Source organism: Micrasema longulum, unplaced genomic scaffold (genome assembly GCF_059751315.1).
Source record: "Micrasema longulum isolate JH-2025_06_02 unplaced genomic scaffold, ASM5975131v1 h1tg000393l, whole genome shotgun sequence".
In the NCBI taxonomy this organism is placed as follows: domain Eukaryota; kingdom Metazoa; phylum Arthropoda; class Insecta; order Trichoptera; family Brachycentridae; genus Micrasema; species Micrasema longulum.
The window spans coordinates 25,552-97,640 of record NW_028277594.1 but is presented as its reverse complement, the minus strand read 5'-3'; the positions used below and the strand labels follow the sequence as shown (position 1 = coordinate 97,640).

The window sequence follows — 72,089 nt, the reverse complement described above, 5'->3', positions numbered from 1 at the left end:
TTGAATACAGTGCAAAATAAATAAACCATCACGCCACATCACTCTGTCTTTGGACACAGAGCTCGCTTCCTCCGCATTCATCATATTCTCATGCACGCGTGCCGATTATTACTACTTTTGACATGTCCATCCTCAAATATTTCTTGGGTTTGGTCATGCCACGTCGTTCTCGGTATTTTTCGATTTTTTGCATCCATCAACATTCGCATAGATCTTTTTAGCCGTTATTTCGCTTTGCATTCGCTCAACACGTCAATCCATCGCAGAACTCCATTCTTGATTTGGTCGATAATGCTTATCTCATCCTTACACAATGTACGGATCCCGACCTTTGTGCATACATAGTACAAAGCTTTACCACACATTCAGCCTACATTATACCTGGTTTTTCCAATTCCATACGCTCCCAGGCATAAGGTTCGGCATCAGGATTTCACCGCGAACTGCTAATATTGCCTCCTGCGACGAACCTGCGAGATACCAAATATTTTTTGCATCGATTGCACAAATCGTAAACGCCGCTTATTCAATTGATAAGATCATGTACTACGTGCCGAATGCGTATGTACTTGACATTGGAATGACCGCAGTCCAGATGATACCGAAAATTCTTCCAAGAGAATGCGGAATGAGTATTTTGTATTCTTGGCTAGCACGGGACGCAGTGGAAATTCACATAAAGACTTGTGGAACGGATATGTAATGAAAATCCTAAATTAAACTATTATTCAAGTGTCAGATATTAGAAACATCACTACTAATAATATCAACAGAAGCGGTATTACTGAAGATTGACCTGTTAATTCTATACATACAGTTTGGAAAAAAATCCTAAATTAAACTATTCTTCAAGTGTCAGATATAAACATCACTACTAATAATATCAACAGAAACAGTATTACTGATGATTGACCTGTTAATTCTATACATACAGTTTGGTAAAAATTCAACGAGAAACTTCGGCCCTACGGGACATTCGATGCAAAAATGCTTTCTTGAGCGCGCGGTAAAAAATAATGTAGTAAATTATACGGCAAAGTTTTTTTGAAAATGTACGAAAAAAAGATTTTAAAATATTTTAATAAAAACGAACTACTTTGAACGACGTCGCGAGTTTATATGAATCAACCAATGATAGGAGATTTGTGGAAGATTTCCGGTTTTCTTATCGTTAACGGACCAATCGGCAGAACTAACCGTGAAGAACTTGAGAAATCACACGCGAATTAATTTCAGAAATACAAAACTTTAAAAAAATCTTAGCGCTGATAATACGATAAACAATTTTTTTTTATTTATTTTGGCCCAGTTATTTAATAGTCTATTAACAAATAAAAAAAATCACTGACTCGTTGAAAATTTAAAAATCCTACGAGTAATAAATGCAAGAACTTCACGAGAATGTCTTTTCTGTCATGCTCCGTGCGCCTGTTACAGTCATTTTATTTAAAAAATCTTTTCATAATCTCGTGTAAGTGAAATAATACTTTAGATGAATTAAAACCACTAAGTAAGAACATAAAATACATAGCGGCGGACCGATAGTTTGTGTCTTGTGCACGCATGAAGCACACCTCAAACTATTTTAATAAAACACTACAACATAGTAAAAAAGGTGCTATAAAAACAAGGCACACTAAAGTTGTAGAAAAAACTTACAAGCTTCAACCAGGAAAAAGTTTACTTGACTGTAGATCATTATTAGTTGATTGATTGAGAAAGAAATCAAACGCGATTTACGATTTTCCACATCAAACAGTTCGCCATTTTTATGACAGGTTATCCAAATATTTTAATTTCAAAACCATTTTCACCGGTAACAGATTCTGGTAAAGTGGAGATCGAACATCGTTTTTTAAAACATCATAAAATACACGTGACAGAAGTTCACATTATCACAGAATCATAAATTGTGTTTAATATTAAATTTGAAGGGTACACGGTCTCAACAAGCTAATTGGATTTTTAGATTTTCGAGATATTGACGGTTTTTTCTCCTGAATGAGTTTAATGGAACTGAATAGGTGTTCGAAACTAACAAAATGTAATTCCGTGTCTGAAAAATTGCAGGGGTAAATATTTATTTATTTATTTTACACTTCATATACACAAATGTTTTATATTGTTTTATATGTTTTTTTAAAAAAAATAATTAAATAGGACTAGTAGCAGATCAGAAAGTGTACTGTCGGTTCCAGGATGCAGAACTAAGTTCGCACAGAGACACTCTTTCCATGTTGGTCCAAGATCTTTTAATCTCCTACCCAAGGAAATACAAAATATAGAATCCCTTCCAAAGTTTAAAGCGGCTTTGAGGACTTGGATCAGCATGGAAAATACAGATATACACCTATTGTGAAAGAGTCGTACAACAGCATATTCTAAACCTTGATGTCTTAATTACATTGTTTATGTCATTTTCCTGTTATTTCTGTATGATTTTTTAATGGCATTGTCATATTTGTGTTTGTATACCAAAAAATTCACCAAAAACAATAAAAAAGGAATGGCCCACGCTCAGACGTTTAAGTCTTTGTGGGCATTTTTTCCAAATTTAAGGCTATGTTTATTTTTAGAATATGTATTTTTTCTCTTTTTCTCTTCTAATGTTTAATAAATATAATGTATAAAATATGTAATTTAATACATGCATAATATGTAACAGCATGGAAAAATAAACAAAAAAAAAATAAAAATATATATACATATAAGGGCGGGCATAAAATAAATCACATTAGTTATTAAAAATTTCCCTAAGGCAATTTCTACCTAGCTAACAAACCATTCACTTTGAGAAAATAAGTTTATATGGACTTATACTAGATACAAAGTTGTCGCCGAGCCTAAAACGGCTTCCATATGTGGAGAGACTGGAAACTCTCGGTCTCACAACGCTGCGGGAACGGCGAGAAAAGGGTGACCCGAAAGAGACATACAAGATACTCAACAGTCACTCATGATAAAGGTTTCAGCTCTTTTACTTCACAAAAGTCAACAGATGTGAATGTTACACAGTTACATGTGAATGTTACACAGCAGCGTTGGGAGGATCATTGCCGCGCTTCTTCTGCAGGTAAAATCACTAAAATGTTTTTCCCAACGCTGGCTGATGCAGCAAACTTCCGTCATCATCACCAAAGTACTTTCGAAACGACCCAAATTTTTACCGGACACGGAGCTATGAGAAGTTAACTATATAGGTTTAAATTAAGGAATGATGACTATTGTCCATGCGATGATATTTCTTCACAGAGTATAGAACATCTGTTATTTCAGTGCCCATTTTTCAGTTTGCAACACCATAATCTTGAAGCAGAATGCAGGAAAGATGGAATATCCTTAACAGATATCCACACTGTAGTTAAAAGTAGTTATCACGCGCCATTGTTCTTGAACTTTGCAACAATGGTGATTGGACTCATAAAGGTAATAAACCAAAATCAGTGATCGAACATCCCATTTCCAAGACAAACAAAAACTTTTTTTTTTTCCGAGTACCTTAGCCTTGTACATGACACGTAAGAGTACTAAATACAGGGGTTCAAATATATTAAAAATAAAAAAAAGAATGTTACACAGTGTGTAAAGTGGACATTAAAACCGGTCAATGACAGGTCATCAGCCCTAGATCTAGAATTGTATATTCCCTTTTCAAAAATGTGTTCCCTCTCTGTTGGCTACAAATTTAGAACTATGGTGAAGGTTTATAGTCGGTTTCGCATGTTAGTTTGATTAGTGTCCTGACAAAGAGTCGGGTACATCACGAAACCGGTAGACACAGAAAAGTCGGTTAGTGGTTATGTACAAATACTTAATAACGTTAAATATTTTTCATAAATGAAATATGAACCGATTGTCCCAAAAACAGAGTTAATTTTTTTTGCTCTCCTTTTAAATTCATTATTGTACAGTTCATATGTTATTTACTTTTTAAAATATTTGTTCTTGTACCCTTCATATTATGTCATTTACTTAATTGATACGTAATCTAGTATGCCACTTATTTGTTTATTTATTTATTAAGTAAAAAGAACAGTTGTTATATAAGAATACAAAATATAAAAAATAGTACATACATCCAGTTAAAGTTTTTCACAAATATAATGAGAGAACATGTTACACGGTAAAGAGAAAAATAATATATAATATAAGACATGAGAAAAAAAAGAGCTCGTAAGAAGGTTAAGGGATGAGAAAATAGAGTGGAAGAGTGGAGGAAAGGGATTTTCATAATATAGTTGACCAATTCAAAGTTTTGATATTATAATAAAATAAACATAATGAAAAGAACATAAACTTATTACACACTGACAAATGTTTCATTTTACAGTGTTTCAAAAACTTTTTTTGAAATCACAAAATTTTGTATTGAAAATATCTAAATGGGGACAAAGTAAATTAAATTTGGAGCAGCTACGATAAATAAACGAGTTTTGAACATAATTTTTTTTGGGCAATGAATTCTAAAAAAAATGAACTTTGTTGTGTTGACTTTACGCAAACTATTTTATTGATAACATAGCTACTTGAGGAATTAGAACAATTTACTTGCCTCTAGCTTTATCTTTTAAAAAACATTGGGTCTTAATTATAAATTTGGTATAAAGTTACGCTAAGGCACAGGTGGTAGAATAAGGATGGAAATATATAGTTTTTATTTTTTTTATTATATAAATAAAACACGAGTGATACTTTAATCCACAAATTTGGAATATCCAGTGACCGGTTTCATCGCTTTCGCGACATCTTCGAGACTGGTATCTTTATTAAAAAGTTAAATGTATTTATACAGAACAGAGGTAAGGATACATAATTCAAAGTTATATGTAAGTAAATTAAATAAAGTTATTTTAATCTTAAGGATCATTATCAACAAATTTTCTATGGGTTAACTAATGAATTGATATAATGCTATTTTAATGAGTTTAAGTATTTTATTTTATGTTTGGTTTAAAATACTTAAACAAAAAAAAAACTTAAATTTGTGGATTAAAGTATCACTCGTGTTTTATTTATATAATAAATTACAATGAACTTCCATCAAGAATTTTCACTTACAAACTTAAATGTTTTGGAAATATATACTTTATACTAAGTTTATGAGCAAGGTCCATAGCTTTGTAATGGTGTGAGTATTGCATTTACATATGTATGCATATGAAACATAATCATTATCCACATTCAAACGATAAGGAAAATACATTTTATTCGTTAATCAATTATTATTTCAAATATTTTCGATCAAAATGGAGTGATTTATAACGACTGCACACTAAGGTTGGTTGGATTGATAAATAATACTAATATTAATTAAAGATAACATTCAATAACGTCGACAATGCTGCATCAATCGACTCGTGATGTTTAGAAATAATTGTTTATAACGGTTCTGAGAATTGCATAATAATAAATTAATGCATAATTTATAGTTATTCAGGCGCCTGTGGCTCGGGGAACATAATACAAACATGGACTTCGGCCTATATACAATATGTTTATGAACATAATGTATATAGGAAGTTTACCTTTTTTAAAATATCTGTTAATAGACAATCAAACTAAGCAAAATTTATCGGACTATCGGCGCAATAATTTTTTAGAGTTAGGTAATTTTGAAATTGCTCCGCGTGGGACGTCGCAAGTTGTCTACGGTGAGTTCTGGTGATTGGTGAATTGGCTTCCCGTAAACCGGAAATCTATCGCGACGCTATCGTTGGTTGATTCGGAAGAACCGGCGACGTCGTTCAAAGTAATTCGCTTTTGTTAAAATCTATTTTTTCATACATTTTTAAGAAACTTCGCCGTACAATTTAATGCTCCAATTTTTACAGCGCTTACATGGTTTATATCCATTTCCCGTAACACTGAACTTCCTCATTTATTTACACAAATTATTTGAGTAAAATGGAAATTTAATTCTCATATTATTTTCATGGAAATAATGATTTTATTTTATCGCCTATAAATAAAAGGCAACAACCCTTTGCCGGTCATTACCGTGTTGTTCTTTTAGGGGCATATGCGTCGTAGAGCGATTCTTTTGATCTACCATAAAAAGTTTTTTTTTTTAGCAAGTTATACAGCTCTAAGAAAGTATTTATTTATATATTAACGGACATTGTCCATTTATACAATTTACAAGGTTTTAATATTACAATAAAAAGAATGGTTAAAAACATTTTTTTTAAATAAAAGAAGCATTGACAAACACAAGGGACATCGAGTCAGGATTTGGACTATTTATTTAGTGCTCGTTTAAACCGTTGTAAACTTAAACCAAAAAAGTCCAGATCTTGTCTTGAGTTGAACCAAATGTATCGCAATAAATTGCCTCAACTTTTTCAGGACTTAACTTTCTTGTAAAAATCAATAATCGGACCTTGCGCTCACTTCAGGAACTAGATGCAAGATAATGAATATTCTATCCGAGTAGTATTTACAAAAGGCGAAGTGATAAAACCACCGACATTGAATGAGACAATGTGTAAACAATAAGTCGGATATAATCCGGCATTACCGGCGTCGCGCGTCGCTGTGGTGTGTTGTGTGTATATGCGAGTACGGTGTACCGTCGCGCGTTGGATGTTGGACGAGTACCAAAATACACTGCTGGCTACTGGCGCCATATTTGCGCCCCGTCCACACTCCACATGGCGCAAGATGTAAACAAACAAGATGGTATGGTCGCCCGCTTTTGGCGGATATGTCAAAACGCGTGAAGCGCATATATGCTTTGTTGTAGCGATGGTAGTGATTGATTTAATGAATTGATTTTACGAAAATAATAAGCCAAACCTACAATGTGAATGCATTGTGAGATATTTTTCTACACAACAGTATATCCCAGAAAACATCCTACTGTGTTAATTATTACAAGAATTTCCAAAAAAACAAACCAGCCGCGTGATATCCGATGGAAAGCCTATTTCACAAACATCATCCTTATCTAAACGGTACGGTAAAATTGTAGTGGATTGACATTTATTAGATTCGCTTGTACCTATTTAGTTGCGCGAGTGGTTGATGGGATTGAGTGGTTTGTGGCTGGATAGACCGCCAGTCCACCTATCCTACCCATCCTGTGATCTCCCAACTTTCAATGTTTGTTATTCTCCTCGTCTCTATGGCCATGGGTAGCTACGGTTGCTATGGGGACAATTTTACATATGCATAGCAACCAACATCAACAATTACACATTTTTTTTCTTCTTGATAATTTCTGCCAACTACCGCATGTTCATAATTTTATCTGCCCGCATTTGCTCGTCCTATAATCATCTGCCCGCATCTGAACATCTTTACATCATCTGACCGCCGCTCCGCCACATTCATCTTTATATTTTGCAAATAACTATAGTGAGAGTTCCGTGTTCACCAAAAAGGGAAAAAACTATCCAGAAGCCAGGACTTGGAGATATCATCCGGATTTCTGTCCCTGATTCCCTTTCCTGTCTTCCTAAAGGTAGGATTTTTGTCTGCTAAAGTTTGTTTGGCCGCATACTGTTCTATTCCGCATCTGCCATCATCGCGCGAACGCATCTTTTATTTCCCCGCAAAAATTAACACTGATCATTGATTCAGTCAAAAAAATACTCACGCAAAATTATAATCGCCACCCCAATTTGATAATATATTTTTTTTTTATATAAAACTTTTGAATAAATGATTTTAATAAAAATATCAATGGAAACGCCTAGGTCAATAAATTATTTTCAAAAAGTAAAAAAATTTAGCGTTCTTATTATTTACCCAAATATTTCAATTTTGGTGACCATTTTCAACGAGTTATAAATAACTCACAATTAGAAAATGGAAATCAAGTTGGGGTAGAGTGGGGATCGAATCTCGGACCCCTGATTCGCGAGTTTTTATAAAGCAATTATGTAGTTTTACCAAATGCTATTTATTGTAAATTCACCATAAATCACGACGCTAAAGCTAATATTCCGTCACTACTTCGTCGGGCTTCCTCGTCACCTTTTTTGGTGAGTATTTACTCTAAGGTTGGTGACTGGTGACTAGTGACTGATCACAAATTTGGCAGTGGTTAGAGAGTCCGGCAGAGTTAGACAGAGACAGACTCCGGCAGTCAGCTGATCAGGTCAGACGTGTCTGGGTGTATTTGCGTCTCCCGTTTCCCGCGTTCCAGAGGTGGTGGTCCTTGAAGTGATGGGTGGACTAGTCATCCGTCTGTTTTGAACGTAGATAAACCGAACAAAGAAAACACAGAAATAGACATTGAGAGATTAAAAAAAAACGGAAATCAATCAGATTAAGGTTACTGTCTTACAGTCATTTACGAAATTTTTATTCGGTAGGGTTTTAAAAGGAACATTGTAGTACTGTAAAAACGGAATTCAAACAGAAACAAACCATCACGCCACTTCCCCGTAAGGGTAGGCAGAGAGGATAGAACGCCATATCACTTTGGCGGCCTCCATGGTGTAGTGGTCAAGACGCTTGACTCACACACGGAAGGTTCCGGGTTCGATTCCCGGTGAGAACAAAAAAATTAAAAAATGTGATTTTTCTCAAGCCTGGGTGTTCTGTGATGTAATTCACCACTGTAATTGGGCCTCCTGGCCTGTTGTGGTTCAAAAAATAAATTAAAAAAAAAAAAAAATATATGCATACAGATCTCGTTTCCACTACATTCCCAAATCTTCTCATGCAAGCGCGCCGATTATTCCGACTTGGCATGCCCATCTTCAAATATTTGTTGGATTTGAAACAAGCCATGTATCTCTCGGTCTTTCTCTATTTCTGCATCCCTCAACATTCGCATCGTAAATCCTTTTAGCCGTTCTTTCGCTGTCCGTTCGCTCTAAACGTCTAAACTAACGCAGAGCTCCTTTCTTGATTTTGTCGATAATGCCTATCTACTGAGCCTTACGTAATGTCGGATCTCGACATTTGTGCATCTATCGTACATAGTTTTACCACATTTTCGCCTGAGATATGGCATTTTCACAGCATTCAGCCTGAAAATACGAAATTCAATTTATTGAATTCGGAGTTTTTTTAAAACTTGTTTTAGTTTACTCAGATAAAAAATATAAGTATACCTACAATATTACTACTAAACACAATTTTTATAAAAATTTAATACACATTTACATTAATGTTTCTCATTACATAAAGAAAAGAAATATCAAAATAATTATAGATAATAAAGTTGGGATTTAATGAACGTAGGAATGCCGCAATCAATTTCACCGTGATGCTGTAATCTTCCTGAAGCAAAGAGCGGTATATTATACAATAATTGAATTCAATAATTTAAATATCTAGTTATACGTTACAGGCAACGAACGCGGAGAATTCCGTAATCGGTACCGTGCAAATACCACCGAGCCATGAATATTCATAATGTTTGGGGGTTTTGGCAAGCTCATTGGAAACCGGGCGCCAACTCCACAAATATTGCCAGAAGATACCCAACAATGCAGTTGTAAATAGTAAATATACTGTTTCAAGTGTAAGATAATGTGACACAAACGTATCACCGTCGCCATGATAGGGAAGTTCAGAGCTACAGGAAATTGGATGGACAAAAAGTTTTCTTACTCGCGGATAAAAATGAGCGTTTAATTGTACGGCGAAATTTCTCTAAAATGGTTTTAATATAAATTAGCTACTTTAAATGACATCACAAGTTCTTCCAAATCAACCGATGACAAGAGTGTTGTGATGGATCCCGGTTCCGAGAAGCTGACCCACCGATCAGGATAACTCACCAAAGAAGAGAACTGGCGACGTCACGCGCGGAATAATAAAAAAAATGCGAAACATTTTTTGGCTTAGTTTGATAGTCTACTAAAAAATAATAAAAAATCCACTGAACTTCGAAATTTTTGCCGCTCAAATGCTTGTATTTTTCGGATCCTGGGTACGTATTCTGATGGGAAGTTAAAATTTATCTTCAATTTTATCTACAAAGTAAAATTAAGTTTTCTGTATGAAAAATAGAATATGTTTACAATATTTTTTTCTAAACATGCTCAATTACCAGTTGCCGACGAAGATACTTTGAATTTTCATACAAATAGACACACTTTCATTCATAAATATCGACATTCGTTTATACCGTCTCAGTATATACCGATGAAGATAGCCGTTCATAATCGCGGCCATGGATCGCAAGGATCAGATATAAGGTTTAAAAAAACGCTTTCATATAATATTTTAGATAATCATTCCCTTACCGCACCGAATGGTGCATACATCACTGCATTAATACACTAATCGCAGCGTATCTTGATCGTTTTTGTTACATGAAAGGAAGATGATCAGTCTTAGGCTTCAGGTGCCAGTCCAGGGACTATGAAATATTCTAGTGTAAAAACACCCCATAAAAACGAAAATTTCATATCAACCATGTCGGGAATCGCACCCGAGATTTTCAAAATCAATGTGGATATTGTGGAGAAATGTTTTCATACAAAACTCAATAAAAAAGAAATTATAAAAAATATGCCACTAAAAAAACGCAACATGTTTGGCATTGATAATTGTGACGTCGAGGTTCATGACGATGTTCCATAAAAATTTCAACGTTTTGGAACAAAGTAAAAAATGAACATGAATCGTGACGTTTTAGGGGCGTGGCCAATGCTATGACCGTTTTTGCGGAAATTCAAAATAACGAATTAATAATTTTTTTTTTTACTAGACAGTATTTCAAAGGCCCTTATTACTCTAAAAACGTGAAATAAATTTTAAAAATGTGATATTTCCCAATTGACTAAATTTCAAGCAAGAGCTCCAGACACGTCGTTACTTGGCGATCTTACTTATCATTCTAAAGAGTTAAGAAGAAGAAGAAGAGAACATTTACTGCGTCAATGGTTCTTTGAAGTCTTCGAATACACCAAAACGACGCATAGGTGTGTAAAAATCGTATGTATAATTTAATATCATTTTTTTTTTCAAATATACACTAACAAATCCCAAATATACGCGTCCGGTTTCTATGAAATTATTTAGTGTAAATTATACATCAACGGCAAATATTATTATTAGAACTTTATCTACAATTCCTCGTATTAAACAAACAAATCATCGAGTTTAGTAATGAATGGACCACGGACAAAGATATTTCCATTCAACAGACGTTACAACTGGCCTATCACGTGACAGAAGAGGCCCACAAAATATTTTCAGCTTAAATTTTAACTAGTGTTGGGGCCAAAACTAAATTGAGCAATATTTCGTTTATTAAATAATTCTTTACAGAACGCATTTAAATTACTAACTTCGTTCCGAAGATTTGGCGGGTTAAAATAATACTTTGCAAAGAACGCTTTATTGATTAATTTTGTATACCGACTAGCAATTTCAGATGTTATTGTTCGGCTTTGCAACATGTTCATTTATTTCAAAAGTGTCGTATATCGTGAATTATTGTTTTATGCCCTTTTAAATGTCGTCTACTGAAGTTGAGATATTTATTTTTCTGTGTATACTTTGTACCCTTTTTTTTTAATATAATATTTCAAAGAACCGGACATTTGTCCTGTGTTAAGATCCTAATTTAGTTTATTGTTTCTTGTCCTAGAATGTCACATATAATTTAATTTATTGAGGAAGAGAAATCTCGTAATTGTTTGAAAAGGTCTTAGATATATTTTGTTTGGCACTAAAATATCAGTATTTTTTGTAGAATGTAATCGAAATAGGTTTCGGAAAGCTTGTGAGAGAGAAACAAGCTTTAGTCTTCATCTTGAAGTCTGCAAGTGCGCTTGTAGAGTTGCTGACGGAAAGTCAGACCGTAGCAGGCGAGGAGTGTACGCATCCTCGAGTGTTACGTGTATTAGGTAAATGTGGTAACCTACGTAATCATTTAAAGGAACTGCAGTTATCTTTTAGGATAGTTGCAATAATTATTATTTCTGTGACATTCAATAGTGAGCCTCTAGAGACAATGACGGAAGGTCCTAAGTGACAGGCGAGGCTTGTACGCATCCTCGAGTGTTACGAGTTGCGAGTGTGAGGGTGTGATTGCCCTGTGGTTTTATTTGAGCTGATTTGTGTATTTATTGACTATGTGCTCGCTCAACTTTTTCAGACTATTTTCAATTTAGATTTATGTGACATTGCGGAATTAGATAACAAATAGTATTTTGAAGAAACTGTGTGTCTTTTTCCTCGTTCGCATGTCACCCGAGATTGGCGAGACCGTCGAAGCGAGAACCCTGCACCAGCTGGCGTGAACAACTAGCAAGAATCTTTATTAACATTACATTAGAATGAATGCATATTAAAGTTAAGTAATTAAGTGGCGTATTAATCAAAATCGGGGTAACGATTCGTGACCGATTAATTAAAATAATTGCACAGGTATAACGAGATAAATTAAAATTGCTAAGATTATCGTGTATTGCGGAATACAGATTCTGGGTACAGCGGAGCGGAGTAAAATCGGCGGCAATGAATTCTAATTTGTTGTATGGTTTACAAGCTTCTCGTGGAAATTTCGCGGACTCCTATTCAGAGGGCCAAAGATCGCTCTCGCTCTAAAGCCATAATATTGATGTGAATCGGAACCTTTATTTTGTAAAGCCAAAATATCAAATGTAAGTATGACGAGTGTCCATGAAAACACTTTTGGTAGACATACATAAAAACAAAAAATATCACCTATAATAAAAGCACCAGATCTAAAACTGAAGGCAAAATAAACATTCAACAGGTGAAAACTTATTTTGCCCAAAGGCATTTAATTTTTATAGGCCCTTGTGTATACAATATGCTCCCACAAAAATATTATGTTTAGCTGGAAAAATTCGTACAAGAGTCGCCTTTGAATAGGAAGGAGCCAGTTGAAGCAGCAATGAGGAACTTCAGCCCTACGGGAAATTGGATACAAAAAATCTTGTCTTGCGCACGGTAAAAAATTGAGCATTAAATTGTACCGCAAAGTTTCTTAAAAATGTACGAAACAAAATATAAAAAGTATCTCAATAAAAACGAACTACATACTTTGAACGACGTAACTACTTCGTATGAATCAACCAATGATAAGAGAGCTGTGAAAGATATTCGGTTGACTTACCGTAAACGGACCACTTGGAATTAGTCATTAATTTTTAAATTACTATTTATACTAAAAATATTACATTTGTTAAAACTTGACGATAGAAGAAAAATTAAAGACCTATTAAATTAATTCAAAATTGAAAATTCAATATGGGATTGCCCAGAATTGTTATCTCTTATCAACTTCAAGGTTCCTGGAGAATGACTAGACAGGTGCTACCGTTTTGAAGCAACAATTCACGGACAGTGTATACTTGTAATGCCGTATTGAACAGACTTCGTGAACTCTGCAATAGTTATTCCCACGTATCGGATTTATTTAGTGTAGGATATTTTTCCTATAGAAATAACCTTTGAAACTTTTCCAAAGATGGTGAATGGTAATTAAACCTTTTTTGAAACGACTAAAATTTTTATACATGTTTGGATAATTTATATAGCGCCATTTTCGTGAAAATCACCTCAAGGGCGCTGTACAATAAATAAATATCCCAGCACGTCTTGCAGCTACAGAGCGCATGGACGCTTGGGATTCTTGGTCCTCGTCTCCAATTATGATATATATAAGAGCTAGATAACAGCACGTCTTGCAGCTACAGAGCGCATAGAAATCCAGTCCCTATTTACATTTTTATAAATTTTATTTTATTTGAAAGTGAAGTATAGAGTTTAAGTGATATTTTAAAAAACGGTACTTTATGATTTTCTTGGTATATTTAAAATATTTTATTATTTATTTTGATTTTAAATTAGTTTTAAACGTCTGCTAAATGTATTATATCATTTTCGGGTTTCATTTTAGTTATTTAATCTTGGGCAAAAAGTAATGCACGTTTTTTCAAAAAATAATTCAACCAAATATGTTTATACTATAAGTTTTGTAAAAGGCAATTTAGCCGTATACGTTAGTAAAATGAACTTTCAAAATTAATCAATGAATATGCGATGACCATCTATCAGTTCTCTTCAACCTCTCAGAACCTCCAGACCTAAATATTATTATGACCTTTCACCGTGGGGTGTTTGGCCCATATGCGTTTTGTTCTGTGACCCGTACTCCCGGTGACGTCAGCGTCAGCGACTACGTCACCGTTTGTTCGAGTGACTCCGTGGCATTTAGGAACAGATGTTCCATTGATGTTCTTTTTTCAGATATCAGACTTCCGCCTCATTATCAAAAGTAAATATATTCACCAAATAGATTCTAGTGTACTTGAGAGTTGGTAGTATCACTCGTCGCAAACCGGAATCAGTATGTAAATAAAATATTGAATAATATTAAAAAGGGCCTTGAATGACCTATCAACATAAACATTGAAGGTTCTTTCCAAAATAGAATTACCTCTGCTCAAAACTCAAGCAGAGGATTAAAGAATTTCCTCATCGAAAATCTAAATTTTAAAGTGTAAAAAAATATTTAAATTTATTTCACCTTTTTTTTAAATTAGCGGTACTGTTTTTTTTATTTGAATTAGGAGAAACGCACTGATAAACTTTTATTTATTATTATTTTGGAGCGATGTAGACTATGTTAATTTTTGTTTATAAATTTGAATATTAAAAATAAAAACCTTAAAAAAAAGATTGATAATCATACGGAATGAGGAACTTCAGCCCTAAGAGAAATTGGATACAAAAAATGTTTTCTTGCGCGCGGGAAAAAATGGAATATTAAATTGTACGACAAAGTTTCATGAAAATGAACGAGAATAAAATTTTAATAAAAACGAGCTACTTTGAACGACGTCACTAGTTCATATGAATCAATTAATGCTAAGAGTTATGGAATACATCCGGTTTACTTACCGTAAACGGACCAATAGGTAGAACTGACTGATAATAAACGGGAGAGAACCTCTGACGTCACAAACGGAGTAATTTCAGAAATACAAAACATTAAAAAATCATAGTGCTGATAATATGATAAGTAAAAAAAAAAATTGCCTTCTTTAATAGTCTATTAACAAATTAATTACTGGCAAATAAAACAGGTCGCGTTATTGTAAAGATATATTTTTTAACAATTTTATTTTAAAAATTATGTATGAAAACATTTCTCCGCAATATCCGTATGTATTTTGACAAAACAACTATTTGTAATCGGTATTCCTAGTACGTTATACTTCCCTATTTTAATATTCGTCTCCTACTCTTTCACTAAATAGGCGCAGAGGTATAAATTATAATTTTTAATTCCTGTGAAAACGGTTCATTACAATGGCTACGTCCCTAATACGTCACGATTCGGTTAAATTTAAAACTTTCTTTGTGACTGTTTAAATTTAAATAGAACATCGTCACGAATTTTAACACCACAGCTGACATGGCCAAACACGTCGCGTTTTTGTAAATATATATTTTTTAATAATTTCATTTTAAAAATTATGTATGAAAACATTTCTCCACAATATTCATATTGATTTTGACAATACAATTCTTTTTAATCGGTATTCCTAGTACGTGATATTTCCCAGTTATAATATTCATCTCCAGAGGTATGCGCAATGGAATGGTTGTATTTTTTATTAAATTAAGGTTCAATAAATAATAAATTTCTTTTTTATTACAGTCATTTCGGGTAACATTGGACCACTTCAACAAGTTTTTCCGAATATTTTTTTTATTGGATTGAGCCAGCTGCAAATTTATGAATTATTTGGTGTTCTGAATGCTCCATATAACTAAATTTGACTAGAAAATTTATAAAATTACATGAAAACATAACTTTAATGGTGTTTTAATGGGTGGTCCAATGTTATATTGATATTTGGCTAACTTTGGACTTAAGTATTTTCGATGAACGAATTTCTTGATTTTTGACTAAAAAATCTCTCCGGGTAACATTGAACTATATTTTTTTTATATAAAATACTCTTTTGATCCAAAGTATAAACATGAATTTGTGTCCATTACCCCAAACATACTTACTCTTGGGCTCGAGCGGTGGTACCAAACAAATAAATAAAAATATTTTGACAAAGCTTTTTTTATTATTTTAGAAAGTAATCAGTCATATATAAGTCAGGTTTTTGTCCAATGTTATATTGAATTCCAATGTTACCCGGAATTTTATTTATTTAACTTTTTGTACATTTTGTTATTTTTACATTGGAGAGTTTATTGCCAAATGGCAATTTCTTCCAATCAACCAATAAAATAAAAGTTTTATTTTTATAATTCAAGTTACAGAACATATTCAATAGAAAAAAAAAATAAAAAGCTAAAGATATATAAAAATAGAAATAAACGTAATAAATTACCTTAAATCAAAACAATTACTCAACGGAAAAAAGGAAAAAAGAGGAAAGAGGAAAAGAGGAGAGATTAAGGTAGAGAAAGGAGATGTTTCTTCAGATGTGATTTAAACAGAGATAATGTAGTAACATCTTTGGTGGTGGATGGGAGATGATTTCACAGTCGAGCCGCATGGACACTATATAAGTTAGAGAAGAAAGAGGAATTGTGGATGGGTATTAAGAGAGTGCCTTGAGAATTAGAACAAAGAGGTAAACCATGAACTGATAAGCGTTGAAATTTTTCACGCAGGTATATAGAAGCGTTAGGACTATGAAGTACATTGAACAGAAGTGAGAAGGAGTGATAGTCTCTCCGCTGTCTAATTTTGAGCCATTTCAGTTGCCTACGATAATCAGAAATGTGGTCATATTTCCTAAGACAAAAAATGTACCTTATGCATGTATTCTGAAGTCGTTCAAGTTTATCTAGTAGCTCAAAGCTTAAATCAGTCATGGAAACATCAGCGTAATCTAGAATGGGTAGTAGTAATGCTTGTACAAGGGTGCATTTGGTATAAATGGGTAAGAATTTTTGCAACCTTCTAAGTGAGTGTAGACTGAAAAATATTTTGCGGCATAATTCATTAGTATGAGCTCGCCAGCAGAGATGACTGTTTTCTCGAAATGATTTTTATAGAATAAACCTATCCACCGTCGTTCGTCTTTTTTTCAAATTGTTTTTGAAAGCGTGGAACGTTCCCTGCATAAAAAGAGGTTCTGGAATATTCATACCGTAAAATTTAGAGAAAAAATGAATAAAATCAACTCAATCAATAATATGAAAACTATCATTACGATATAACCTTGCAGATAGGTTAGGTCGAGATACTCAGCTGTAAACAAATAGCATGTGACTGCTTATGCAACATATAATATGCATACCTACATTGATTCAACAGTACTCACTAACACTATCTCAGTTCTGTACAGAGCGAACTAATAAATGCACACGGACAAGGAAAATCACGTGGCCGATGCATCTACGAGTGTGTTAGTGTATTTTTCCTACACACGCAGATGCACATAATACACACACAATATACACATACTAACTGAATTACGAAGATAGTCATTCAGATGCGCATTGTATTGGTCTTAATGAATAGTACACATGTATACAAATTGGTTACAAATGGTTTACAAACAAAGCACCATCAAAATAATAAAATGAAGACGCATTGTAATCGAAAGATCTTGAAAATGGGATTCACAAAATATCGAAACACCAAAGAGGACGACAAATTACAACAGTTTAGGAATTTACAGGGCTTATGACCTGTTATTGGCTGATTTAAGTGGCCAGTGTTTGATCATCCGAATTTCTTCAATTCTTCCATTTGTTGATTTTAGTGAAGTTGAAGAGCTGAAATCTTTATTGTTGTGAAGAGATTCATCTGACTGAATTATTTCACATACTTGACTTAATATAAGATCATAAAATTACTAAGACTTTAATATTACCTTATTTAAGGTATTTTCGATCCCTGTTGTAATTTGTTAATCTTAATGACTCCCGAGGGGGTAAAATCCAGTCTTTTGTCTATAAACATTTGGACAAACTAAAATATTGTAACCACAGAGGTCATCTGTTATAATGTAGTAGAAAAAAGTTTATGTGTCCAGGCGGATGAAGAATACAGTTCTGTTTAGGACACATAAGCAGAATCATGGCCTTCATCTTCATTGTTGCATATGGAGACAGTGTGAAGTTAAATCAATCGTTCTGCTTGCTTATACTGATCATCGTGGTTTCGAATGTGACAGGGGTTAATGAACACCCTGTATATATCCGAGTATTTGTATCAACAATATTTTGAATTTGTCCAAATTTTTGTAGACAAGGACTGGATTCAAATTCCTGGGGAGCTGTTGTTAACATTAACATACTACAACAGAGATAAAGAACATTTTAGAGAAATTGTCAAAATATTGTTGATAAATCCACCTGATCCATTAAGAAATATATAAAATTTAAAAAATAAAAATTTCAGGCGTCGCCTAATATGTGGGTGAAATAATTCAATTATCACGCGAATCTCACCCGCATAAATAAAGGTTTAAGCTCTTTAACTTCACAAACATCAACAAATGAAAGAATTGAAGGAATAAAGATGTTCAGATATGGGCAGAATGGTGAATGTTACAGTGTGTAAAGTGGCCACTTAAACCATCCAATGACAGGTCATAAGCCCTGTAGATGCCTAGACTTCTATATTACCTTCTCTAAAATGTTCTTCATCTCTGTTGTAATATGTTAATATACATGGTGTTCATTAAACCCTGTCACATCCGAAACCACGATAATCAGTATGAGCAAGAAGACATATTGACACATTAAAATACATTTTTAGAACAAATATTAAAAAAAAAAAGTATAAAAGAAAACAAATGGTTGCTTACTTCTGCAGGGGAGCAATGAGGGGGGGAGGGGGGATTCTGATTCACAGCCAAACCGCGGCCGCGCCCCCCTCGCTTCTCCCCTACAGAAGTAAGCAACCATTTGTTTTTTTAAATATTTTTTTTTTTAATTTTCTTCGTTCCAAATTTTTTTTTAAATAAGCTAATATGTCTTCTTGCCCATACTGATCATCGTGGTTTCGGATGTGACAGGGTTTAAAGAACACCTGTATATGTATATTTTAATATGGCTGCCTTTCTGGTTCGTTGATGTCCGACAACGTGGGTTGGTTGAACAGAAAAGTAATTTAAGTAAGCGTGTAAAATATTTGAATAATTAGGTTATTTAATTACGTCGGCAAACAACGGTTAACAGAAAATTTAATGTGAGAATTTTCCTGTTGCCTTTTCTTCGGTCCCAGCGACGCGGGGTCAACAAGTCCGTTCGAAGTCCGGCCGGCGAAGACAATTTGTCCTCATCAGCAGGCTGCATCGGGCGATACGACAAGATTGTAGAAAATTCCCGTTTCCACGAAACTTTAGGCAAAGAATGGTAAGTACTTTATAGTAAAGTGGACGAAAATACTTGTGGGTGTTTGCCGCGGGGATTTGGAGACACTGCCTGGCACGAAATGCATTCTCGAATAGTCGAAAAAAGACAATTAAAAATGTGTTTGCATTCCGAGATTGGGCTCCGAAGAAAAATATATGCAAATACCAAGGTATTTTCGCGCGTCACAAGCACAATGGTTAATGTATCAAGTGTATAAATGAGTCATATAGAATCAAAAACAGCAATCTGATGATTTTACGCAAATCGAGTTATAGGTGGGGCAACATTGCCCTATTTAAATAGTTTTTGCTTATTTAGTAACATCCTATTCGAAACATAAATTTGCAACGGAAAATCAGATTTTAAAAACCTTATTATTAACATATTACAACAAAGGTAAAGAACATTTAAGAGAAGGTAATATAGAAGTCTAGGCATCTACAGGGCTTATGACCTGTCATTGGCTGGTTTAAGTGGCCACTTTACACACTGTGTAACATTCACCATTCTGCCCATATTTTAACATCTAAATTCCTTCAATTCTTTCATCTGTTGAAAAAAATCTGTAATGAGGAATAAGGCAAAGTTTCTTGAAAATGTACGAAAAAAATACTTAATAAAAACGAACTACTTAGAACGCCGTCACTGGTTCATATGAATCAACTAATGATAAGAGAGGCGATAACAGACAGTGAAACGAAAAGTTTTATATTTTAATACTGACGCTGTCTTGGATTTTCTTGCTACAATGGTAACCCGCGTAATCATTACTGAGGAACTTCAGCCCTACGGGAAATTGGATACAATAAATGTTTTCTCGCGCACGGTAGATCGGGTTGTGGTCCTGTGGCTAGTGTCTCGGACTCACGGACCAAAGGTCTGTGGTTCGAATCCCACTCAACCCCAACTCGATTCCCATTTTCTAGTAGTGAGTTAATTGCAACTCGTTGAAAATGGCCCTCAAAATTAAATATTTGGGTAAAACATAAGAACGCGAATATTTCTTTTCTTTAATAAAAAAAAAAAACATATTGGAGCATTAAATTGTACGGTCAAGTTTCCTGAAAAAAACAGTTTATTTTTAGAATGAACGATGTCACTAGTTCACATGAATTAACCAATGATAAGAATTATGGAAGATTTCCGGTTTGCTGTCGTCACCGCTGACTTATTTCAGAAACAAAAAACTTTAAAAAATCATAGCGCTGATAAAACGATATATAAAACAATATTTTGAATTTGTCCGAATTTTTGTAGACAAGGACTGGATTCAACTCCCTGGGAAGCTGTTTATATAAACATATTACAATAGAGATGAAGAACATTTAAGAGATGGTAATAGATGAAGATAGAAGTCAACAGGTGAAAGAATTGAAGGAATATAGATGTTCAAATATAGGCAGAATGGTGAATGTTACACAGTGTGTAAAGTGGCCACTTAAACCAGCCATTGACAGGTCATAAGCCCTGTAGATGCCCGGACTTCTATATTACCTTCTCTTAAATGTTCTTTATCTCTATTGTAATATGTCGATATATAAAAATTGAAAAAAAAATATTTGCCGTAGTTTAATAGTCTATTAACAAATACTTGTTTTTTTAAAAACCACTGAACTTCAGCATTCTCCTTTAAATCTTGTTTTTATTTCATTTAGATTCTTGGCTGTCCATATTTCATTTCATTTATTAGGTTTTTTTATTTTTATTTTGAATCTTGAAATAGGGCACACATAAACAAATTCTTGTGTGCTGTAATAAAAACAATGTACGTATATTTCATTTATTATTTATTTAACACATTTTTCTTAACCTTCTGTTTGAATTTTGATCATTTTTTCCCATATCATAATATTTTTTTACAGCATTGAATAATATAGAATTTTGTGATATTGCCTTTTTTCTAAATGGGAGTTTGATTTTTACCTTTTCTATTGTATTGTAATTATGTTCATGTTGGCTTTGATCAATTTTTTTTTCAAAATTCTGTCTTTTTTTTTTAAATCAATAATATTATACACAAACATAATCGTATTAAAAATTATTTTTGCTTATATGTTAGCACTTTTAATTCATTTAACATCAAATTGTGTATCGGTTTTTTTTTCAGAGTAATTCTTAAAGCTTTGTTTTGTAAATATGGTTAGTTTGTTTAAATTTTCTTGGTTTGATAAAAATAATATACTGCTACAGTAGTTTATCTGTAGTTCAATAATCGTGTTATAAATAATTTTGCATAAATCCTTATCAAAAAATAAAAACATTTACTATTTTCGATCTTAATTTTATAATATTTTATTTTAATAATTTTTATTATTATAATATGTTCTTATAATATACATATTGCTTTAGAACCGCTATTTTTGTACCTAGTGAAGCTGCTATAATTATTATTTTCTTGCAATTTTACATGTCATGTTGTTTTTATTGACTACCTAGATACTTCATACTATAACCACTTAATATTTGATTTTCTTTTTTGTATTTGAGGTAAATTATTTTTTTAAATTTATTTATATACAATTTTTAAAAACCCGTTAGGGTTACATTAGAAATTTAATTTTGTCTAGTCATTTTATGTCTCGTCTAGTCTAGTTAGTTCAGTCATCATGTGCTTTTTCAGATTGATTTTAAATTTGTCTCCAGTAAAAATTTTCAAGTAGTAAGGTAGGTCGTTGTAGTGTTTAAGTCCATTACGTAGTATTTTTGACTGTCCTGTGTTTGTATTTGCTTTTTCAATACTATACAATTATGTACTATTTATTTTTTACGACCGATTACGTATTTCAGCAATGAAACTGAAATTGAATTAATTTGAGCGTTAAAATTGACCTAATAACCCAATTCGACTACAAAAATTTGTTTCAATGAAAATAAAAACAAGATACATATTACAAAATTAGTTGTGAATAAATCAGAAAACATTAATTTGGTAAAGTCTACACCAATGTTAGTTTGGGTGATTTGCGAAGAGTTTAGTATGAAAAATGCGTGATCCTATATTATTTTTTAAAAATACAATATTAGTTTAAGAGTCCTTTTCACTAGGGAAACCAGTTCTAAGGAGGACTGTACGGTAGGGTGGGCCGATATTTTTTTTTCGAATTGCGAAATGAAAGGGGTCTAAAAAGTTGCCTTTCGACTTTCTCAGAATGCAAAAAAATTTATTTTTTTAATATTTGAAAGTACTTTTGGCCCTCAAACCAGAGCTTGGGGTTTTAGAAAAAGTACATTTTTTGCGCTAAACCGGCTGTCATTTCGTATTTAAGTAAGAAAATCAGTCCAATTAAGCTTTATAATGTGCATTAAACCTTATTGAATAAGCATCTAATGGCGTGAGTTGCATTTTGTTTTGTAATAAATGGGTAGCATTGTTTTAATGAGCCATTGTTTTCGTCAATATTAGCCAGGCGCTCAACAGAATCAGTTCCGCGGAGTGTAAACTTTTTGCATTTCGATAGTTATAAAACGTGTTCGAATTTGTAATGTGATTAAGCTATATCTTCACTGACAAAAATAATTTTATCTATATAGATAATTAACAAAAGAATTAACAAATAAACTTCAAACCATTAAGTACCAAAAATAGTATGCATTATATATTTTTTAAATAATTTTTACGTTAAATGTGATCCAAAATGCAACTTTTTAGACCCCTTTCACTTTGATTTCTAAAAAAAAAAACTTCATTCATCATCGGCCCACTCTTACTGTACAGTATTATCATTTTTATTTTTTTATATGTTTCACGAGTCATTCAAATATTTTTTTTGTTTCTTCTATCCTAATTTTATTCATCCAGATTTTAATTTCTCTTCTGAAATACTGTTTGTTTTTAATTTACTAAATATTGACTTAATTTCATGTTAAAGCATATAAAACATTTTGGCAGAAAAATAATCCTCGGACCTTCGTCCGAATGTTGTATTTAAGAGAAGAATATTTAAAATGATATTATTTCTTGCGCTTGACATTTATTTATTAATTAAATATACTGCCTAAGCCAGTTACAACAGTAACACGAAGAAACATAAATACAAGAAACTGAACATCAAACTATGTAGCAAAGACAAACAAGGGCAATAAAATAATGCTATACGATGTATTCATAAACACGATAAACATAAGCTAAACCACGCCAATCCATCTTCGTCCCGCACTGTTTTAGTGGCGAAGAGATCTACGAAAAGCCGGATGATCTATCCCAAAGAATTCCAAGTTGTGACGAATTGACTAATCTACACATTCTGGACATTGGGGCGTAAAAACAAAAGTTGTTCTTATAAGATATATTACATTATTCTTTTATTCATGTTCCTAAACAGGGGGATGGCGATAAATTTATACTTATATTTTTTGCTTACACACCCACACAAGTGCACACACACAAGTGCACACTCACACACACATTTACATATGCACACACTCACACATGAACACAAACGACGCACACACGATAATGTAAACCCTCTACTTCTATATTATAATTATGTAAAATTTATTAAAATACCAGTAGGCTCTGGTTTTGTTAATATATGGTATTTCTACTTATTATTGTGTGATAGTTGTAAAAATCCCTAATTAAATAAAATAATGCTTTTATAATATATGTATCTCACAATGAGCCATTAGTAACAATGCATGTAGCATTAATAAAAAAATATTTAAAAAATTAACATTACAATAAACTATTTTCAGGCAACAATTCCACTTAATGAGGAAATTCAGCATTTTTTTTATTTGTGAATAGACTATAAACTAAGCCAATTTTTTTTTCCAATTTTTATATATCGTATTATCAGCACTATGATTTACAAAAGTATTGTACTTCTGAAATAACTCCGCGTGTGACGTCAGAGGTCCTCTTCTGCTTATTCTCGATCAGTTCTGCCCATTGGTCCATTGACGCCAAGCAAACCGGAAATCTTCCATAACTCTCTTAGCACTGGCTGATTCATGTGAACTAGTGAAATTATTCGTTTTTACAAAAATATTATTTTAAATTATTAAAATACATTTTCAGGAAACTTTGCCAATTTTGCAATTTTTACCGCGCGAAATTGTATCCAATTTCCCGTAGGGCTGATGTTCCTCATTAATGATTAGGCGGGATACCATAACTTAGAGAAAGACGAAGAAAGAAAATGCAAGACAGCGTCAGTATTAAAATATTGTAATAAACAATGAGGAAGTTCAGTGGTTTATAAAATTTTATTATTTGTTAATAGACTATTAAACTAAGTCAATTTTTTTTCAATTTTTATAAATCGTATTATCAGCGCTACGATTTTTTAAAGTTTTGTTTTTCTGAAATAACTCCGCGTGTAACGTCAGAGGTTCATTTCCCCTTATTCTCATTCAGTTCTTCCCATTGGTCCAGAAGCGACAAGCCGACCGGAAATCTTCCATAGCTCTCAGATCATGGGTTAATTCACATGAGCCAGTGACGTCATTCAAAGTAGTGCGTTTATATCAAAATATTTTTTATCTTATTCTTATATATATCTTAGTCTTTCTAGATTTAAACATTCACTAAGATAGACCAGATCTTGTCTTAATAAATAAAAGGTAATAATTATAATTAAATTTTTTGTCCTAGCTTTAATTTTTCATATTTGTATTTTATTCGATTGTGCCGGTATGTACTCGTATTATAAATATTTGTGTTTGCCATTTTTTGAATGAACTAAGTCTGTTAGTAAATAAATAAATCAGTTCTGCCCATTGGCCCGGTCCATTCACGGAAAGCTAACCAGAAATCTTCCATAGATCTCAGATCAAAGGTTGATTCACATGAACCAGTGACGTCATTCAAAGTAGTGCGTTTTTATTAAAATATTTTTTATCATTTTTTCCGTACATTTCAAGAAACTTTGCCGTACAATTTAATGTTCTAATTTTTACTCCGCGCAAGAAAACATTTTTTGTATCTAATTTTCCGTAGGGCTGAAGTTCCTCATTAAACTTTTCGTTTCACTGGCTGGTATCGCCATGATTACAATGGAGAGGGTTTCTGATGGGAAAAATAAACGAATCAGCGATTAAAAGGTACGCACATTCGCAAGAGATTATCGTCTCTCATGGGAATTTTAATTTGAAGAATATACGCGTTTATGAATTTATCTGATACCAACGAAATTGCCAACATGCATTTGAAATTAAAACATAAATGGCACGTTTTTATTACGATCATAAAGCCAGGGTAACATCGCTATGTCGTGTTGTGGACCGGTGTGTTGGGAAGGTATCTGGCGCGTACCACTTATATGTGAAGGTATAAGAAGCAAATTTAGAAATCTCCACAAAAAACGGAAAACTAATAATAACGTAGTTCAAAACCGTCTCTAAATCTTGCAAAAACAGATTTCATTTATATTACTTGACACCGCAAACTTAGCATTCTCCACTGAGTTGGTGAATCATAATAAATTGAACGTTGTTATGCAGAAAGCAGCCAGTCCACTATTATGAAAAATGCAATATTAACGTTATCGGGTGCAGTAAGGTCAATTCAATTCAATTTATTTATTTATTTACATACATAAGGTTATTGTACATTTTTTGAGACAATAAGTCCCAACTCCATGGGACTAAAAGTCCCGTATATATATTTATATATTTGGATTATTTATATAGCGCCGTTTTTGTGAAAATCACCTCAAGGGCGCTGTACAATAAATAAATATCCCACCACGTCTTGCAGCTCCAGAGCGCATGGACGGTTGGGATTCTTGTTCCTCGTCTCCAATTATGATATTCAGGAGCTAGATTACAGCACGTCTTGCAGCTACAGAGCGCATAGACAATAAGAAATCTAGCCCCTATTTACATTTTTAATTTTTTTATTTGAAATTAAAGTTAAGAGATTTAGTAATATTTAAAAAATATATATCTAAAAAACAAATTTATAAAAATAGAAGTTAGATAACAACAAGTCTTGTAGCTACTGAGCGCATGGATGGTTGAAATTCTAGACCTCATTTACTAAATTTGTATATTTGGTAGTTAATAACATTTACCTATTGAAGCTAAATTACTAATCGCCTGGCAGCTACAAAGTGCCCACGTTAAGAAGGGACGAGCAATTATAAGACACAGACACATGAGTATATCACCACAAATATAGGATCAGAAACATAAAAAGTATTTTTTTTTAATGCATATACTGGGTGTTCATTAAACCCTGTCACATCCGAAACTACGATGATCAGTATCAGAAAGAAGACATATTGGCACATTAAAATATTTTTTTAGAATTAATAAAATTTAAAAAAATTGAATATTAAAAAAAAGCAAATGGTTGTTTACTTCTGCAGGGGAGTAACAAGGGGGAGTCTGATACTGCGCCGCGCTCCTCTCACTTCTCCCCTGCAGAAGTAAGCAACCATTTGTTTTTTTAAATATTTAATTTAAAAAAAAAATATTTGTTTAAATATTTTTTTTGAATATGCTAATATGGCTTCTTGCCCATACAGATCATCGTGGTTTTAGATGTGACAGGGTCTAAAGAACAACCTTTGGCCCGTGAGTCCACAATACTACCACGGGACCACAACCCGCAAAAAAAATAAAATATCTAAATAAAATAAAAAATACTAAAAAATATTTGTTTTTATGCTACGGATTGGGGTCAAACAAAAATGAACTAATGCCATGTGGCCGAATGCCGCGCCGCATCCAATCATAATGAGACATCTTGTTATTTTTCAAATGCGTGAAATCATCAGCAAAAACTACATTCGATTACATCTAAAAATACATTAATACAAGGTGGCGCCTGATTATTTATCAACTACACAATAAAACTGTTATCACACAAGGAGAACAAAATAATTGGAAATATTCTCCGTATACACGTGCGTTATCAGCAGTAGAATAATATATTCACGGCAAACAAAAACAAAAAAGAGTTATACAATAGTTATTTTAAAGAGATAAGTTCCCGGTATCTTGGGGGCAAAATAAGGTGTCAAGTGTTTGGATCTATCAGTTTCACAATATGTATTGTTTGCTCATATAATCAATGAAGAAGATAACGTTACGATTTTTCTCAGAACGGTCGCCTGACAGTTTAACTGAGTTATTATTATTACAGATAACTTATAGAGCGCCATTTTCGTAATATAATACTATCGATTAGGGAATGCAATCCCGGTATCGCGGGATCCCGAAATACCGGAAAATATTGTTTATTTACAGAATTTTCTTTAAGCGAGTGTAAAACACCATAATAATCCAATTATGCATCAATAAATACACATCATTATCGATTTCGATCGGCTTGGATTTCAGTAGTTGAGCTTGAAATTAAAAAAAAAAAAACATTTGTTACTAATACTCGTATGAATAACGTATTAGTATTTGAAACAGCACATGCGCACGCAGCTTGTTCATAAAGGGCCGTTTACATGTGGACAATGCAATCGATATGACAATATTGTCATGTCCCAGCTCCGTGAACAGCCTCGACCGCCCGGGACAGAACGCTGCGAAAATGAATACACGACGGCGTTTATTACGAGTGAATGCACGAAAAATATTATTAATTTTATACCAATACGTATTGGCATTGTTAAAGAACGAACTAAATAATAAAAAAGATCGTTTTCTGCCCCCATTTTCGTCATAATTTTTTTAGAGCGACACCTTGTCCACGCGCGATGGTAGAGGTAATCATTTTTCCGCGAATATAGTCCGCCCGTCTATCTCAAAGGCGATGTCTCGGGACAATGTTTTATCCTACAAATTTATTTTTTATTTAATTTTACAATACGCCCAAGGAGCATTTACAAAAATTATACAGGCAAGTACAAACATAGAAAATTATAAATTCAAAAATAAACAACACATATAAAAAAATATACATTTTGTATACATGTAGAAACAATAAAAAACGTTACTGCAATACAAAATAAAACTTTGCATAGTAAAAAAGAAAAAAAATATGGATATAAGAAAAATGATAGAATTAAAAAGCAAATTGTAAATTACTTGTAAAGAATTTAAACAAAATATATTTATTTATTGCTGTTTACGCGTGGACAGCGGTTGAGTCCTGAGATAAAACAATATTGTATTGTCTACGTGTAAATGGCCTTTAAATATGCGTAAAAATGTGGCGTGATAAAAAAATAAACGGTGGTTTATTTATTTATTAACAAGTAATCTTTTTCTCATGCTGGGTATAAATAGTTATACCGGGTAGGTATAGTAATTTCAAAGCATAAGCTCGGTATAAAGAAACATAATAAGGCACTTGGTGTATTAACAAACATACACAGCGTGTAAACCAATCAATATACAGCGGTACAGCAATCAATATACAATAATATAATCATTGCCTTCAGGTACAGACGGCATAACACCATTGACTAGATACTACACGCCATCGAAAAGAAACGCACCATCGACCAGTTTACCTATTTATATAACGTCCTTGACCATTTTTTACCAGTGATAAAAATAAAATACTCGGAATTTTACGCCTTGTAGTTTGTAAGACTAGCGACGCTATATTATAATTGTTGGTAAGAAGGTTTACACCGACCGTAAATATAATATGTTTTTCTTATAACGTATACTTTACTCGTCTTTCAGGGACGGATTTCACAAGAACATTCCTGTGGTAAACTATTTTAAAAATCCAAATATTTTTTTTACAAAAATTCTTGTTTTTATTTCTATTTTTATAATTTTAAAATGGAGTAAATCTTTAATTTCTGGGACGAGCATCCCTTCCACAAACCTCTACACCACCGCGCCTTTTCAAAAAACGAATCTGACCAACCAAGCGACATGCACAGGATGCGGACAAGGGATTTACATTGGCTACGTTTTCCACAGAGGGTCGAATACACACTCTGCTGACTTATGAATAAATCACTGCAAAAATCTGCTATATCTAAGGGAACTATGCATTCTAGATGAACTAGCTGACAGGCGTCTTGTGCTTAGATCAGCTACGTCTACGGCGAGAGGAAAAGTTATTATACCTCTACGCAAACAGCGCACTAAATTTAGTGAATAAGAATTTGCCGTCTGGCCCTGAAACACCGTCGAGGTAAATTTTAAAACCGAAAAAGCTGAAAGGCAAAGCCATCCATACTAATATAATAAATGCGAAAGTGTGTTTGTTTGTTTGTTTCAGTAGATAGCTGCCTCGGCCTCGTGGTGTAATAATTAATAGTCAGCGCGCTTGCCTGCCATGCAAGAGGTCTCGGGTTCGATTACCGACATGGTTGATATGAAATATATATATTACAAAGGGTGTTTTCACACTAGAATATTTCGTAGTCCCTGGACTGGTATCTGAAGCGTAAGACTGATCATCTTACCTTCATGTAACAAAAAAAAAACAAGATTCGCTGCGATTGGTGTACCACTGATATGCCATTTGCACCATTAGGTGCGGAAAGGGAATAATGATGAAGATAGCTGCAGGGCTGAGAAGTGAAATAAGCTACTTTTTATCCCGAAAAAATATATATCACTGCCTCGGGAAAATTCTTATTATAAAAATTAATTATTATTTCACTTCGCAACGGAGCAACGGACTTACGTGATTTACTTTGATTACTTTATTAATTTGATTACTTCCTCGGGAAAATTCTAAATGGAAAAATTAATCAATATAATATTACTTATTTATTTTATTCTTATTTATTTTATTTTTATTTATTTTATTTTACAATACGCCCAAGGGGCATTTACTCAAATTATACAGGTAAGTGCAAAAATAGTAAGTAATAATCAAAAAAATAAACAACACTTTTTTTGTATACATTTAGAAACAAACAAAAAAACAAGCTGCAATGCAAAATAAAAAGTGAAACTTTGCATAATAAAAAAGAAAAAAATATGAATATAAGAAAAATGTTAGAATTAAAAAGCAAATTGTAAATAATTTGTTAGGAATTTATTAAAACAAAAAACATATACAGGGTGTTCTTTAAATCCTGTCACATCCGAAACCACGATGATCAGTATGGGAAAGAAGACATATTAGCATATTTTTAAAAATATTTAGAACAAAGAAAAAAATATATATTTAAAAAACTAATGGTTGCTTACTTCTGCAGGGGAGAAGTGGGGGGAGCGCGGCGTAGTGTCAGACTTCTTCCTTCCCCCTCCTCGTTTTACCCCTGCAGAAGTAAGCAACCATTTGATTTTTTAAAATTTTATTCGTTCTAAAAAAATATTTTAAAGTGCCAATATGTCTTCTTGCTCATACTGATCATCGTGGTTTCAGATGTGACATGGTTTAAAGAACACCCTGTAAACAGAATAACGGTACTATTTCGCCATTGACTAACGAATCGTCGGTTTTTTTTGTTGCAAAGCTATAGTTGGAGGACCGGCAATCGATACAGGCTACGTTTTATCCTGAAATATAACGGGCAATTTTTATTGTTCAACGACAAAACAAATTAATTGACTAATTTCTTCCTAATACAACGCTAGCGAAGCCGCGGGTAAAAGCTAGTAATAATATACATATTTCAATGCCGTGCCGTTTAATTTAAATTGAAAAAATATTCCATTGTTTTATTCTATTTGTTTAGTTGCTAGCTGACAGTTGCCCCTCGAGCGCCGCGTGGCGTCAGTGCCGAGTGTTGACACTGAAGACTGAAACAAAAGCAAATAAAACAGTCTCCGGCGACCTCCCGACAGAACTCACCGACTCGGCGCGGCAGTGTTGGTGACAATCTGACAGCTGACAGCACACGGCGCAACACACACACAGCTGACAGCCGACACGTCGCGCGTCAAAGTCAGCTGATGGCCGGACGGGCGATGTTTTTGTGAAAATAACACGTGATCCCTGGACCTTTGAACGTGGCCTTCGTGGTGTGGTTGTTAAGACGCTTGACTAACGCACGGAAGGTTTGATTCCCGGTGAGGGCAAAAAAATAAATGTCTGGGAGTTCTGTGATGTTATTAACCACTGTAATTGGGCTACCCGTGGCTCAATAACAAATAACTGTCGACGTGCTTAAAAACATGCTAAGCCTTTGAGCGATCACAATGAACAATCAACCAATGATAAAAGAATTGTGGGAGATTTCCAGTGTCCTTACCGTCAATGGACCAATCGGCAGAACCAACCGGGGAAGAGAACTTGAGACGTCTTACGCGGATTAATTTCAGAGATACAAAACTTTAAAAAATCATAGCGCTGATAATACGATACATAAAAAACCCACTGAACTTCCTCATTGCAAATATTTTAAAGTCAGAGCGACTTCAACGAAAAAAAAGATTTAACATAGTTTTTTTTTTGCAATTTTTTTTTCAATAAAAACCTTTATTAGCATAAAAAACAAAACATGCAGTAAAAAAATGGAACGATTAAGGTCGAACTTGCCAAAAAAGAGTCTGGCTCTTGTGTTTGGCAAGTTTACAAAATATTATAAAAAAGAAACAAAAAAATTGCAAATCAAAATAATAAAATAAATAAAAAATTAAACAACAGTAAAATTTGATAAAACTTGATACTAATAGCAAGAAAAAAAAAACACAAAGATTTATAAATTGAAAATACACAAGCACATATTATACATACATATTTATTTTCAAAATACGGTTAATGTTAATTATGTCAGGAAGGTTTTCTTTAATTTATTCTTAAACTTTTCGTAATTTATCTCTTGACGTAGATTTTGTGGTAAATTATTGAAAAGCTTCCGTCCTATATAAGTATAATGATGTTTGGCCGTGGTAGTTTTATTTCTCTGTAGAGCGAGGCATCCTGTTCTTAACCTTCCCGTAATACGGTGCATTATGGATTATAAATAAAAAAAACAGTTTATGTGAAGCTTGTTGCAAATATTTACCTGTAAAATTATATTATGGCACGGTCATATAAATTGACTAATAACATTTTAATTGCGCTTTCGTACGCCATTTGAGTTTATTTTTAAAACTGAATTCGAATAAAATGATTATACTATAAGTGCACTCGGTATTCACAATATAATCGGTTTGTATTTTGATTGCCGTATTGCCACTAAGCTAGCAAGGTCGTCTTCAAATTCGCCAATGTCAAACGATAAACAATACTAATACACACATAAAAAACGACAGATAAGCGATAAGTATCTAATATTATTGTATATTTTCATATTCTTCGTTATCTCGCTATCGCAAATATCACAAGGAATGGCGGATCAGTCCTACGTTTCTCGAATTAAAGAAAAAAATGGCGGAGAAATGTTTAAATTACTTTCATTGTCCCTTTTTCCGCATCCAGCGGTGCAAAGGGCACTTCATTCGTAAATCAAATGAAGCAACATTCGATCATCTGTTACATTAATCAGTCTAACGCTTCAGCTGTCAGTCCAGAGCCCCGAAGTCAACACAGTTATCTTTGACTGTCTATAAATAAAAACCGATATTTGTGTAAGAAAATGAGTATATAACATAATAATCTTCGTCGGTAACCTAACACTGAACATGTTTACAAGAAAATATTGTATACATATTCTGCTTTTTATATAGAAAACTTAATTTTACTTTGTAGATAAAATTGAAGATAAATGTTAACTTCCCATTGTAATCGGGGCCCAGGGTCCGTAGTCTAATGGAAGTTAAAATTTATCTTCAATATTATTTACAAAGTAAAAATAAGTTTTCTGTATGAAAGATAGAAGATGGTTACATTTTTTTTTCTAAACATGTTCAATTATAGGTTACTCAAGAAGATACTATGACTTTTCATACAAATATATACATTTTGGTACATAAATATTGATTTTACTTTATACCTATTTATACTTTATAGCGGGTTGTGGTCCCGTGTTAGTATTGTGGACTCACGGGCCAAAGGTCCTAGGTTCGAATCCCACTCTACCACAACTCGATATCCATTTTTCCAGCACAAGTTATTTACGACTTTAAGGTAATGGTCCGAAAATTTAAATATTTGAGTAAATAATAAGATCTCAAGTATTTCTCTTTATTAAAAAAAAAAAAAAAACCTTCTTGATATTAACTGATGAAGATAGCGTTTGTAAATGCGGCCCGGGAGAAAATCAATATTGCAGTTCAAAAAAACTTTTGAAATGAACATTTCACGTCCACCCGCCGAAATCAAACCAAGAACCTCGAGAATGGTAGGCGAACGCGTCAACCACTAAACCCCGAGGCCGACTTATCTATACTAGATTTCCTTAATCAGGATGTTCAGTTTTTAATGAAAACCATCGCTGTCTCACGAAGCGATGCGATGCGAAGCGATCCAGCATCCATCAACGCAACCCTTCCGCAACTCAAACGTCTTTAGTTTTTTATGGTACAGAATTTCGTTATTAAATTGAATATTACAGAACATTAATTCGAGTAACTTAATAAACAAAACGAGGACAAGAAAAATGCAAAGTTGAATAAATAACATTCTTATCTAAGTCGCGTATTAACGTTGGAATTTGGCGAATTTGTAAAACAAATAACAGTACTGGTACTTTATTTGACATTGTGAGTTGTGACAGAAACACGCTTCGGTCACGAGAAAAATTTGAGTGATAAAGAATGGCAGGTGAAACGGCCTGGATCTTTTTAATGTAAATAGCTATAAATTTTATAAAAAATGAAATTTAAACGTTTACCCAAGGCCGGCGACTAAAAAACACAGAGATTCAAGCGAAGTTAATCAAGCGGTTTATTCATAAACAATTGATCAGATCTTTTAAAGAAGGCCCTTTTTTACTATCCTAGTTCCGTTAGTGCGATTTTTTCATTTTATGTTTTATCGTTTACACCAAAAGAGGATAATATACAAAGTTTATATTTGAAGCACTAACTTTGTGGTTATTCATTATAATAAAATAAATATAACAACTTTGTTTTTAACCGCTAATTTTTTATTATTATTATTTTTTCTCCACCGACCGGTTTTAAATCAAACAACGTTCTTCGTCAAGGTTTTCGTAACTAATGAATTGATTCCTTTTTTATTTTTATCATGTTCACTGAATACTACACGTGGACTTAATAAATCAAGTCGTTTTTTTTCCTTACACGGGTGGTAATTTGATATCAATATTTTCGAAGTTAGACAGGAGAGGACGAAAAGAAATATTATTTATTTGGTTATTAATTATTGTTTTATTATTATGAATCGTTTTTTTAATTTCTAAGATTTTTAAGTTGTCTAATTTTAATATTTTATTTTCAACATGAAGTACTTTTAATCCAGTGTCTTTATTGAAGTTATGATTATTTTTTACTTTAATTTTAGTCCTCTTCTGTCAAACTTCGAAAATATTGGTATCAAATTTCCACTTGTGTAAGAAAAAAAAACGACTTGATTTATTGGGTCCACGTGTAGTATTTAGTGAACATGATAAAAATAAAAAAGGAATCAATTCATCGGTTACGTAAACCTTGACGAAGAAGCTTGTTTGCTTTGAAACCGGTCGATGGAAAAAAATAATAGTAAACAATTAGTGGTTAAAAACAAAGTTGTTTTATTTATTTTATTAGGATAATATACAATCATACTCTTTCAACACTTTAGATATTCTTTGCAACTTGAGTAGCAAAATATTTTGTTGCGAACTTCATCAGCCTTTCTGATAATAGTTGTAGGTCGTTGGCTTATTTCCTTATCCGCACTAACTGCTAACGTGTCAGATAAACAGTCCAGGAACAATTAAATATTTCACAGAAATATTATGTCTTATTAAAATAAGGAAACTTTTAGGGTCCGTATAACAATGGAAAGTTAAAAGAGTTATCTTCAATTGGCTACAAAGAAAAATAGAACTTACTGTGCGAAAATGCTTATATTTGAATATAAAGCATCTTCGTCTGTAACCAATTGAAGATGTTTAAAAATATATTTTCTATGAATATTGAATTATTTTTACAAAAGCAAGAGGCAAAATTAGCAGTTCACAATGGAGCCCTGGTCCCGACCTCGATGTATGGGAGCGAAGTACGGACTTGGAAAAACAGGGATGAAATAGGCGAATGTGTGGTAAAACTGTGTACGATAGATGCACAAATGTTGAGATCCGTACGTTACGCAAGGCTGAGATAAGCATTATCGACAAAATCAAGAAAGGAGCTCTGCGTTGGTTTGGACATGTAGAGCGAATGGACAGCGCAAGAACGGCTAAAATATATTCGATGCGAATTTTGATGGATGTAGAAATAGAGGAAGACCGAGAAAGACGTGGCATGACCATATACAACAAATAATTAAAGATGGACATGTTAAAAGTCGGAATAATCGGCGCGCGCGCATGAGAAGATGTATGAATGTAGAGAAAGCGAGATCTGTATGCAAAGATAGTGTAATGTGGCGTTTCATCCTTTCTGCCTGGGTAGGGTTTACGGGGAAACAGCGTGATGGTTTGTTTGTTTGAAAATTCGATTATTCCGGTGTCCCGATTACAATAGGAAGATTAGAAAAACTGAGTTATCCTCAATGATGAACTTCAGACATACGAGAAATTGTATACAAAAAATGTTTTCTTACGCGCGGTACAAATTAGAGCGTTAAATAATACTACAATGTTTCTTGAAAATGTAGACACGAAAAAAATATTTTACGCTAGCTCATACGAATCAACCGATGAAAAAAGAGTTGTGGAAGATTTTCGGTTTACTTACCGTCAACGGGCCAATCGGCAGAACTGATTGCGACGAAGCGGAAGAGAACATGAGACGTCACAGGCGGATCAATTTCAGAAACAGAAAACTTAAAAAATCGTAGCGCAGAATTATTTCGCATTGACGAAACTTCAAAAAATTTTTGGCTTAGTTTAATAGTCTAAGTTTAAAAAAAACACAGAACTTCTTAATCGCCTCTCGAGCGAAATCAAACAATCTGTACGAAAATGTGTGAATTTTACAGTTTTTTTAAATTTTTAAATTTTTCAGTTTCATGTTTCAGACATATTATACTTCATTCATATAAATATACACTTTCTCGTACAGAAAATTATATTTTAATTTACAGACAATTAAAGATAACTCTGTTAACTTCCCATTGTAATACGGGCCCAGGTACAAAACACACATTTTTTTCAGACTATTGTGAAAAAAATATATAAACGGTACATAACATATGGGTACTCTAATAATAATTAAGAAGATTCGCATTTCCGTTATGCGCATGAAAATATCATGTGAAAAAAACACAGCCGAGTTATTGTGACAGTAATAATTAAACTAGTTATTAGATATGATATTTTCTCACAGGAAAACACTGGATACTAAATTAAATTAACTCTTTTGTGGCTGAGGTGTAACACGAGTGTAAGATATAAGACTACATATAATATCTCTTATTTATTTATTTTCTTTCTGTTGACGCCCATGGGGCTTTTACATTATAATGATTGTTTAAATGATTGTATTTTTAATAACCTTTAAATTGACATTTTCACACCAGATCTGGAAAGCAAAATTTGTTTAAATATGCTGGATTTAATACAAGCATGCGCAGAATGATTATGCTAATAAAAGTAATGCCAATACCACAATAAATATGTTTTATTATATTAGAAGGAAGGATGAAAGCCGAGTGAATGCGGTTGAAATGCGATCTCTTAGACGAATGTGTGGGAAATCAATGTATGACAGGGTTACGAATGATGAAATCAGGCGAGAGTGTAAATCTGAGTCAAGTATAATTGATCAGATTAAGAAAGGGTCTCTGAGATGGTTTGGTCACGTAGAACGAATGGACGACGAAAGAATGGTAAAACAAGTATATATATGGCGAAAATGAACGGCAACGTGAGACGAGGACGACCAAGGACGACGTGGCATGATCAGATAAACCAAAATCTTAAGTCTGGTCATGTCAAAAGCAGACAGAACCGAAGGGCGTGTATGACAAAATGTATAAATGTGGAAGAGGCTAGGATTGTATACCAGGATAGACGTGTGTGGCGGTCCATTCTCTCTGCCTACCCCTACGGGGAAATGGCGTGATGGTAGTAGTCGTAGTAGTAGTAATATAAAAAGAGCACGAGTATAGAACTCATAACAATGAAGACAGAGACGCTGCTTGGTGGCTTGTATTTGTGTGAAAGAGACAAAAACAAAATAAGAAATTCGTTCAATCAGTCGGTTATTGGTAGTGAGCGGGAGTGCACGCTAGTTAAATGACCGGCGTATGTATGGTTTTTAATTTATTTTGCTAGAACAGGCCCAAATTATAGTACAATTTTTATAAATTATGGAAAAGGAGTTATTTATCAGTATATCTCTATGTCTAAACTTAGGAGTTGTCGGCCTCCTGGTGTAATGATCAGCGCGTTTGCCTGACATGCAAGAGATCTCGGGTTCGGAATATAAGACAATAAATTTAAGTAAATTTAAAAAAACATCCTCAAAATTAATGGCACATTATAGTAAGAGCAGGAATATATAGATTTTATATACATATGCAACATAAGTAATAAAAATCAGTTTTAAAGTATAAAAACATAAATGCAGCAGAGAAAAAAGAAAGAAAAAATCGCCTTTTGATGTTTCTGTCTTATATTTTAAACTGAATTTGAGAGCATTTGTTTTATTTACACCACGAAAAGCCAAGAGGCCCTCTTAAGTAATTAAAAATAATGTACCTACTAGAGGCGGTTCCTTAGTATGTGCACAAGTGCAGTGCACTGCCAAGTAAAAGTGTGTGCAAATAAATTAGTAATTTTATTGATGGTAAAAATATGCTATTGGTAGGTACAAAGAAACAGGGATTTGTTGCAATATTATACTCGCAAACATCATAATATTCAAAACTAGCGCCAAAAGATCTAGCGAAATCGACTCTAGCGGATGATTTTATCATCTTGTCCACGCATGCGCAATCGTTTCAGTGCATATCCTATTCTGCACAATCCTTTGACCTGAATTTGTATAAAATATACCATAAATCTCCTAAAATCGTCATTTGAGCGAGACAGACAATGCTTCATACCGATGAATGAGGAACTTCAGCCCTACGGGAAATTGGATACAAACAATGTTTTCTTGCGCGGGGTAAAAATTAGAGCATTCAATTGTACGGCAAATTTTCTTGAAAATGTGCGGAAAAAATAATAAAAAATATTTTGATAAAAACGCACTACTTTGAATGACGTCACTGGTTCATGTGAGTCAACCTATGATCTGACAGCTATGGAAGATTTCCGGTTTGCTTATCGCTTCTGGACCAATGGGAAGAATTAATGAGAATAAGCGGAAATGAACCTCTGACGTTACACGTGGAGTTATTTTAGAAATACAAAACTTTAAAAAATCGTAGCGCTAATAATACGATATATAAAAATTGAAAAAAATATTTTTTGACTTAGTTTAATAGTCTATTAACAAATAAAAAAAAATATAAAAAAAACACTGAACTTCCTCATTGTGCGTTAGAGGGAGAAGATACTATACATATTTCGGGAATTGCCAACGCATGCGCAGATTTGAAGTTTGAAATTCGTTTGTAATATCACTTTGAACATGCGTAATGACATGATATTAGTACGAATTTAGTTACCTATGACGTGCGTATTATGTTGGCCGCATTTAGCGTTTCTAGTTCCGATGCGCGGGCTGTCAAACTATTGCTCGTTTATCACATCAGACTTATCATATTATTACAATATTATAAAACTTAATATACAAGTTGACAAAATGTAAAGAAATGCACTGACAATGTTTTCCGTCAGGAGCCGCCAGTGGTACCTACCTAATAATTTAAGAAGAAAAATTACAAAGGTATAATTGAAAGTGCTTACAATTTTATTCGGCATTCAGTATGCGAAGTCTTTTCCGACAAACGTTGTCACACTATTCAATATGTCCACTTCAAACGTGATGTATTTTGTTAGGCATAAAATAACTGTACGCAAGTGTGCGAAGCGGTTCCATGTAATCACGGCCGATTATTAGCAAACGACATTCTTTACATTCCCTGGCTGGCTAAGCACACCGCACACCGCACACCTTCACCGAGTAGATTTACAAATGGCAAATAAGCGTGATACCAAAACATTCATGTCACAGTTTGAAACTGTTATACATAATTAAATTAAACTAAATTAAAACTGTTTTAAAAATATTTGTTTTAAAAGCGCCACCCCATCCGATTATTCCGAACCGTCATATGGATTGGGCTAATGTAAAGTAAATTGATTTGAATTTTTCGATGGTTAAAATATTTTTCAATCTAATAAATACATTTATAAGTTTTCTCATTCTATTTACAAAAAATACAGTTTAATAAGACAGGCAGCAACATTCTGATAGTTTTGAATAGTATTCCATTTATTGAACTCATTCGAGCAGAGAAAAATGGCATTAATATCTTGAATTTAGCCGCGTGCAGTTATTTCAATTCAATTATTTTATTTTAAATATAAAATATACATTACAAAAATATATTCAATACGTACATATTATAAAAAAGAAAAAAAATACACGAAAGAGACTCATGTCAAAGTAGTAGAAGAATCCTGCTCCGGAAAACCCCTTCGGATACATGGAACAGATAAATATCCAGAGAGATGTTGTTCAGCATAGCGGTAGCCCTTCCAACAGGCATAACCATAGGCAGGTTGGTCCCGAATATAGGAATATGAAACAAACTATGCTGACGCTGTCTTAGGTAATTATCAGGAACATACAAACCAATGCTTATCATAATTTCAGAGTTATCGATCATACCGCGCAACAATCGATAAAAATGTGTAGTCAAATACACATTCCTTCTAGTCTCTAAACTGTTGTAGCCAAGCATACCCTGGAGAAACTCGGTCGGGTAGAGCCGAGGATAATACCCACACTCTCTCATGTAGAGATATCTCAGAAACTTCTTCCGGATTTTCTCTATAATAAGAGAGTACTTCAGTTCATGTGGCCCCCAAATCGTCGAGCCACTCCCGAGTCTACTTCGCACCGAGGAGTTGTAAAGAGTTCTCAGTCGCGGGTATTTTCGAAAACCCTGGCAGTACGCAGAACAAATCCTAACATCTTCAATGCATTACTCTACATTATGTATCTCTACGTGAAGGAATATGATCCCACTGCATTCCTCTTGGGCATGCTTGGGCATGCTTGGGACCAACAGTTTGCAACTTAGAAGGGATGGATTCCCACTGACCCATTTTTCCATTAATAAGAGGTTTTTTGGAGAACTCAGCCATTATAGAGAGTATCAAGTTTTATGTTCCTGATGGTTATCTCCGACAGCGTCAGCACATACTGTTTTATCTTCCGGCCAACCAACATGCCTCTCGTTATAGCCATTGAAAGAGCAGTCAGGAAGCTGAACATGATCACTTTGGAGATCGACATCTTTCACATCAGTGAAATTATGTAAATATTAATGTTGTCGAACCATTGCTTAAGGGTTCCTAGTTTGAAATTTTATTTTATTGACATAAACGGCAAATCTGCCTTTTACAAAATTTATAATAGTAACATATTTGGCTTGATTTTTTTTTCAAAACATAAATTTCTTTTTACCCAAGATTTACAAAAAAAATAAAACGTAAAAATTTTACAAGATTTATTTGTAAAAAAAATTACCTAAAAATTATACAACATATTCAGTAGAAAGTTTAAACATTTCAAGAATAAATGTAAAAAACAAATCAAATAATACTATATTTTAAAGTAATATAACAAGAAATCATAAGTACTCATTCATACAGCTGGGCAAAGTGAACAAAAAATGTATATATTATGAAATGCATAAATAAATATAATTACCATTCACCATCTTTGAAAAAGTTAAAAAGGTTTGTTCTATAGTAACAATACCCTACATTAAATATATCAGATACGTGGGAATAACTATTGCAGAGTTCATGAAGTCTGTTTAATACGGCATTATAAGTATACAGTGTCCGTGAATTGTTGCCACAAAACGGTGGCATCTGTCTAGTCATTTTTCCAGGCACCCTGAAGTTGATGAGAGATAATAGTTCAGGGCAATCCCATATTGAATTTACAATTTTGAATAAATTAAAAAGTCTATAATTTTTCTTCTATCGTTATGTTTTAATAAATTTGATGTTTTTAGTAAAAAATCGTAATTTAAGAATTTTTTTGAACTCTTTCAAGAGAATTTTGGCGACAGTTCCAGTAAGGAGTCCATATTGTAGAGTTATACTCTAAATAGCTTCTCACCAATGAAGTTTTCATCAACTTCAAAGTGCCTATGTTTTTGAATTCCTTAGTCACACGTAACATGAAGCCTAACATTTTAAGATATTTACTAGACATGTCATTTGTAATGTTATTTTGACAAAATAAATTGATTTGAATTAAAAAATATATTTAGAATTAAATGAAGATGCAACGATAAAAACATATTTATATTTAGGCATGATTTTGTTATACTCGTATATCTCTTCAAGAATTCAGACTATTTGTATAATTTAAAATTCTACAAGAATCACCCCTCTGGAAAGTCTATAAACCATCTGCCTGTGTGTAATACCCCTTGTATTAAAACATCAGTCGATTCGAGGCCCTCGTGAAGTAGATATTGAATCAATTATGTCCTTTTAACGACGCAATTCTAGGGGATTTAATAAAAATGTGTCTCAAGGACGCCAAGTGGAAGGAGGAACCGTGTGATAAAATAATATAAAAAACGAAATAAAATAATTATATCGGATGAAACGAAACAAGAATTTCACAAATTCAACGCTTTAAATTTTTTGACGAAGAAATACTAAATGTTTAAAAAATATATTTATTCATTTGTTGAAAAAAATGACATAATATTATACAAGTAAAAGATCAAAAATATAGACAAAATCATTGATAAGGAAGAGGAAACAAAATTGGATTAGGTGGGAATGGAAGAGGGAAAGAGATGGTTATAGTTGAATTTGATTCAATGATCGCATGACAGTAGACAACTTGTCATCAAAGAAATCAAGACTGGGATATGTGGTGGCAGACCAAAGAATTCTAGGCGAGGCGGAGTGAAAACCATAATTAGTTTTATGGTTTGCATAATAAAAGGGAAATTGTTGTCTTACGAGTAGGTTTTTTGTTGGGATATTTAATTTTAGATTACTCTGAATGATCTGATACGCAAATTATATCATATTTGAAAAGAAATCAACGTCACACGCACATTCATGTATGCATTGATATCGCATAAACGCGCATCTTTGGGTTGAAAAAAGTTGTTCATTTAATAGGAGTAATTACAACATGAACATAACTTTGGTGCGGTCCGGTATTCGCAAAGGTACGAAATTAGGTCTCATCTTAAATCGCAAAATATTTGACACTATTAGAACTGACTTGGTAACATTTTGTGATGGAGAATCATAAATAATTATTGACTCAATATTAAAGAAGTAAAAGGACGTTTCAAGAGTCACGCGTATATTTGCTAGGTATGAAACCAGTTTTATAAAATATTTTACGTGGATCTTTTATCAAACCGGGTTTTATGGAAAACATGAAAAAAAAACGAGCTTATTGACAACGTCATCTCGGTTTACACAGCAATATGTTAGTTAACTAACTCTTTTTGGATACTATATTATGTGGTAAAAAATATCATTTTTTTTAGATCGGCAGGCTGACGTTAGATACGCGTATCGCTAGTGGCAAAAACATAGACTAAATTTTGCAATGTTCATAATCAAAACCTTTTTAGAAAGTGATTTATTAAATAATTTGTATCAGATGCTAACTCTGAATTGCTTGATAAGTTAGAACGATTGCAGAATATTTGCATTCGTTATATCTTTAATCTTCGCAAATTTGACCAAACAACCGAGTATCGCACGCAACTACACTGGCTCAGTATCAGGCATAGAAGAAATATTCACATTCTATCACTTCTTCACAATATTTTAAATAATCCCACTTCGCCTGTTTATCTGAGAGAGCTCATCCAACCTCTTCCACAAATCGGACTATCTCTTCGTTCTAGTAACGAGAGAACCCTTTTCATACCCTGTCATCGCTCTAATTTTCTTGCCTCCTCTTTCACAGTAGTAGCCTCTCGATTGTGGAATAATCTACCCACTAATGTAAGAGACGCCCCTTCTTTATTTACATTTAAGTCAATATTTAAATGTCACTATCTACATATTTAAATTGTTCTTTTATCTTTCTTCTTTCCTTCCCATCCCCTCTCCTCTCTTCATAGCATAGTGTTAATTTTTTTTATATATTTTTATTTTTGTTAATTTTTGTATAAAATGTATTTACAATTTTCTCAAACTGAACGGTTTGGGTAGGTAGGAAGAAATTTCCTTAAGGCAATATGCCCGCCCTTATATGTATATATATTGTATTTGTATGTAAAGTGTCAAATAAATAAATATCATCTAACCGCAAAACCACATCTAAATCAAACTTACTCTAATCTATCTATGTATTTGCGAAAATGTGGTTCAATCACATAACGTTATGTGTACTCGATAAAGTTGAACCGAGTTCATAGTGCACACGTCATATATGGGTCTAAGGCAGTCTATTTAAGTACTGCATGTATATCTGCGGATGTGTTTATCAGGCCGTGTCATCAGTGGGGAGGTATGTTGTACGTACCCTGGTCTAGTTGAGTCACAAGAATTGTGGACTGGAATGTTCCGCGTTCATTCAGAGTACCAGCACTGGCCAGACCAGAGATAGAAATAAACGGGGAAGTGGAAATAAACAAGTAGAAATTTTTCTAGTGCAGCTAGCCGACTGACCAGACTGGTCAAAGTGAGACTTAAGATTACAACCGAGGGTAAGGATACTGTAGACCTACAGTTGGGTCTCGAGCTGAGCCCCGATTAGAATGAGAAATTTTCTCCAACCGTCTTTAAGTAAAATCGAATTGTTTGTACTAAAATGTAAATATTTGCATACAATTTTGAAGTATTTTCGTCCGCAACCTATAATTGGACATGTTTATAAAACATTTTTCAATGAATATACAATTTTTCATACAGAAAATTATTTCAATTTCAATTTGTTCATTTGTTCATATATATGTACATTACAAAATGGAATATCTTAATTCATACATATAGAAATAATTAAAATAATTAGGTAAAATTAGGTAAATATAAAAAAAAAACACATTAGTGTATATTTTAGTATAGTATATTTATATTTTTAATCTTTTTTTTTTTTATGCAAAGTTTCGCTTTTTATTTTGCATTGCAGCTTGCTTTTTATTGTTTCTACATGTATATAAAATCTTTTTTTATTTCTTTTAATGTGTTGTGTATTTATAAAATTATTACTTTCTTTGTTTGTAGTTACCTGTATATTTATTTTTATACTTATAAATATATGAAAATGTATTTATTTTTTTGTTTGAATTCTTTACAAGTTACTTACAATTTGCTTTTTAATTCAATTACTTTTATTATATCCAAATAAAATTATTTTTTCTTTTTACTATTTAAAGTTTCACTTTTTATTTTGCATGGCAGTATGCTTCTTATTGTTTCTAAATGTATTGTTAATCTTTTAAATTTTTACGCACTATGTTTGTACTTAACTGTATATTTTTTGTAAATGCCCCTTGGGCGTATTGTAAAATTAAATAAAAAAAAATAAAAAAATAATATCCAAAGAATAATAAGTCAAAAAAGTAAAAGAATCTTGTAACGAAAAACTCCCTCAGAGACGTGAAAACTGTCAATGTCTAAAGTGATATTGTTCAACATAGAGATAGCCCTTCCAACAGGCATAACCATTGGCAGGTTGGTCTTGTATATTGGAATGTAAAACAGTCTATGCTGACGCTGTCTAAGGTAATTATCCGGAACATAAAAGCTAATGCTCCGCATAATTTCAGGGTTGTCAATAATACAGCGCAACAATCGTAAGAAGTACGTTGTTAAATACACATTCCTTCTAGTTTTCAAACTGCTGTAACCAAGCATACCCTGGAGGAACTCAGTGGGATAAAGCCATGGATAATATTATATTCCTCTTTGTCACAGTTGACGATAACTACGTTAGCTTCCCATTGTAATACGGGCCCTGGACCACTATTTGATTAAAATTATCCGTTTTTTGCATCTCTTACGGACGAATAAAATTAAGAATTGAACCCTGAAAATATATAATGGATGGATGGAGTTTCTAAGAGCCTTAGAAAGAAAATAACAAAATTAATCAAATAAGGGGAGTTATAAAACTCTGATGCTCGAGTGACTTATATTGCTACAGTATGTATGTATATATTGCATATGTAGTTACATTTAGTATGAGGCGCCAATAAAAATAAACTCCTAGCGTAGTTTATAAGCAAGAACACATTAAATTGAGCACATAGCAATGTAATACTGAATTTACGAATAAATCGATTAATGGATTGTCTCGGAAAATGAGACAGCTGTTGTTAAAACAAAATATGAAGAGTTGAAAAATACATTAAAATTTATCGGTTTTAAATAAAACGCGAGTGTTGACACTTCTAAAACGCTCGCGTTGTTTCTGTTCAGAAATATTTAAATAAATCCACCATTTCGATTCAACATTTCGGCTTAACTGAAAAAGCACTCTAGTCGTGAATAATGAATTTTTGATTCGATAGGACTGTGGCTTTCTAAAGGATAATAATAATTGATACAAAAACGTTTAGGAATTCAACTAATCTCTAATTCCAAATACGACGCACGTCCTCTCTGTTGAAAAACTATTTTACGACCTCAAAATTGTCCGAAATATCTACTTCTATTTTCTCCTTTCGCAAGTTAAATATTACCCAACAGAGCTAAAAACGCACCGAGAACACATTTTCGCAATTTTCTAAAATGTTAGTACATATTACGTAACTACATTTTTCGCTACAGCAAATTGCTGGCGCATACAAATACAGAGGCCTACTTTACCATGTTTTTTATGTAGTCAAAGTCTTACACTTTGTAAGGACATGGCATAAATCAATGAATCAAACCAATTACTCAGCACACAGTACGAAAATGACATTACACACTTTGTCAACTGATTTATGAATAACTCTGGCTCTGTCCTAGAAATAATGATTTTAAGTTCTTAAAAAAAAAAAAAAAAAAACTAAATTAATCGTTTTCTCAGATGTTAAAGAAGATTTATTTATTGAATGCATTGCTTAGGCCCGGTTGTTTGATCGTTGGTAAAAGTAGAGTTTTAATATAGTTTAATTCCGGTTTTACTATCGTTCTACTGTCGTTGTTGTTTCACCCTCGTTTATACTTGAGTAAAATGTAACTACTGGTTTTTCGATTCCAAAACTAAAAAATTGAATATTGTACTTTTTTTTTCACATGGTTACACTGCAGAATGTGACTTTGCAAACGCCAAAACAGCGAACAAATTAAACCACAACATGGCGTGAGTAAATACAACAAAATAATATCGGTAAACAGAATCTTATAATAATAATAAGATTTAACAATTTAATATATTAAAAACCGAGTTACAATAACAATAATATAATATCTTACTTTGAAACAAGAATGATAAGAAAAATTAAATGACAACTAAAATACTGTCAATCCAACAGAGTTATAATTTAGGTATATCATAATATAATATGTATTATATTCTTTGTTAATGCCATTATTTATAATTTATAAAAATATCCAAAAAAATATTTAAAACTTTAACGGAATTATTTGAAAAAGAAGACAAGATTTGACTGCCACAAAATTGTCCGTCCGAGGTTTGGTGGAATAATACTGCCAAATCGTTTTCAAAATGTTTACGCTTTCTTGACAATAGGTAAAAAAATAATCATTGAAAGAACCCTACGATTTATATTGTTCACAATAAGCATAATCCATTCCGAATTCGTAAATAAAAGCAATAACTGATAGACGTGAGCAAATAACGACATCAATAAACGTCAAAAAATGACGCCATCTTGATTATTCTACTATAGTAAAACGTTTTACTCGTCAACATTGGCGGGTTGAAATTTTAACTAATGGTTAAATACTTTTACTTTATCCACCGTTAGTTACTATAGACGAAACCACCCATTTTGTAAATTTTTAACTATTACTACAGATTTTTCACTATTACTAACGACCAAATAACCGGGCCTTAGTGGTAAATGTACAAATAATACAAAGCATGAAAAATATACGTAGTTTATTTCGATTTACACAATTTACTAAACGTCATATATATACGACGCTATGCAATAGAAAAATATTTAGATAAGCAAAAGTGCAGTGCATACTTAAACATTACACGCTTTCGTTCGAAAATACTTAAATGCTTAATAAAATATTTTTGGAATATAAGGAACTAAAAGAGAAAAATTTCACCGAGTATTTCGCAATTAAGCGGTGCTGTCTCATTTAGACGGGTAAGATGCCGAGTGAGAGCGGGCAAGACGACAGCAGTACCAAAATGCGTAATTGATTGGCAATATTGGCGGGGCAGGTTGTGGCGTTTATTAGATTTTCGACAGACGTACAAAAAATATCCCGTTTGGAGACGCGAATAGTTCGATCGAAAGTAGTCGAAAGGCAAACCGGTCCGGCGTGGCATGAGAAATATGCCGCTTCATTATTTCACTTAAAGTTCAACGGTACTAGTAGACAAAAAATGATTAAGACTTTGGTATTTTGGACTAAATGTCATTTGGTAGTGGATTAGCAAACCAGTTAGTTGTAAGAGGTAAAAAAAAATGTTGAAAAGTAAACAGATTGACAGTTAAACTCACCAAACGCAAGAAATTCTTTAAGAAAGGACTGTGATATAAAAGTCAAGGGACATACAGGGCTTGTATTTAAAAAATATTTTTGTTTATAAATATAATATTTATGTTTGAAGTTTTGTGATTATTATATAAATATAATAAAATAAATACATAACAATTTCGTTTTTAAAAACAATACATACTTAAAAAAGAAGACTTCTCTGTGAATAAAGATTTGGACGTATTAAAAATGCTGTTAAATATAATACTATCATTACAAGACAATAACCCGAATTCTATTTAACGAATTTGTAATAAAGTGGTTACTGGATTTAGGTAGAGAAAAATCGGAAAACTTACTAAATAACATTCTCAAATAATAAATGGTATATATATTGTATAACTTTATAATAAACTAACTAGTGGGTAGTCATATTATTGTTTATTTTTGCATAAAAATGTCTGCCTTAAAACAGGTTGTACCTAGTTAGGCAGACTAGACACAATCCAGAGAAATCTATTACCTAAGTGTGTAGTAGATAAAGAACTTTAAATTTTTGTTAATAAACCATTATTATTATTATCATCCGTATTTTGAAATTTGAATTATACGGTTAGCGTTGTTTGGCAAATAATTATATATATTATGTTTTTAATATTCAATATCTGTTTTTTTTACGTTCCGTCTTAATATATACTTATTTATTATTTTTATACGCCCTATGGGCTTTTATAATTATTAGTAATACAGTCGAGTGCAGAAGTTTAACTCAAATATATACATTAGGTCAAAAGTAAGAATAACATAAGAAAAACCTAGTACAAAGTTACGCGCAGACATAGTGTTAGAATAAGGACGGGAATACCGTCCTTATTACAGTGGTAGAATAAGGATGGTGTTTCCATCCGTATTTTACCTTTATGCCTAGGCGTTACTTTGTACCAAGTTTATAAATAGCCCATGATGTTTGAAATAATGTTACAACGGTTCCAATTAAATTTATTTTTAATGATTCTATTAGTGGTCAAAGGTATAAATTGAAATTAACCTATACAGTTATATAGGTGGACGTATACAGTATACTTGCACCTTTCTGAGTTACATTCATTTTGTTCGCAAATATATTTATATATATGGATTTTGAAATATTTACATCAATACATATGTAATTATAGTTTCTTGAAAATCCTTTTTCGTTTTATTGATGTAGATATGTTTTAATTTCTAATTATTATTTTTATTTCTTTTAAATTTTTATTTCTTTTAAATTTTTACACAATTGATGTGAAATTATGTACAATTATGTATGAATAAAAAATACACTGACACTCCGGAACGTGCCTGTGGGCCAGTGGAGTGGCTATATCCATAAAAATATATATATATTGAATGTACCTACCTATTGTATAGACATTTTGTTAACTATGTATTTGTATTGTATTTTATATTGGATTAAATAAATAAATAAAAAAAAACATATATAGGTATTCTACAATATGTTAAATATAAAACAATATTTGATCAGCGCAGAACATATTGGCTATTGACACAGCTGCTGTCCCATAGACCAAACATTCATATTAATTGATCGTTTATTGAGGCATTAACAAAATTAGAAACAGATTGTTTTTTTATTTATAAAAACACGAGATAAAATAATAATCTGAAAAAAAAACACACTTAAATGTGCGATCTGAGAATAAACTGAATTTATGTAACGAACGATGCTCATTTCACCTGTGTTATTTTAGAAAAAATCTGCGGAAGGAAATGTTTAAAAAATATAGGCGTTCAAACATCGGCAGAATGGTTGATGTTAAACAGTGTCTCACTAAAACTGTCCAGTAAGTACTAAGACCTAAATATTCCTGTTATTTATCCCTCTCGCGAAAAAACGATAATTGTGTACGAAAATGAGTATATTTGCATTTTATTTGAAATTCATTTATACCCCTTACGGATTGCATTCATTTAACAAATAATTTATCGTTTTTAAATTAATATTCTGTTGTTAATGATAATATTTTTAACACCTGTACAATCTTTTGTTTAGTTTTATCTGGTAGTTTATTGTTAAGAGTAACGCCATGTTTCCGAAAACTTAGATATATTAAATAAGGAAGAAATGTGTCTGTTGATTATTTACCTTAAATGATAAACCACGGGAGTCGCATTGAACGAAATGTTCAGAAAGGGAGATTTTGTGATCGGGTGATTTCCAAAACATCATAACTTTTGAAATAAATGAGATGATTTCAATCTATTACGAACTTTTAATGCAAAAATAATGATTTGATTTCAGTTATTTACTGTCAATTCTCGATGGAATTCCAGTCTAATGATATGATAATTTACATTTATATGTAAGTTACCAATTAAAAATACTTGGTACACTTCCACTAATTTATTTGACCAATGAGGAACATCAGCCCTACGGGAAATTGGATACAATGAATGTTTTCTTGCGCGCGGAAAAAATTAGAGCATTCAATTGTACGGTAAAGTTTCTTGAAAATGTACGAAAAAAATATTTTCATAAAAACGAACTACTTCGAGCGACGTCACTAGTTCGTATGAATCAACCAATAATAAGAGAGGTATGGAAGATTTCCGGTTTGCTTTCCGTTAATGGACCAATGGGCAGAACTGATCGAGAATAAGCGGAAGAGAGCCTCTGACGTCACACGCGGAGTTATTTCAGAAATGCAAAACTTAAAAAAATCATAGCGCTGATAATACGGTATATAACTTTTTTAAAAAAATAAATTATTTTGATAGTCTTATTAACAAATAAAAAAAAAACAAACATTAGCGCCTTCACCAGTCTGAAGATGCCCGATGGAGGGTGAAAGCACTAATTCATCAAATAAATAAGTGTAAGCGTACTGAGTATTTTTAATGTGTAACTTATATTTAGATATAAGTTATTTTATCATAAAATAATGATTATTTTTATGTTATTAGTACATGTTAAAATAGCGTATGAAGAACTATTGATGTTTTCTTACATTAAAACAATGTGGACTTCAGGTTTTTATTTCAACTTAAAAAAGCATTTTTACGACGAAAATGCACTACGGTGTTTTATTCGCGTATAACAAAAGCTTGTTGGGATCATTTATGCATTTCTAACGTCAAAACGGCAAAAGTGGACTCACGTGTTTTATCCTCCAAGGTACAGAATGTCAATCTAATCCACAGTTTTAAAAGTTTGCTAATGTCAAATTTCTATTTATTTAATTCAATTTTGAATAACATTAATGTCTGAGAACCCGCCGACAAACCGCTCATCAAAACGAAAATCGTTATACGTTTGCAAAGTTAGTAACACATTTTTTCTCGCGTAAAAAGACTCGTTAAATACGATGTAACTCATGCAATTGAAATAGCAAAAAATAAACCAGTTATTTGCGCTTTTTGAATAAACATTAGTATAATCGTACGTCGAACAGGGAAAATGTTCCATAATAACATGCAGTAAAAAAAGATTACCTAAAAATGATTCGATATACCAAATTATAATTTATGGCCGTTTTGAAATTGATTTAAATGGCGCTTGTTTACAGTGTTAGGAAAAAATTAATCTTGGTACACTTTTACACTATGTTATCATCGTGTTATATAAAACGTTGCGCAAAGTCTATCTGTACGAGCAATTCAATTTGCATTCACAACATATTTAAGTTGGAATTCTTTTCACTCGAGTACCGTGTTGAAACAGCCTGGTGATTGGTTACGCCTTTAAAAAACATTCCATGCTTTTTATCAAAACAGGCCAAGATAAGATTCCTATTCGAATCTTTGAATTATGTATTTTATATGTCGAATGGTATGCTGGTTAAGTTTAAGTATGGCGTAGAATTTTGTATCGCTTACATTTAAATCCATGAATACGAGGAGAAATCGTATCGCAACTTTATGAACCCTACAATATTACAATATTTATATGATTTTATGTCAGAGTCGAGTGAATTTTCAAAGAATATTAATAATAATTTTAATTGATGTTCTCAAGTTTATAAAAATACCATAGAGGAAATAGATTATAGTCCTTAAAATATAGCTTGATTAGAATGACAGCTGTCAAACTTATTTCATTAGTGATAGAAATTACTGATCACTGATCAAATCGATTTTATCAGTTTTTCATGCAATCATGAACTCTGTTTCCAACAAAAAATAAGACATTTATTGATTTTTTATGAACAACATCAAATGAATTATTTTTTTATTCGATCAATTTACACTGATCAATTTGTCCCATCTATAACGTTTTTGCAAAATGATGTAACCTTGTAAGAACGTCGTTAATGATTTTATATATTTATGTTGATTTATGTGTCAAGCATTGTATTGAAAAAATAAATTAACACGCCAGATACGAATGATTTTTTGCGTGTCAATATAAATAACTCCTTAGACGTTACTACAAAGTTATGTCGTCACTTTTTCTGACGAATGTCATTCTAATCAAGCTATATTTTAAGGACTATAGTATAACTGAATTTCACACACTTGTATGAAACTAATTAACTAATTCAAAACACAATTTTTGCTACCATTCGTGATTGCAATATGGTCATGAGGAAGAATGAACGAACGACATAAGCCCAACATATAATTTGTCAAACTCTCAGTGAATCGGGCAACGAAAGCAGTAAAATTAAATTGTATTTAAATCGCGGTGTATGAAATTGAAATTTTAAAAAAGTTGACGAAAATAGCAATGTTTTTTAGTATGAGGGAAACCAATAAGAAAAATCCACGGTTTTTAAAACGGTTTTTTGGGTATGTAAGGGGTGCTTTAACTGATGACGAATCAGATAAGAATCTTCGGCAAATGCGTTAAATATTTTGTAAATATACCGTATGCTAGATGAAAACTATCCATTTCTGAAATTATAATATTGGATTAGAAAAAGCTTATCAAAGATTTGAAATAATCAGAGTGGCAAGCTATATTCGAATCAAATCTGCGAAACATTGGCGAGACTTGCTGTAGTTCCTAGTTACGGAGAGAGAAACAACGTACAAGACAATGACGTAAAATATCGTGGAAAAAAACAGTGAAATTAAGGATTCTTCGACACATGTAAACACCTTGTTGAATCCTGAGTTTTCAAAATGATTTTGTGAAAAATTATTTGGCAGGCACATAGAACATACAATATGACATTGAAAATGATATATATCTCATGGACATCACACACAAACCAGTAGGCAGTCGACTGCTGTCGAATTTATCCAAAAAACAGTGGCAGCACAGAAAAACTTAAAAATTGGCGTTGGATTTCACAAATTTTCACTTTCTTTGAATGCGGACAGATTTTCCACCGACTACCGGCAACGTGGTTCACATTCACGTGGACACGGACAGATGTGCGCCTCGCCCGCGGAAGCGAGAACCAGTCGGTCGGAACAAAACGCGGTATTTTTGTATTCCCGTATTATTTTCACAAGTACGAACGGCGATTACTTTTCGTATGACGAATTGCTGGATTGGTTATCCTCTCTGTAGTAATATTACTACGCGGCGTGTACGCGTGGCGCCGTATCGAGCGGTCTGCTTTGACTGCGCGCCGCAGTCGGGTCGGCCGCGTGAGGAGGCCGGCAGGGAGGGAGGGCGCCCTCCCCGCGCACCTCCGCCCCCGCCGAGTGGCGGAATACACAGGCGGGAAAATCGCGAGCCTTCAGAGAGAATTTATTAAATTTCTTGACGTTTCTTTACGGGGCGTTTTCATTGCTAGTCTGATTTCACGCACTTAAACTGTGAATCATTATTTTGGCTCTTATTTAAGCAGAGTAATTTTATTTTATTAACATTAACGGCAAATCTGCCTTTTACAAACATTTATAATATTAACATATTTGGCTAAATATATATTTTAATTTTTTTTAAAACCATGAATTTCCTTATACCCAAGATTTATAAAAAAAAGAAACCAAAAATTATGTAAGATTTACATTTAAAAAATTGACCTAAAAATTATACAGCATATTCAGTAGAAAGTTTAAATAATAAAACATTCTACAGTAAAACAACAAGAAAATCATAAGTACTGTTTCACACAGCTAGGCAAAGCGAACAAAAAAATGTATACATTTATATATATATTATGAAATGTATAAATGTATATATATATTATGAAATGAACGAATAAATAAATATAATTACCATTCAACATCTTTGAAAAAGTTCAAAATGTTTGTTCTATAGGAACAATACCCTACACTAAATATATCAGATACGTGGGAATAACTATTGCCGAGTTTTTATTTATTTTATTTAATTTTTTATTTATTTATTTTTATTTTTTATTTTATTTTATTTAGGAAACATACAGTACAGTTACAAAGTTTAATATTTTACACAATAAGACTTAATTCTAATGGACCAGTGAAGTTTCCATATTATAAAGCAATTATATGTATGGTTACTTATGAAAGTATAAAAAAGAGAAGGAAAAAGAAAAATATAAATGTAAGTTGTTTAAAAATCAAAATTTAAGTGAAAAAAATATATTTTAAAGTTTGTAGTTTGTAGTGAGTATTTACAAATGGAAATAGTATTAAAAATGAAGAAAATTTGTAAGAGTAATTAAAAATTAAGAATTCGACAACGAGTTCATTAAGTCTATTTAATACGGCATTACAAGTATACACTGTCCGTGAATTGTTGCTACAAAACGGTGGCACCTGTCTAGTCATTCTTCCAGGCACCCTGAAGTTGATGAAATATATTATAAAAATATATATTGTAATAGATTTCTCTGGAATATAAAATATACAGTCTGCTTAGCTAGGTAATACCTGTTTTAAGACGATAATAGTTCAGGAGAGAGATAATAGTTCAGGGCAATCCCATATTGAATTTACAATTTTGAATAAATTTAAAAGGTCTATAATTTTTCTATATTTTAATGGGAAAGATTAATGTTTTTTTATATATATTTAAAACTAAACCAAAGCTTTTAAAAATATATTTGTGTATTTTATAACTATCGCTATGATTTTTTAAAGTCATGTCACTAGTTCTAGACGGTGAGTTCTGCTGACATTCAAAAGTTGAAGTAAACGTTGATAAAAATGGTTACTGGAAATCTATCACAACTCATAACAACACTTTAATCGATTGATTAATTATAATACTAATAATAATAATGGTTTATTAACAAAAATAACAATTACTTTATCTACAACATACACACTTGGGTAATAGATTTCTCTGGATCATGTCTAGTCTGCCTAATTAGGTACAACCTGTTTTAAGGCAGACATGTTTATGTAAAAAAATAATAACATTACTACTAACTAGTTAATTTATTATACAGTGATACAATATTAATTTAAACCATTTATTATTTAAGAATGTTTTTGAATAAATTTTCCGATTTTTCTCGACCTAAGCCCAGTAGCCAATTTTTTACAAATTTATTTGATTGAATCCGGGTCATGGTTATGCAAAGTTTGGGTTTGTTGTTTTAAAATATTTTGGGGCCCAGAAACCTGAAATTTCTTTGCCCGAATTCAGAGTTTGTGGTAGACCACATGACCCATCCTCTAGTTTGACGTCTGGTAGTGTGGGAGTGTTCCTTTTGGGATTTGGTAGAATAATTTGCTTTCACAAACATTATTATTCTAAAAATATATAATTGCCGTATATCTAAGATCTCGAATTCCTCAAATAACTTGACGCTGGGGTACCTGAAGGGCTTTTTAAAATTATTTTAATTATTGATTTTTGAGCAAATTCGAGAGGTTTTAATATTGATTCTAAATAACTTGTGACGTAGTTTAAAGTAGTTCGTTTTTATTAAAATTATTTTTGTTATTTTTTCATACATAGACCAACGGAAAAAACTGATCGAGAATAACCGGAAAAGAACCTCTGACGTTACACTCGGAGTTATTTCAAAAATACAAAACTTAAAAAAATCGCAGCGCTGATAATACGATACATAAAAATTGTACAATTTTTTTTGGCTTAATTTAATATTCTTTTAACAAATAAATAAAATAAAACACTGCACTTCTTATATATTTTTAAAAAATGTTTTGATAGTAAACATAAATGACGACTACGTCCGATTAAAATAAAATAAATGAAACAATAGTCGAATGCGCCAACCAGTACACTACGAGGCGGACTGTTTCCATCCGATTTTTTTATTAATGATTTTTACCTGAAAGTAGGCATCGAGTCAAAAACACTCGTCAAGGATAAGGGTTTTATTTCACACAAAATCTGTTTTTTTTTTTTTGGCAAGAATCTGTATTCTTCATCAGCCAGGAAACGTACACCCCTGTTTAGTGATATCATTTGACCAATTTTACGATAGGCTACATACTAATTGCCCGTCTTAGGGCAAAACGATGCTTCTCAAAAAAGCTCGCACTGAGCCATTAAAATATTTTATGGCATTTAAATCAGAACTTTTCTGTAGTTACATCAAATTACTAATTGGCTAGAAAACCTTATAAAAAAATAACCTTGCATAACATATGATAGATCTCAGAGAGTAGAATATTTTGAGCTAGACGAGCGTAATGCAGTTCTATTTATTGTTATTATTGTAGAAAGTATATGTCGTCCTCGTGGTGTAGTGGTTAGCGCGTTTGCATACCATGCAAGAGGTCTCGGGTTCGATTCCCGACAGGGTTGACATGAAACATTTATTTGAGAAGGTGTTTTAACACTAGAATATTTCATAGTACCTGGACTGATATCTGAAGCGTAAGACTGGTAACGCCTTAAAAAAATAAAAAAATATCAAGATACACTGCGATTTGTGTACAAATACAGTGCCATATGCACCATTAGATGCGGAAAGGGATCGATGATGAGAAAGTATATAGAAGTATTTAACAAAAAATGTTAATATGATAAAATCTATGAACAAATAAATAAATCTACTCATTCGCTAGTAATTTTGCATTTGTGTACCTACATAAAAACGTTAAAATAGCAGGTGCTATTGATACTGTAAATAAATAATTTGGATATGCTAATGCTAACCATCACTGACCCGCGGCCCGCGGGACGGGTCTGTACTGTCTGCAGCGGCGATGCGAGCGCTGTGCGTATGTAGCCAGCCAGTGGCGTCAGCGTGGGCGTGCGTCTGGCTGCGCACGGGCTTCTGCGGGGCCGAGCCTCCGGCCGGGGGCCCAGCCGGACTGCTGTGACGCGGGCACTATTAATACGCCGCGCGTTATGTACTATAATCAGCCGGCAACCTTCGGGAGCATCAGATATGCAAGACGAGGATGCTTCGAGATCCCCATCAATCTAGAACGTTTTAGTGAACTTGACAAGCAATAGGGTCTTTTCACGTTTTATTATTATTTTTATTTATAAATAAGCAAATAAAATACTGATCGCGCCACTCGCCAGATAGCAGGTAGACGCTAGAATTTTGCGGGTTTTCCTGGTTCGCTGATTTGTCGTTGCATTTGCGACCGAACCCCAATACAAATGGACGCAATAGGGAAATATCACGTTTTCTTTACACTTTTAAAGTAATAAAGGTCTATGAAATACTTTCCAGTGAAAACAAACCAAGACCTTACTTAGGAGAACGCACAAAAGTAGGACGCTGACAGAAAAGTAGAGACGCCCCTTCTTTATTTACATTTAAGTCAAGATTGAAATGTCACTATCTAAATATTTAAATTGTTCCTTTATCCTTCTTCTTTCCTTCCCATCCCTCTCCACTCTCCATAGTATAGTGTTAATTTTTTTTTTATATATATATATTTTTTTTAATCTTTGCTTTTAATTTTTGTATAAAATTGTAAAATTCAATATGTCCATGTATTTACAATTTTCTCAAACTGAACGGTTTGGGTAGGTAGGAAGAAATTGCCTTAAGGCAATATGCCCGTCCTTATATATATTTATATCAACAAATTTACTTGTGAAATAGACATTTTTAATACGACGATTATCAATTTTAAAACGTTCTCAAATGCACTGTTTGAAACAAATTATTAATGTCGTAATTAAACTTTCTTTTTCATACAATTCTTTCTCTGTTTTTGATGTGTATTATTATTATCTTATCTCTTTCTGATATTAATGTATCAAATATTTTTGTGTACCGTATATTATATTATTTTCACATATATACTTACTGTTAACTAATTTTCATTATTTGTTTTTAACAATAATTTGTTGATACCATTTTTTTATACTTATAAGTATATAAAAATGTATTTATTTTTTCGTTTGAATTCTTTACAAGTTATTTACAATTTGCTTTTTAATTCAATTACTTTTATTATATCCATTTTTTTTTTCTTTTTTACTATGTAAAGTTTCACTTTTTATTTTGCATGGCATTATGCTTCTTATTGTATCTAAATGTATACAAAAAAGCATTGTTTATCTTTTAAATTTTTACGCACTATGTTTGTACTTACCTGTATATTTTTTGTAAATGCCCCTTGGGCGTATTGTAAAATTAAATAAAAAAAAAATATATAAAAAAAAAAAATTGTATATGTATATAAAGTGTCAAATAAATAAATAAAAGTATGGAGACATAATGCTTCACCAAGGGAGCGGACCCGTAGACGATTATATGAGTAGTTAAGTCTGTCTATAAAACTACAATGCGATAGGTTTATATTCGCTCGGACGATCTGATAATTATTGAAGCTTCTAGGCATAAGAACATTTTATCACGTGCGAAATAAAAATTTATTCTGCCTTTCATTTGATGAAACTGCGTCGTAATAACTAACCCGATATTTGGAAGTTTCTTGCGATTCTGAGGACAACAAAACGATTGGCCGCTGCTCAGGGGTTTTGTCAGCTTTACGGTTGATGTCTGGATTCTGAGGACAACAAAACGATTGGCCGCTGCTCAGGGGATTTGTCAGCTTGACGGTTGATGTCTGACCAAGACGCAGTCGCAAGGAAAAAACTAAATATAATGACCTAAATCGTATCCTTTTTAGGTGACCTTGACTCATATCATTAGACCGTAGGGGAGGTGCGGGGTAGTAGTACTCCGTATTTCAATTTCCATACAGCTGAAGCTTCGAAGAAAGTACAAAAAATACTTATCAACGTATTCGAATGTTTTATTTTTTCGTTTTAACCTATTAGAATTCACCATTGACATAAATATTTATTTTAAAACGCAATCAGGACTTAAAACCGAGAAAAGTATTGTACAATACTTTTCTATTGACAGGCGCTGTGGCGCAGTTGGTTAGACGGCTATCTGTGAAACTGGCGTCGCGGGTTCGATTCCCGCCAGTTGCAAGAAAAAAATCTAAGAAAGATATTTTTCTTAATCGGTCTGGGTGTTGTGGTGTATTTTTTCATTACCTCCTTCCATATCCCCTCTATCCCACCTGCTGACGAGCCTCAAAATAGACGCTTAGCGGGTTATTCCTTTAATTTTTTTATTTTTTTTTCAAAATAAAGGCGACAAAAATTCTAGCAAATATTATTTAAGTTCTTAAAATAATGCGATCTTAGTTCTGTCAAACTGATGTCACTAGTGATGGGAATTTATTGATCACTGTTCATGTACCGATCAAATCGATTTTATCAGTTTTTCATGCAAACAGTCTCTCTGGTTCTGTTTCTCACAGAGACTCTGTTTCCGAAAATTGATATAAAAACGCAAAAACAAGCCTAGTATAGTGTGTTTCAGACAATTATTTACTAAAAAATAAGACATTAAATACATTTTTTCATGAATAACAACAGATCAATTATTTTTTATTCGATCGATTTACGTTGATCAATTTGTCTCACCTCTAACATTTTTGCAAAATGACGTAACCTTGTGAGAATGTCGGTAATAATTAGATTTATTTTAGTTTTAAAGCTGATTTTATGTAATTATGTTGATTTATATGCAAGCATTGTACTAAAAAAATAAATTAACATGCCAGATACGAATGATTTTTTGGGTGTCAATATAAATCACTCCTTAGACGTTACTACAAAGTTATGTCCTCACTTTTGCTGACAACTGTCATTCTAATCAAGCTATATTTTAAGTACTATATTTTGAGAAGCTCATCGATTTTCATGGCCTACTTAAATGAATGAATAAAATCTACACTAAAATAACGTCGTTTGACACGAAAACAATTATTACTACCTGTTACTAAGATAAAATAATTACTTCCTCGATAATTCACAAATAATAGGTACCAAATGATTCGCACAAGTAAACGCAGGCCACGTGTACGCCACGCCGACATAATACTTTCCCTTTAAAGGAATGTCGATCCGTCCACGACAAAACACCAACAGTAAAAGAGACGCTTAAATAAACGCCGCATAAAAAGCACAACCCGCGACAATTACACATTTTCCGCACAGCCCGAAAATCCCTCGAAATTTCCAGTAAGTGCCTGCGAGCTTGAAAATTGGGGACTTCCGGTCAAAGAAAATATTGATTTATTTCAGAATTTCAAGCTAGGGTTGCGCCTTTTTACAACTTTCCTTTAAATTCTGTTCGCTCTACTTCAGCTTTGCGAGGTGGAAAATTTCGCGCGCAGCTTCGTCTAGACTAGAGCCTGAGATAGGTTTGGCACTGCGTAAAGGGGGTGAATCTTTTAGTATGCGTAGACAGTTAGACACCAGACAGTATACAGTATACAGTATACAGAGCACTGATGCGGATTATTTGGAGTAAAAGAGCGGGTTGTAACGGTTTTGAGTAGCCGAAATCGCCATCTGCCATGTGGGTTTGTGGCTGAGTCACTGGAGGCGTGGAACGGCTAATCGATTGAGAAGCCACCTGACTTTATGTGACGATTCACTTGAATTAGACATTCGACAATAATCATTATGTATCCATTACCGGTTATACACAACATATCGTCAGTGATACTGCAATACCGCGTAACTATCAATTGAATTTTTTGACAAGGTAACCTAAAAACAGTGGCGACTGGTGGTTTTATGTACAGGTAAGCTATAAAAAAATATCATAAAAGTAATTATGGTCTTATGTCAAAAGTACCATCTGAAAGAAAAATAGCCCTTAAGAAATAATGTTTGAAATACTGTTCATCAAGTTAATTAAGAATCTTCAAATAATTTGTGTAATCTGCAAGTTTAATCTACGAGACAAAACCCGCACTGGGGTTAAGACATTCAAAATATAGTAAACTTATTTGTATGAACAAAAAGGCTGGAATAATCGGCTAGTTTCTTGGTTCACCGCAGGCGCTGGGCGAGCTTCATTAATATTAATATTTATATTAGGATGAAGATACGAACGGTAGAAATGATTTGAAATAAATATTAATTATTTATTTGTTTTCTGCAAATAAAATTACAGTAAAACATTATTTTGGTTAGTCAAATATAATGGTAATCTGCGCATAATCGCTTCTATACACGGTTCGCCCCTGCCTCAAAAGCGATATGTTAATATCATACATACGATACTAATCGATCAAAAATACCGCTGGAGTATCAGCAAAACTATAATTATTTAGAGTAAAAATAGCAATAATTAAATCCGCAAAAAAACGGGCTACGCGGAATTGCAGTTTCACCGGTGATATGTTGTCACATTTTATTAACCATAGAATTAATATTATTTATTGTACAAAAGAAACCTGATATGATTTTACTTAATCATAATTTAACTTATACTTAATTTATGTCAATAATCAATTGATCACTAGTTGATGTTTATTTGTTTATTTGTTTATTTGTTTAAATTTAATGTTGTGCACACAGTGCTATGTTAATATAAATCTAGACAATATTACAAACAAAAACTAAACCTAACACAGCACCAATTACGTACACAACACAATATATGATATGTTATTTATATAAATTATTATTTTAATTGCAATAAACATCCAACAAGAATTTTTTAATATTTTGATTATTTTACCTGTAAGTTCAAGTAAATGATTATGCATATGAATTATTTTAACTATTTATTTATAAAAAAAATATTTTACCAATTATTTAATTTATTTAAGTTGAATTACTTATTCATTTAATATTAAACGTAATAATCCATGTAATGTTTTAAACCTATTAATTTAAGCAAATTATTATACTTATTAAATAAAATCAAACCTGTTAATTTATATAAATTATTTTACTAATCTTACGATATACCCAAATATTTTAATTTTGGGGCAATTTTATTTGAGTCGTCAATAACCCTGTTAGAAAAAGCGAGGTTCGAATCTTGGACCCCTGATACGGAGTCCGCGACACTACCCGTTTATTTTGCATATTAATTTAATTATTAATTTATTTTTTATAAATTTTAATTATTATTACATTTTAAAATTTGATTTTCAATCTTGAAATAAATCACGCATAAAAATATATTTGTGTGCTCTAATAAGAATATTGTATATATATATGTTTTATTTATAAATAATTACTTGACCTGTTAAATAAGGAAGTTCGGTGTTTTTTTTTATTTGTCAATGTTTTATTAAACTAAGCCAAAACAATAATTTAAAAAAAATATGTATCATATTATCAGCGCTATGATTTTTAATGTTTTGTATTTTTGAAATAACTTTGCGTGTGACGTCTCAAATTCTGTTCCCCTTCTTCTCAATGAGTTCTACTGATTGGTCGGTTATCTTACCGTGAACCGGATATTCGTCACAACTCTCTTATCATTAGTTGATTCAGAAGAACTAGTGACGTCATGGAAAGCAGTTCAAATTTATTAAAATCATTTTTATTATTTTCTTCATACTTTTTTTAACTTCGCCATACAATTAAATGCTCTAATATTTACCGCACAAAAGAATTTTTTTTTCTCTCCAAAGTTCCCGTAGGGCTAAACTTTCTAATAAACAATTTACGTCTTTTTTGTACCACAACAGGCCACAAGTGTCTCACACGTTAATTTTTTAGACAGCGTTAAGAAGAAAAATGACAGAATTTTACATTGCATCATAAAACAGCTTTTTACTAGCACGGTCATACTAATTTCGGTATCAATCGCCCCATAAATTGCTTGTAGAGCAAGAACAATGTCGAAACAAGATACACAGAAGATTATATCGCACCTCTAGGACGAAAACGACTTAACTCAAAAAAAGAACACAATCCATCTTTCTGCATATAAAAAAAACGCAACATTCGGGTGGGAATAGCACAAAACCGTTACATCGGTCTCTTTATTACTCAGAGAATTTAGATTCCGTGTCAGTACGGAAGCGACGCAACGCAGACAAACATATAATGACCGTAAGCCGGTTGAGTCAATTTTATTCCGATACAAATGGCATATTTGCTTTATTTTAAAAAATATTAAAACGACCAATTTAGCTTTGTGATTGTTTCGTTTCGACTAACCGATAATCTTAGTAACTTATTTACGTTTATGTCATTATGTGAATAAATAAAAACATGTGTTTGAAAACACCTGATCTGACCTAATAAAAATTGTCACTATCCTATTTATCAAAGTGCTTGTATTTGTTTTTTTTCAATCTAATAATGACTCATTACATAAATTTCTTGTGTAAACTTACAATAATTTATTTGTACGCTTATTTTTCATAGATTCATAGCTGAAAGCCTTCGGTATAAATTTTAACTCAAAATTTGGTGCTTACTTCAAAAAATACGAAACAATAGCTGTAAGAATACGAAGGTATCAACATTTACATTCTTCTTTTGCGATTTCTAAAAAAGTAGATTTTTTTAGTTGAGTCGTTTTCGTCCTAAAGGTGCGATATGCTCGCGGATAATAGTGATCCCACAATATTGGAGCTGCGCGCGTCCGCACGACGTGTATCTTTCAGAATGTAGGTTATGCCGGCGGCGGTGACGTCACACGTCGGCTCTTGCGACAGATCTGTCTGACCTGAGGACAAGACCCAGTAACGTGGTTAACATAAACACGGTGTTTACTGTTTGTTTACGTGCCAGGAGACAAGGAGAGACGAAGCGATGAAGGTTCAATCCATTTGGCTTAATTTAGCAAAGCTTTTAGATTACATATGCGGATAATTTCATCGAGGACAATCAACAAATATCATGACAAATATATTATATTATGTCATATTAGACAACAACAACACTACCGCATCAAAAAAGCAAAGACAAGCGCGGGACAGTCAAAATACTGTACAATGGACTTAAACACTACAGTGTTACCTTACTACATATTTATTTTTCTTTTTAATTAATATTGCACTACACGAAATACGTTTTATTCTAAATTACTTTAAGAGTCTTCCTAACAAGGAAAACCCATTCTAAGGAGGAGTGTACAGTGTTCAAAAATTTTCTTACGTATTTCACAGGACCCTCAAATATTTTTTCATAGTTCTTCTGTCCTAATTTTCTTCAGCCAGATTTTGATTTATCTTTCGTTTTTTTTTTGTTACGAGTTAAATGAATTTTATGGGGAAGCGTATTAAACGATTTGACAGAAAAATGATTCCCGCACCTTTGTCCAAATGTTGTATTTAAGGGAGGGAGGGAGGGAATAATATAAAATAAGACAGTAATATTATTTCTCACCCTTGTTATATTGTTATAGCCACCCGTCTGTAGCCTGCTACAGCCTTAATTGATCAAAAAGTCATACAATTTTGTCATTTTAAAACACCGTTCTTTCAAAATCGTGCCATTTAAAATAAAGTTGATAAAAATGAGATAAAAACAATAATTTTCAAAGGTATTTCTGATAAAAAAATATACTGAAAATTTTAATATGACCAAAATTTTTGAGCGGCAGATTGCGCCTCTTGAAATTCAGACTAAACACTTTGGTACATTGGATTGGTACTCATTAAAACATATATTAAATTGAACAAGAAAGTTGTTAAATAAATAAAAAAGTTTTTTAAAAAGGAATAAAACCATTTTAAATTACACAAATTTAATGGTATTTTTCTTATTGAGAACAATAAAATATTTAAAACGTTTTCGTTCAAGTGATTTTTTATGGAATAACGTTTTTTGTAGTTTTTAAAGAAAAATATTTTGGTAGTAAATATTTAATTTTTACAGTATGTTTTTAGCAAAGATGCTGTCGAGTGTCCGATTTGAATATTAGCGTTATGAATCGAACTCGGGACCTTCAGCATTGACAATATGGCATTTTATATTCAATAAGGATGTTGTTTGCCCACATCATTAATTTATTTGGCCTTTTATAACTATATTTAGCCTCGATTAATAACATTAGCCTCAATGTTTGATTATGTCCAAATGCTTGCAGACTGGCTGGATTTCCTCCCTAGGGAGTTGTTCATATTTAGATTTATTTCAACAGAGAGGTGGCCACTTAAACCAGCCAATGACAGGTCATAAGCCCTGTAAATGCCTAGACTTCCAAATTTCTTCTCGAAAACTTTTTCCCTCTCTGTTGAAATAAATCTAAATATGAACAACTCCCTAGGGAGGAAATCCAGCCAGTCTGCAAGCATTTGGACATAATCAAACATTGTTGAATTACTACCTGGTAAAAGAAGAAGTATAAAAATTGGAAAATTGTTTCCAGGCGTTGCCTAGTAGGTGATTTGGTTCAGCCGGATGAATCTCACCCACGTGATAAAGGTTTCAGCTCTTTCACTTCACAAAAGTCAACAGATGGAAGAGTTGAGGAAATGTGGATGTTCAAACATGGGCAGAATGGTGAATGTTACACAGTGTGTAAAGTGGCCACTTAAACCAGCCAATGACAGGTCATAAGCCCTGTAAATGCCTAGACTTCCAAATTTCTTCTCGAAAACTTTTTCCCTCTCTGTTGAAATAAATCTAAACATTAGCCTCAATTAAAAATTAATAATATTTAGCCTATTTTTGAAAATATATAAAACAAACACCATATTTCACACAAGTGGAATCACGCGTTAAACGCATTCTTGTCACAATTTGTTGTCCTGTCAGAAATTGTATTATATATTGTGTTGTGTACCTACGTAATTGGTGCTGTGTTACGTTTATGTTTTTTGTAAAAACACTGTTAATTATACTGATATAGCACTGTGTGCACAACATTAAACTTATATAAAATAAAATAAAAAAGAACAGAGAATTAACGTATGTACACGAGCATAAATAGATATTGTTCGGGCCAACTCACATATGCCGCTCTCGTCGTCCAGCCAAACCGCTAGCTCCAAACGCAAGCTGCGCCAGGGTCGCGAGTCCAGCTTCTCCGCAACAGCGGGTTGGTGAAGTTGCGCAACCTTTTACTCCAGCAACCTTTTACAGTCCACTCTAAATTTTCCTCCGGGACGTGATATCCGTTTACACCACGGCCACTCCTCAACATTGTCCTTCGAGCCGGATTACATTAAACTGTAAGCGAACCAGACTTAATTATTCAAAATATTTCTGGTATAAAATTCGTCCCTTTTTTTAAATTTTATTTATTTATTTATTATTTTATATTTAAGTTATTTTTAAAACATTTTTTAATTAATTTATTTTTTTACAGGACTCACCAAGCCAATGAATATGGCTTGTCGGTAAAGATCCTTTACAATTTATAATATGATAGTCCTACATAGCTGTACAGTAATATTTACTTCTAACTTAAATATAAGGAGCGAAAAAAGTACATGTAATTTATGCTTTCAAAAAAATATTTAGAAAGATGTAAAAAAAAGCAAAAAATAAGTGAATGATAACGCAATTTTAAGATAAAAAATAAATAAATACAGAACCGGAGTACCAAAATTTAAAACAGAAGTGTGTACACATTTAATAGGCACAAAGCATTTTATTAAAAACATTATTTATTAACATATCCATATCTATATCTTAATCTATATCTAAGTCAATATCTATATCACATCCTCATCCATATCCATATACCCGTACATGCACACATACATATCCATACATACATATATACACATATATACACATACATACATATGAACATACATATACACACATAAACATCCATGAGAATATTACTTAGTTATAAATTCTATTTTATATAAATCTATATTTACAAATATTCCATTTTTTTAAATATATAAACTCCTGATCGAAACTCCTTTTCGATATAAAAATAAATTTTAACTATTTTGTAATAGATCGACACCTTTATTTTTTTCCAAGATTATCATAGTAGTTTAAATACTAACTGACGTAAACCGGTGAAGTGCTATCAACACCAACTACAACCGAAATGTGCCAGCGTCCACCCAGACCGCAAGCTCCGAACGCAAGCTCCTCCACCAGGTTCCAGCACCACGTCACGCCTCAACACAATAGCGGGTCAGCGGAGTTGCGCAACTTTCCCCTCAAATCATGCTGTCTTCTCTCTAAAAATTCCTCCTCCGGGACGAGAAACTTCTGCTCACTTCGTCCACTCCTAGACATACATGGTAAAGACAACTTGCCCATGAGATGACTATATGTTTTCGTATCCGAAAGAAGAAATCATTTCTAAAACCTGTTTCATTTGGTACTATGTGTAAGCAAGGGCCGGGCCCTTGGATGCATACACATACATACATACATTACAATACACGCTTCTGGCTTCCTGTCGCGTGGGCGATCGACCATCACACGCGAGACATTGCACGTACCAAATTTTAAATGGTAAATAGTATTTAAATTTATTTCAACAGAGAGGGAAAAAGTTTTCGAGAAGAAATTTGGAAGTCTAGGCATTTACAGGGCTTATGACCTGTCATTGGCCACTTAAACCAGCCAATGACAGGTCATAAGCCCTGTAAATGCCTAGACTTCCAAATTTCTTCTCGAAAACTTTTTCCCTCTCTGTTGAAATAAATTTAAATATGAACAACTCCCTAGGGAGGAAATCCAGCCAGTCTGCAAGCATTTGGACATAATCAAACATTGTTGGTAAGTAGTATAATTATTATCTACTATCAGCAAACAATAACAGCGAGGCCTTAGTTATGCGGGTAAATATTATTGTACTCCGCCAAGATCTCATAAATTTCGTAGATATGATAGAATTTCAGTACCTATGCTAGATCTCTTCGGTAAAATCAAATAGTATTTTTAAAAAACATTTGAAAAAAAATGCAATTACAGATCGATTGAAGCTACGGTTTCAGCGAAAAATTGGTCGAAACTTCGACTCGGCAGAAACCTGCGGTCGGGATGTGTCGGATTACGTTCGGCTGTACTCGGGTGCATCTTATGGCTTGTGACTCGGCCGCCTAACCAGTGAATCATAGTTCACTGGTTAGACCTTTAGTTCGATTCGACATTAAATAGTAATAAACAAATTTAAACATGAAATTTGTGCCTTTCATATCATCGTGTATTTTATTTAAAACTTATATTAATGAACTCGTAAGGTTGAATGATAAAAATGCCTAATTTTGGGCGTTTTAATGTGTTTTAATTTCGGCCAATACTAGAACAAAAGCCCAAATTCGGTTTCGGCCGAAAATCTTGTTTTGTTCAGTTACTAATTCCAGTAGACATTACACGAACAAAATTTGTAATTATTGGTTTTCCTACATTTTATTATTATTTGACATTTACTTTCTCTTGCTACTCTTTCCGCTATTTCTTCATTTCCCGAGTTATTTATTGTTTCTTTGTATTGATCAATTTTGTATGACTGTGTTGCAGGGGCGAACCGTGTACAGAAGCGATTATGCGCAGCTTACCATTATATTTGACTAACCATAATAATGTTTTATTGTAACCTTATTTACAGAAAAACCAATAAATAATTACCATTTATTTTAAATCATTTCCACCGTTTGTATTTTTATCCTAATGTAAATATAAATTTAAATGAAGCGCGTCCAGCGCCTGAGGTGTGCTAAGAAACTAGCCGATTATTCCAGCTTATTTTTTCATACAAATTAGTATACTATATTTTGAATGTCTTAACCCCTTGATTAAACTTGCAGATTACACAAATTATTTGAAGATTCTTGATTTGGAAAACAGTATTTCAAACATGGTTTCTTAAGGACTATTTTTCTTTGAGATGGTACTTTTGACATAAGACCATAATTACTTTCATGCGTCATATTGCAGGACATACAGCACTCCACGCGGCCGTTTTTAGCACTATAAATTACTAGAACAATTCGGCCAGTTGACATTTCAATTGAATACCTAATATCGACTGAATTCGTAGTGGTTTTTTTTATTTATTCTTTAATGAATTATATATTAAAGTAATGGATAATATATCGATATAATGTATCGCGAAGTTACGTCGTTTGAGTTGATTTCATGGATGAGAGTTGTTGTATCACACAGAACCACAGAAAAATATCAATTTATAGAACTTATATACAAAACAATAATTGCCCCTCATTGGGACTATTGCTCTACTATATTATATTTAGCTAACGAGGGAGACATAAACAAGTTTGAAATACTACAAAATAGAGCAATGAGAATTATACTGAAAAAAAGCAAATATAATAGTGTTGAAAAAATGAGAAAACAATTGAACTGGATAGGAATAAAGAAAAGACTATTGTATAATGTATTTGTATTTATATATAAAGTGTTTAATAATCTTATGCCAAAGTATTTTATAAGTGAAATTATATTAAATAGAAATGTACATAAATATAGGACAAGAAATAGAAATAGGATAAGACTACCACTTAAGAAAAAAACAAAATCACAAAATAGCTTAATGTGTAAAGGGTTAAAACTGTATGATGAGATGCCTGAAAGTATGAAGAATGAAAGAAAACTTACGGATTTAAAAAAAAAAGTTATGTTCATTGTAATAATGTAGTTATGTAAGAAATATTTAATAAGTATTTGTTATAATTGTAAATATATTAGTTAATATACAATGTAATATTAACTAACTTAAGTAAATAAATAAAAATAAATAAAAAAATATATATTACTTACATTATATTATGTACCTATGCAGGTACAAATATATATTTTTTTAAAGCTTACCTGTAAATAAAATCACCATTCGCCACTGCTGTGTTGTGTTGGTTTCAATCAATAAATAAAAAAGTTTTTTTACTCATCGTTACTGACACTCAGCACGTGGGCAGCAAGTATTTTATCACTGTATCAAAGTTCATCAGAAAGCGATAAAATAATAAGTAACAAAATATACGTAATTAGGTGTAAAAGAATATGCGTGTAAAACCCGCAAAAACACAAATAAAAACATTACTTCTAAAAATAACACCTAAATAATAATAAACAGGCGCACAATGTAATCCGTGACCGTGACGCAACGATTATTGTTTAATAATTGATAAAAATTGATAACTATTACAAAACCACATACATAAATACTAAAAAAGATTAGCTGGTATTGTAAACTATATTTTCGGATCGGTTTATTAGGAATAAGACATGTATCATGTCTTATTGGGGCGATTAAATGTAATTAGCATTCTATTTTTATCAAATAAGACATTTTAAAGAAACCCTCAACATTCAATACGGAAAGTCTATATAAAATATTTAAGGTTCATACAGTAGACACTCTTTATAAAATAAATGATATTATACAAATGTATAAAAAAGATAAAATAAAAGAATTTGAAATGAATAAGTCACTCAGATACCAACATAATATTAAAATTTCTAAATTACATACAAGTCATGGTCAAAATAGCTTTGTATTCAAAGGTGTAAAAAATTATAATAATCTTCGCAATGAACTAAAAACTATTAAAAATAATGTATGAATAAATAAATTTAAAGGTACTCAAAAGATTTTTTTTTAACTCGTGTAAAAACAACATTAAATTTTAATTAGTATGAATGTATTATTGTTTTTTTTCTTTTCATGTACTCGTATTTAAAATTGTATAAACTCTTATAAATAAACAACTAAAACAGTGTAAGTCACTCTCCAAACACAAGAGTTAGTCTCCTTTTTTTGGAGAGTTACAGTGATAACATTTACTAGATGTGTAAAAGTAAATATGTTTAGAATTTTACAAAAACATGTAAATTTTATGAAATTTATGAATAAAAAAATAAAAAAAAGCAAATCAACAACATTTTTTTATTTTGTTTACAATATACATAAGACTTTGTAAAGTGTATACCTAAAACATGGACGCTTCGAGTTCGAGTATCGTCTATCATCTTGTTAACCTTAATAATAAGTTAAGAAATACTATCTTTGTTAGGTTTTTATCGTTTACTTTTTGTGCTGTTACATGTTCACTTGATTGCCATACTTACTAGTTCTTTGCTCGATGTTTTATTATTGTGTTTTCTTTATTTTTATTGTAATAAATCATTCTTATGTTGCTGAAATTCTACTCGTCGATGCGCTTTGTAGCTGAAAGACTTTTTGTGATGTTAGCTATGATATTTCATAAATCGTATTATGTAAATGTTATCAACTATCAAATATCTAAATTTAGTAAATGGGGTCTAGAATACCAACCGTCCATGCGCTCAGTAGCTGCAAGACTTGTTGTAATCTAACTTCTATTTTCGTAAATTTGTTTTTTATTTCGTTTTTAAAATGTCACTTAAACTGTTAAAACTTCATTGTCAAATAAAATAAAATAAAATAAATAGTGGCTAGATTTCGTACTGTCCATGCGCTCTGTAGCTGCAAGACGTGCTGGGATATTTACGTATTTTACAGCGCCCTTGAGGTGATTTTCACGAAAATAGCGCTATATAAATTATCCGAAAATCTATATATATATACGGTTGTTTGTGTGTTTCAGTGTTGTTTTGCATGGCATGAATCATTTATCAACAGGTATCATGGTTCTACCCAAAATTTAAGGTTTTTATATCTGGATATTCCTTAGGGGAGAGATTTGAGTGAGAAACTCCTTGATGGCTTTTAAATATGTGAGTTGGTTTTATTTCAATTTTGTTTTTTATTTTTTTCATATATTTTTTTTATTGCATGTATTTTTTTCCATTTGATTTGCCATATTTTAATGATGTTTTTGTTATATGTAGTAAATATGGTGATATTGACAGTAAAAGATTTATATATATATATTGTTCCCAACTCAACACAGGACTTGAGTTCCATGCAGTTGGGACTTGTGTCGCAATAAATGTTAAATTAATATATTGTGAATAAATAAATATTTTTCGTTACCATAATAGCGTTTTAATGAAGCGTAAATAAGAAATGTGTATAATTTATGAATATCGATGATTAATATCCACGATTTGTCAGGGTCAGACCGCTAAACTTCCGAGGAACATTTCTAATGGAAAACTTTTAAAATTCCTTATTTTTTTTTTCCAAAAACTCTTTTTTTTTAAAATAAAAAATA

At 32.4% G+C, this 72,089-nt stretch overlaps 2 long non-coding RNA genes across 2 annotated transcripts; both read left to right on the top strand.

Moving 5' to 3' along the window:
* Positions 1-59,304: 59,304 nt before the first annotated feature.
* On the top strand, positions 59,305-69,488 carry LOC148281939 (uncharacterized). Its single transcript, XR_015822219.1, has 2 exons — positions 59,305-60,885; positions 69,374-69,488. It is a non-coding gene; the product is annotated as an uncharacterized LOC148281939 (long non-coding RNA).
* On the top strand, positions 64,038-65,799 carry LOC148281940 (uncharacterized). The gene is made up of 2 exons (XR_015822220.1): positions 64,038-65,183; positions 65,565-65,799. It is a non-coding gene; the product is annotated as an uncharacterized LOC148281940 (long non-coding RNA).
* Positions 69,489-72,089: the final 2,601 nt, after the last annotated feature.